The sequence below is a fragment of the Oncorhynchus gorbuscha genome, unplaced genomic scaffold, assembly GCF_021184085.1.
Source record: "Oncorhynchus gorbuscha isolate QuinsamMale2020 ecotype Even-year unplaced genomic scaffold, OgorEven_v1.0 Un_scaffold_1027, whole genome shotgun sequence".
NCBI lineage: Eukaryota > Metazoa > Chordata > Actinopteri > Salmoniformes > Salmonidae > Oncorhynchus > Oncorhynchus gorbuscha.
In genome coordinates this window covers 174-72,262 of record NW_025745937.1, presented here as the reverse complement: position 1 = coordinate 72,262, position 72,089 = coordinate 174, and the positions used below count along the sequence as shown (strand labels likewise).

Here is a 72,089-nt window from a genome sequence, read left to right as displayed (position 1 = left end):
TTCCTGACTGTACCTCATTATGTCATGTCCTACCATAGCTCAGTGTTGGGGAGTCCTTCCTGACTGTACCTCAGTGTAGGAGGGAGTCCTTCCTGACTGTACCTCAGTGTAGGAGGGAGTCCTTCCTGACTGTACCTCATTATGTCAGGTTGTACCATACCTCAGTGTAGGGGAATCCTGTAGGGGGAATCCTGAGAGCTGTGGTGTCTGACTAGAGCTGTGGTGACTGACTATTGCTTACATTAATGTCCAGCAAGTGATGTTTATCTATCCCAGCGTCTGTGTGGGTAATACCCTTTATTCACTGTTTTCTCTCTTGCCCTCTTCCTCTCCACCTCTCTTTCTGTCTCTCTCTCTCTTTCTCTCCACCTCTCTTTCTGTCTCTCTCTCTCTCTCTCTCTCTCTCTCTCTCTCTCTCTCTCTCTCTCTCTCTCTCTCTCTCTCTCTCTCTCTCTCTCTCTCTCTCTCTCTCTCGCTTCCTATCCACCTCTATTTCTCTCTCTTTCTCTCTCTCTCTCTCTTCCTCTCCACCTCTCTTTCTCTCTCTCTCTCTCTCTTTCCCACCTCTCCATTCCTCTCTTTACCTCCTTCCTCTATCCCTCTCCTTTCTCTGACACTATAATTACCCTCTCTCCTCCCGTCACTCCTCCTCCCTCTCTCCTTCCTCTCTCCTCCCGTCTCTCCTCCTCCCCTCTCCTTTCTCTGACTCTATAATTACCCTCTCTCCTCCCGTCTCTCCTCCCTCTCTCCTTCCCCTCTCCTCCCGTCTCTCCTCCTCCCTCTCTCCTTCCCCATGCCTCCCTTATCTCCTTCTCCTCTCCTCCCGTCTCTCCTCCCTCTCTCCTTCCCCATGCCTCCCTCTCTCCTTCCCCTCTCCTCCCGTCTCTCCTCATCCCTCTCTCCTTCCCCATGCCTCCCTCTCTCCTTCCCCTCTCCTCCCGTCTCTCCTCCTCCCTCTCTCCTTCCCCACTCCTCCTGTCTCTCCTCCCGTCTCTCCTCCTCCCTCTCTCCTTCCCCACTCCTCCCCTCCTCCCGTCTCTCCTCCCGTCTCTCCTCCTCCCTCTCTCCTTCCCCACTCCTGTCTCTCCTCCTCCCTCTCTCCGTCCCCATGCCTCCTGTCTCTCCTCCTCCCTCTCTCCTTCCCCACTCCTCCTGTCTCTCCTCCCGTCTCTCCTCCTCCCTCTCTCCTTCCCCACTCCTCCCGTCTCTCCTCCCGTCTCTCCTCCTCCCTCTCACCTTCCCCACTCCTCCTTTCTCTCCTTCTCCCTCTCTCCTCCCGTCTCTCCTCCTCCCTCTCTCCTTCCCCACTCCTCCCCTCTCTCCTCCTGTCTCTCCTCCTCCCTCTCTCCTTCCTTCAGATGTACATAGCTCTGATCTCGGTCTACGCCCTCTGCCTCAGTTTCCTACAGTTCTACAGCTGTGTCAATGACCAGTGGAATGGTAGGCTACTGTTTACTTCTACATTCACTGTGGTAGGCTACTGTTTACTGTTATCTTCTACATTCACTGTGGTAGGCTACTGTTTACTGTTATCTTCTACATTCACTGTGGTAGGCTACTGTTTACTGCTACATTCACTGTGGTAGGCTACTGTTTACTGCTACATTCACTGTGGTAGGCTACTGTTACATTCACTGTGGTAGGCTACTGTTTACTGTTACATTCACTGTGGTAGGCTACTGTTTACTGCTACATTCACTGTGGTAGGCTACTGTTTACTTCTACATTCACTGTGGTAGGCTACTGTTTACTGTTATCTTCTACATTCACTGTGGTAGGCTACTGTTTACTGTTATCTTCTACATTCACTGTGGTAGGCTACTGTTTACTTCTACATTCACTGTGGTAGGCTACTGTTTACTGTTATCTTCTACATTCACTGTGGTAGGCTACTGTTTACTGTTATCTTCTACATTCACTGTGGTAGGCTACTGTTTACTGTTACATTCACTGTGGTAGGCTACTGTTTACTTCTACATTCACTGTGGTAGGCTACTGTTTACTTCTACATTCACTGTGGTAGGCTACTGTTTACTGTTATCTTCTACATTCACTGTGGTAGGCTACTGTGTTTCTACATTCACTGTGGTAGGCTACTGTTTACTGCTACATTCACTGTGGTAGGCTACTGTTTACTGTTACATTCACTGTGGTAGGCTACTGTTTACTGCTACATTCACTGTGGTAGGCTACTGTTACATTCACTGTGGTAGGCTACTGTTACATTCACTGTGGTAGGCTACTGTTTACTGTTACATTCACTGTGGTAGGCTACTGTTTACTTCTACATTCACTGTGGTAGGCTACTGTTTACTTCTACATTCACTGTGGTAGGCTACTGTTACATTCACTGTGGTAGGCTACTGTTTACTGTTACATTCACTGTGGTAGGCTACTGTTACATTCACTGTGGTAGGCTACTGTTTACTTCTACATTCACTGTGGTAGGCTACTGTTTACTGCTACATTCACTGTGGTAGGCTACTGTTTACTTCTACATTCACTGTGGTAGGCTACTGTTTACTGCTACATTCACTGTGGTAGGCTACTGTTTACTGTTACATTCACTGTGGTAGGCTACTGTTTACTGCTACATTCACTGTGGTAGGCTACTGTTTACTTCTACATTCACTGTGGTAGGCTACTGTTTACTGCTACATTCACTGTGGTAGGCTACTGTTACATTCACTGTGGTAGGCTACTGTTACATTCACTGTGGTAGGCTACTGTTTACTGCTACATTCACTGTGGTAGGCTACTGTTTACTGTTACATTCACTGTGGTAGGCTACTGTTTACTGTTACATTCACTGTGGTAGGCTACTGTTTACTGCTACATTCACTGTGGTAGGCTACTGTTACATTCACTGTGGTAGGCTACTGTTTACTGCTACATTCACTGTGGTAGGCTACTGTTTACTGTTACATTCACTGTGGTAGGCTACTGTTTACTTTACATTCACTGTGGTAGGCTACTGTTTACTGTTACATTCACTGTGGTAGGCTACTGTTTACTGTTACATTCACTGTGGTAGGCTACTGTTTACTGTTACATTCACTGTGGTAGGCTACTGTTTACTGTTACATTCACTGTGGTAGGCTACTGTTTACTGTTACATTCACTGTGGTAGGCTACTGTTTACTTCTACATTCACTGTGGTAGGCTACTGTTACATTCACTGTGGTAGGCTACTGTTACATTCACTGTGGTAGGCTACTGTTACATTCACTGTGGTAGGCTACTGTTACATTCACTGTGGTAGGCTACTGTTTACTGTTACATTCACTGTGGTAGGCTACTGTTACATTCACTGTGGTAGGCTACTGTTTACTGTTACATTCACTGTGGTAGGCTACTGTTACATTCACTGTGGTAGGCTACTGTTTACTGCTACATTCACTGTGGTAGGCTACTGTTTACTGTTACATTCACTGTGGTAGGCTACTGTTACATTCACTGTGGTAGGCTACTGTTTACTGTTACATTCACTGTGGTAGGCTACTGTTACATTCACTGTGGTAGGCTACTGTTACATTCACTGTGGTAGGCTACTGTTTACTTCTACATTCACTGTGGTAGGCTACTGTTACATTCACTGTGGTAGGCTACTGTTTACTGTTACATTCACTGTGGTAGGCTACTGTTTACTGCTACATTCACTGTGGTAGGCTACTGTTTACTGCTACATTCACTGTGGTAGGCTACTGTTTACTGCTACATTCACTGTGGTAGGCTACTGTTTACTGTTACATTCACTGTGGTAGGCTACTGTTTACTGTTACATTCACTGTGGTAGGCTACTGTTACATTCACTGTGGTAGGCTACTGTTTACTGCTACATTCACTGTGGTAGGCTCACTGTGTAGGCTACTGTTTACTGTTACATTCACTGTGGTAGGCTACTGTTTACTGCTACATTCACTGTGGTAGGCTACTGTTACATTCACTGTGGTAGGCTACTGTTACATTCACTGTGGTAGGCTACTGTTTACTGTTACATTCACTGTGGTAGGCTACTGTTACATTCACTGTGGTAGGCTACTGTTACATTCACTGTGGTAGGCTACTGTTACATTCACTGTGGTAGGCTACTGTTTACTGCTACATTCACTGTGGTAGGCTACTGTTTACTTCTACATTCACTGTGGTAGGCTACTGTTTACTGTTACATTCACTGTGGTAGGCTACTGTTACATTCACTGTGGTAGGCTACTACTGTTACATTCACTGTGGTAGGCTACTGTTTACTGTTACATTCACTGTGGTAGGCTACTGTTTACTGTTACATTCACTGTGGTAGGCTACTGTTTACTGTTACATTCACTGTGGTAGGCTACTGTTACATTCACTGTGGTAGGCTACTGTTTACTTCTACATTCACTGTGGTAGGCTACTGTTACATTCACTGTGGTAGGCTACTGTTTACTGCTACATTCACTGTGGTAGGCTACTGTTACATTCACTGTGGTAGGCTACTGTTTACTGTTACATTCACTGTGGTAGGCTACTGTTTACTGTTACATTCACTGTGGTAGGCTACTGTTACATTCACTGTGGTAGGCTACTGTTTACTGTTACATTCACTGTGGTAGGCTACTGTTACATTCACTGTGGTAGGCTACTGTTTACTGTTACATTCACTGTGGTAGGCTACTGTTACATTCACTGTGGTAGGCTACTGTTACTTTCACTGTGGTAGGCTACTGTTTACTTCTACATTCACTGTGGTAGGCTACTGTTTACTGCTACATTCACTGTGGTAGGATACTGTTACTTTCACTGTGGTAGGCTACTGTTTACTGTTACATTCACTGTGGTAGGCTACTGTTTACTGTTACATTCACTGTGGTAGGCTACTGTTTACTGTTACATTCACTGTGGTAGGCTACTGTTTACTGTTACATTCACTGTGGTAGGCTACTGTTTACTGTTACATTCACTGTGGTAGGCTACTGTTTACTGTTACATTCACTGTGGTAGGCTACTGTTACATTCACTGTGGTAGGCTACTGTTTACTTCTACATTCACTGTGGTAGGCTACTGTTTACTTCTACATTCACTGTGGTAGGCTACTGTTTACTGTTACATTCACTGTGGTAGGCTACTGTTTACTTCTACATTCACTGTGGTAGGCTACTGTTTACTTACATTCACTGTGGTAGGCTACTGTTACATTCACTGTGGTAGGCTACTGCTACATTCACTGTGGTAGGCTACTGTTTACTGCTACATTCACTGTGGTAGGCTACTGTTTACTGCTACATTCACTGTGGTAGGCTACTGTTACATTCACTGTGGTAGGCTACTGTTTACTGTTACATTCACTGTGGTAGGCTACTGTTTTACATTCACTGTGGTAGGCTGTTTACTGTTACATTCACTGTGGTAGGCACTGTTTACTTCTACATTCACTGTGGTAGGCTACTGTTTACTGCTACATTCACTGTGGTAGGCTACTGTTTACTGCTACATTCACTGTGGTAGGCTACTGTTACATTCACTGTGGTAGGCTACTGTTTACTGCTACATTCACTGTGGTAGGCTACTGTTTACTGTTACATTCACTGTGGTAGGCTACTGTTTACTGCTACATTCACTGTGGTAGGCTACTGTTTACTGCTACATTCACTGTGGTAGGCTACTGTTTACTGCTACATTCACTGTGGTAGGCTACTGTTTACTTCTACATTCACTGTGGTAGGCTACTGTTTACTGTTACATTCACTGTGGTAGGCTACTGTTACATTCACTGTGGTAGGCTACTGTTTACTGCTACATTCACTGTGGTAGGCTACTGTTTACTGTTACATTCACTGTGGTAGGCTACTGTTTACTGCTACATTCACTGTGGTAGGCTACTGTGGTTACTGTTTACTACATTCACTGTGGTAGGCTACTGTACATTGTTACATTCACTGTGGTAGGCTACTGTTTACTGTTACATTCACTGTGGTAGGCTACTGTACATTACTAGGTTACATTCACTGTGGTAGGCTACTGTTTACTGTTACATTCACTGTGGTAGGCTACTGTTACATTCACTGTGGTAGGCTACTGTTTACTGTTACATTCACTGTGGTAGGCTACTGTTTACTGTTACATTCACTGTGGTAGGCTACTGTTTACTGCTACATTCACTGTGGTAGGCTACTGTTACATTCACTGTGGTAGGCTACTGTTACATTCACTGTGGTAGGCTACTGTTTACTGCTACATTCACATTCACTGTGGTAGGCTACTGTTAGGCTACTGTTACATTCACTGTGGTAGGCTACTGCTACATTCACTGTGGTAGGCTACTGTTTACTGTTACATTCACTGTGGTAGGCTACTGTTTACTGCTACATTCACTGTGGTAGGCTACTGTTTACTTCTACATTCACTGTGGTAGGCTACTGTTTACTGTTACATTCACTGTGGTAGGCTACTGTTACATTCACTGTGGTAGGCATTCACTGTGGTAGGCTACTGTTACATTCACTGTGGTAGGCTACTGTTTACTTACATTCACTGTGGTAGGCTACTGTTTACTGTTACATTCACTGTGGTAGGCTACTGTTACATTCACTGTGGTAGGCTACTGTTACATTCACTGTGGTAGGCTACTGTTTACTTCTACATTCACTGTGGTAGGTTACATTCACTGTGGTTACTGTTACATTCACTGTGGTAGGCTACTGTTACATTCACTGTGGTAGGCTACTGTTTACTGTTACATTCACTGTGGTAGGCTACTGTTTACTGTTACATTCACTGTGGTAGGCTACTGTTTACTGTTACATTCACTGTGGTAGGCTACTGTTTACTGTTACATTCACTGTGGTAGGCTACTGTTTTACTGTTACTTACATTCACTGTGGTAGGCTACTGTTACATTCACTGTGGTAGGCTACTGTTTACTGTTACATTCACTGTGGTAGGCTACTGTTACATTCACTGTGGTAGGCTACTGTTTACTTCTACATTCACTGTGGTAGGCTACTGTTTACTTCTACATTCACTGTGGTAGGCTACTGTTTACTGTTACATTCACTGTGGTAGGCTACTGTTTACTTCTACATTCACTGTGGTAGGCTACTGCTACATTCACTGTGGTAGGCTACTGCTACATTCACTGTGGTAGGCTACTGTTACATTCACTGTGGTAGGCTACTGTTTACTGTTACATTCACTGTGGTAGGCTACTGTTTACTGCTACATTCACTGTGGTAGGCTACTGTTACATTCACTGTGGTAGGCTACTGTTTACTGTTACATTCACTGTGGTAGGCTACTGTTACATTCACTGTGGTAGGCTACTGTTTACTGTTACATTCACTGTGGTAGGCTACTGTTTACTGCTACATTCACTGTGGTAGGCTACTGTTTACTGCTACATTCACTGTGGTAGGCTACTGTTACATTCACTGTGGTAGGCTACTGTTTACTGCTACATTCACTGTGGTAGGCTACTGTTTACTGTTACATTCACTGTGGTAGGCTACTGTTTACTGCTACATTCACTGTGGTAGGCTACTGTTTACTGTTACATTCACTGTGGTAGGCTACTGTTTACTGCTACATTCACTGTGGTAGGCTACTGTTTACTGTTACATTCACTGTGGTAGGCTACTGTTTACTGTTGTAGGCTACATTCACTGTGGTAGTTTACTGTTACATTACTGTGGTTACTGCTACATTCACTGTGGTAGGCTACTGTTTACTGTTACATTCACTGTGGTAGGCTACTGTTTACTGCTACATTCACTGTGGTAGGCTACTGTTTACTGCTACATTCACTGTGGTAGGCTACTGTACATTACTGTTACATTCACTGTGGTAGGCTACTGTTTACTGCTACATTCACTGTGGTAGGCTACTGTTTACTGTTACATTCACTGTGGTAGGCTACTGTTTACTGCTACATTCACTGTGGTAGGCTACTGTTACATTCACTGTGGTAGGCTACTGTTTCACTGTGGTAGGCTACTGTTTATTCACTGTGGTAGGCTATTCACTGTGGTTACTGTTACATTCACTGTAGGCTAGTTTACTGCTACATTCACTGTGGTAGGCTACTGTTACATTCACTGTGGTAGGCTACTGTTACATTCACTGTGGTAGGCTACTGTTTACTGCTACATTCACTGTGGTAGGCTACTGTTTACTGTTACATTCACTGTGGTAGGCTACTGTTACATTCACTGTGGTAGGCTACTGTTTACTGCTACATTCACTGTGGTAGGCTACTGTTTACTGTTACATTCACTGTGGTAGGCTACTGTTTACTGCTACATTCACTGTGGTAGGCTACTGTTTACTGCTACATTCACTGTGGTAGGCTACTGTTTCTACATTCACTGTGGTAGGCTACTGTTTCACTAGGCTACTGTTTACTGTTACATTCACTGTGGTAGGCTACTGTTTACTGTTACATTCACTGTGGTAGGCTACTGTTTACTGCTACATTCACTGTGGTAGGCTACTGTGTTTCTACGTTTAGTGTAATGGCAGATAGAGATAAAGCAAAGCAGTTCGACACAAACAACGACACAGAGTTACACATGGAGTAAAACAAACATCGACACAGAGTTACACATGGAGTAAAACAAACAACAGAGTTACACATGGAGTAAAACAAACATACAGTCAATAATACAGTAGGTAAATCTATATACAGCATGTGAAATGAGGTAGGATAATAGAGAGGTAAGGCAATAAATAGGCCATGGTGGCGAAGTAGTGGTGGGTAGTATATGGGGCTTTGGTATTGGGTAGTGGTGGGTAGTATATGGGGCTTTGGTGGCGATGTAGTGGTGGGTAGTATATGGGGCTTTGGTGGCGATGTAGTGGTGGGTAGTATATGGGGCTTTGGTGGCGATGTAGTGGTGGGTAGTATATGGGGCTTTGGTGGCGAAGTAGTGGTGGGTAGTATATGGGGCTTTGGTATTGGGTAGTGGTGGGTAGTATATGGGGCTTTGGTAGTGTGTAGTGGTGGGTAGTATATGGGGCTTTGGTGGCGATGTAGTGGTGGGTAGTATATGGGGCTTTGGTGGCGAAGTAGTGGTGGGTAGTATATGGGGCTTTGGTGGCGATGTAGTATATGGGGCTTTGGTGGTGGGTAGTATATGGGGCTTTGGTGGCGATGTAGTGGTGGGTAGTATATGGGGCTTTGGTGGTGATGTAGTGGTGGGTAGTATATGGGGCTTTGGTGGCGAAGTAGTGGTGGGTAGTATATGGGGCTTTGGTGGCGAAGTAGTGGTGGGTAGTATATGGGGCTTTGGTGGCGAAGTAGTGGTGGGTAGTATATGGGGCTTTGGTATTGGGTAGTGGTGGGTAGTATATGGGGCTTTGGTAGTGTGTAGTGGTGGGTAGTATATGGGGCTTTGGTGGCGATGTAGTGGTGGGTAGTATATGGGGCTTTGGTGGCGAAGTAGTGGTGGGTAGTATATGGGGCTTTGGTGGCGATGTAGTGGTGGGTAGTATATGGGGCTTTGGTGGTGATGTAGTGGTGGGTAGTATATGGGGCTTTGGTGGCGAAGTAGTGGTGGGTAGTATATGGGGCTTTGGTGGTGATGTAGTGGTGGGTAGTATATGGGGCTTTGGTGGTGATGTAGTGGTGGGTAGTATATGGGGCTTTGGTGGTGATGTAGTGGTGGGTAGTATATGGGGCTTTGGTGACAAAACGGATGGCACTGTGATAGACTCCATCCAATTGATTGAGTAGGGTATTGGAGGCTATTTTGTGAATGACATCGCCGAAGTCGAGGATCGGTAGTATGGTTAGTTTTACGAGGGTATCTTTGGCAACATGAGTGAAGGATGCATTGTTGAGAAATAGAAAGCTGATTCTAGATTTAATTTCGGATTGGAGATGCTTATTGTGAGTCTGGAAGGAGAGTTTTCAGTCTAACCAGACACCTAGGTATTTGTAGTTGTCCACATATTCTAAGTCAGAACCGTCCAGAGTTGTGATGCTGGACGGGCGGGCGGGTGCGGACAGCGATCGGTTGAAGAGCATGCATTTAGTTTTACTTGCATTTAAGAGCAGTTGGAGGCCACGGAAGGAGAGTTGTATGGCATTGAAGCTCGTCTGGAGGTTAGTTAACACAGTGTCCAAAGAAGGGCCAGAAGTATACAGAATGGTGTCGTCTGCGTAGAGGTGGATCAGAGAATCACCAGCAGCAAGAGCGACATCATTGATGTATACATAGAAGAGAGTCGGCCCGAGAATTAAACCCTGTGGCACCCCCATAGAGACTGCCAGAGGTCTGTAGCTCAGTTGGTAGAGCATGGTGCTTGTAACGCCAGGGTAGTGGGTTCGATCCCCGGGACCACCCATATGTAGAATGTATGCACACATGACTGTAAGTCGCTTTGGATAAAAGCGTCTGCTAAATGGCATATATTATTATTATAGGTCTGGACAACAGGCCCTCCGATTTGACACACTGAACTCTATCAGAGAAGTAGTTGGTGAACCAGGTGAGGCAGTCATTTGAGAAGCCAAGGCTGTTGAGTCTGCCGATAAGAATGCTGTGATTGACAGAGTCGAAAACCTTGGCCGGGTCGATGAATCATGTGCAATAAAAGGGTCCAGGCCAATTGGGAAACAATACCTATTTTACCAAGTGGCTGATGGACCTCTTCAGCTTGCTGGGGGATGGGCCTAGCACCGGCTAGCTCCAGGCTAATTGGTGCTTTCTTCGTGACAGAGACGTTAGCCAGGGGGCCCTTGGATAGCCGCTAGCTAGCTGTGATGATCCAGATGAGAAGGTTCAGAGGTTGCGGTAGGTATCAGTATATGTGGGGAAAAAGAGTCCAGTATGCTTTGGGTTGAATTGCGCTGTGCAGACTGGCAGGAGTTGTCCGGGCTAAAGGTTAGCTTATGACCGCAAGCAGTGGCTAGCTGACTACTAGCTAGTTAGCTGGCTAGCTTCTGTTGGGGTTTCTGGTTCTAAAGTAAAGAAAATAGCAGATCTATACCACATTGGGTGAGGCGCGTTGCAGGAGAGTATGTTGAAGTTGAGGTTTAAAAAATATTTTAAAAATAAATGCGAAGAAAATGCGAAGATATATATACACGGGACGCGACAAGACGAAGACAAAGATGCCTGACTGCTACGCCATCTTGGATATGATGATGAAATAATGAGGATGATGATTATAATAATGAAGAGGATTGATGATAATGATGTTTATAATAATGATGATGATGATGTTTATAATAATGATGGTGATGATGATGATGTTTATAATAATGATGATGATGATGATGATGTTTATAATAATGATGATGATGATGACGGTGATGATGATGGTGATGATGATGATGATGATGATGATGATGATGATGAAATAATGAGGATGATGATGAAATGATGATGGTGATGATGATGATGATGATGATGTTTATAATGATGATGATGATGATGATAATGATGATGATGATGATGATGATGATGGTGATTATGATGATGATGATGATGGTGATGATGATGAAATAATGAGGATGATGATGAAATGATAATGATGATGATGATGATGATGATGATTTATAATGATGATGATGATGATGATGATGTTTATAATGATGGTGATTATGATGATGATGATGATGGTGATGATGTTTATAATAATGATGAAGATAATGATTATGATGATGATGGTGATGATGATGGTGATGATGATGAAGAGGATTGATGATAATGATGATGATGATGATGATGATGATGATGATGATGATGATGATGATTATGATGATGGTGATGGTGATGATGATGATGTTTATAATAATGAAGAGGATTGATGATGATGATGATGATTATGATGATGGTGATGATGATGATGATGTTTATAATAATCATGATGGTGATGATGATGATGATGATGATACATTTGATTTGAAATGCTTTTAAATGTTAATACAACCTTTATGATCAGAGGACAAAATAATGACACTTCTCTCCTCTGACAAAATAATGACACTTCTCTCCTCTGACAAAATAATGACACTTCTCTCCTCTGTCAAAATAATGACACTTCTCTCCTCTGACAAAATAATGACACTTCTCTCCTCTGTCAAAATAATGACACTTCTCTCCTCTGTCAAAATAATGACACCTCTCTCCTCTGTCAAAATAATGACACTTCTCTCCTCTGACAAAATAATGACACTTCTCTCCTCTGTCAAAATAATGACACTTCTCTCCTCTGTCAAAATAATGACACTTCTCTCCTCTGTCAAAATAATGACACTTCTCTCCTCTGTCAAAATAATGACACTTCTCTCCTCTGTCAAAATAATGACACTTCTCTCCTCTGTCAAAATAATGACACTTCTCTCCTCTGTCAAAATAATGACACTTCTCTCCTCTGTCAAAATAATGACACTTCTCTCCTCTGTCAAAATAATGACACTTCTCTCCTCTGTCAAAATAATGACACCTCTCTCTCCTCTCCTCTCCAACAAATCCATCTTCCAGAATGACGACTTCTCTCCGCCAGTGGCGGTGATGCAAAATGATGATCTTCCTCTGTCAAAATAATGAGGCCTTCCTCTTCCTCACCTTCACCGTGGTGATGTTGAAAGATGACACTCCATCTGCAAAATGAGACGGTGAGGCACCAAGCTCTGTGGTCAAAATGTCACCACTTAAAGGAAGTGTCAAGTTTGACACCAGCCTGCAGTGGTCAAAAAAGCTCTGTGGTCTCACCACTTAAAGGAAGTGTCAAGGTTAACACATTATTACTGACAAAATGCCCAGCCTGCAGTGGTGGAAAAAGCTCTGTGTCAAACCATAACTTGTCACCACCTTAACGTTAACACCAGCCTGCAGTGGACAAAAAAAGTTCTCAAATCTCATACTTGAGTAAAAGTAAAGATACTTTAATAGATAATGAATCAAGTAAAAGTAAGTCACCCAGTAAAATCTACTTGACAAAAAATGACAAGTCACCCTGACAAAATACTACTTGAGTAAAAGTCACCCAGTAAAATACTAATGAGTAAAAGTCACCTCAGTCAAAATACTACTTGAGTAAAAGTCACCCAGTAAAATAATGAGTAGAAGTCACCCAGTAAAATACTACTTGAGTAAAAGTCACCCAGTAAAATACTACTTGAGTAGAAGTCACCCAGTAAAATACTACTTGAGTAAAAGTCACCCAGTAAAATACTACTTGAGTAAATGTGAAAGTCACCCAGTAAAATACTACTTGAGTAAAAGTCACCCAGTAAAATACTACTTCAGTAAAAGTGAAAGTCACCCAGTAAAATACTACTTGAGTAAAAGTCACCCAGTAAAATACTACTTGAGTAAAAGTCACCCAGTAAAATACTACTTGAGTAAAAGTCACCCATTAAAATACTACTAGAGTAAAAGTCACCCAGTAAAATACTACTTGAGTAAAAGTCACCCAGTAAAATACTACTAGAGTAAAAGTCACCCAGTAAAATACTACTTGAGTAAAAGTCACCCAGTAAAATACTACTAGAGTAAAAGTCACCCAGTAAAATACTACTTGAGTAAAAGTCACCCAGTAAAATACTACTTGAGTAAAAGTCACCCAGTAAAATACTACTTGAGTATGTCACCCAGTAAAATACTACTTGAGTAAAAGTCACCCAGTAAAATACTACTTGAGTAAAAGTCACCCAGTAAAATACTACTTGAGTAAAAGTCACCCAGTAAAATACTACTTGAGTAAAAGTCACCCAGTAAAATACTACTTGAGTAAAAGTCACCCAGTAAAATACTACTTGAGTAAAAGTCACCCAGTAAAATACTACTTGAGTAAAAGTCACCCAGTAAAATACTACTTGAGTAAAAGTCACCCAGTAAAATACTACTTGAGTAAAAGTCACCCAGTAAAATACTACTTGAGTAAAAGTCACCCAGTAAAATACTACTTGAGTAAAAGTCACCCAGTAAAATACTACTTGAGTAAAAGTATTTGGTTTTAAATGTACGTACGTATCGAAAGTTAATGGACAAGTACAGTTGAAGTCGGAAGTTTACATACATTTAGGTTGGACTCATTAAAACTTGTTTTTCAACCACTCCACAAATTTCTTGTTAACAAACTATAGTTTTGGCAAGTCGGTTAGGACATCTACTTTGTGATTTTTCCACCAATTATTTACAGATGATTTCATTTATAATTTACTGTATCACAATTCCAGTGGGTCAGGAGTTTACATACACGAAGTTGACTGTGCCTTTAAACAGCTTGGAAAATTCCAGAAAATTATGTCATGGCTTTAGAAGCTTCTGCTAGGCTAATTGACATCATTTGAGTCAATTGGAGGTGTACCTGTGGATGTATTTCAAGGCCTAGCTTCAAACTCAATGCCTCTTTGCTTGACAACTTACTTTGGTGCATAAATAAGTGCAAATTAATCCCAGAACAGCAGCAAAGGACCTTGTGAAGATGCTGGAGGAAACAGGTGCAAAAGTATCTATATCCACAGTAAAAGTAGTCCTATATCGGCATAACCTGAAAGGCCGCCCAGCAAGGAAGAAGCCACTGCTCCAAAACCGCCATAAAAAAGCCAGACTACGGTTTGCAACTGCACATGGGGACAAAGATTGTACTTCTTGGAGAAATGTCCTCTGATCTGATGAAACAAAAATAGAACTGTTTGGCCATAATGACCATTGTTATGTTTGGAGGAAAAAGGGGGCAAGCTTGCGAGCCGAAGAACACCATCCCAACCGTGAAGCACAGGGGTGGCAGCATCATGTTGTGGGGGTGCTTTGCTGCAGGAGGGACTGGTGCACTTCACAAAATAGATGGCATCATGAGGAAAGAAAATTATGTGGATATATTGAAGCAACATCTCAAGACAAGACAAGTTAAAGCTTGGTCGCAAAATGGGTCTTCCAAATGGACAATGACCCCAAGCATACTTCCAAAGTTGTGGAAAAATAGCTTAAGGACAACAAAGTCTAGGTATTGGAGTGGCCATCACAAAGCCCTGACCTCAATCCTATAGAAACATCCTGTCTAAAATGTGGGGGCAGAACTGAAAAAGCATGTGCGAACAAGGAGGCCTACAAACCTGACTCAGTTACCCATCTCTGTCAGGAGGAATGGGCCAAAATTCATCCAACTTATTGTGTGAAGCTTGTGGAAGGCTACCTGAAACGTTTGACCCAAGTTAAACCATTTAAAAGCAATGCTATCAAATACTAATTGAGTGTATCTGAACATCTGACCCATTGGGAATGTGATGAAATAAATAAAAGCTGAAATAAATCATTCTCTCTACTATTATTCTGACATTTCACATTCTTAAAATAAAGTGGTGATTCTAACTAACCTAAGACAGGGAGGGGTGGGGCTTCTCTGGTTTTTACTAAGATCAAATGTCAGGAATTGTGAAGAACTGAGTCCTCTTACAGCTCCCCCCTACTTTGTGCAATTTCCGCCTGAAGACATACCCAAATCTAACTGCCTGTAGCTCAGGCACAGAACCAAGGATATGCATATTCTTGGTACCATTTGAAAGAAAACACTCTGAAGTTTTTGTTCATGTGAATTGAATGTAGGAGAATATAACACAATAGATCTGGTTTAGATAAAACAATGAAATCAACCATATGTTTTTTATTTTTTTTATTTTTGTATCATCTTTAAAATTAACAAGATAAAACAAACATTCAGATCGGATGATGGGGACAATTTCAGTGAAAAGATATAAGAGGGCAACAGTACTTGTGCAGTTTCAGAATGATAACTTTCAAAATGAGTGTGCTACATGACATTTATCATGAAGTCACCCAGGTTTCCCACACAAGTAGCCCAAATGTACCCAAGTGGCCAAATTGATGAAGGTATACATTTTGAAACAAATAACTATATACAAAATACCAAAATTTCACTCTTACACCCCCCCCCCCAAGAAAATGAGAAAAAAATGAGAAAAATATAGGAATAAATATATATACATTTACAAAATAACATGGGTAATTATTTACACACTTTCAATATTTGGAAGACCCTCAGTCCTCTATCAAATCATAGCCCCAACCTAAAACCCCAAACAGCAAGCAATGCAGGTGTAGAAGTACGGTGGCTAGGAAAAACTCCCTAGAAAGGCCAAAACCTAGGAAGAAACCTAGAGAGAAACCAGGCTATGTGGGGTGGCCAGTCCTCTTCTGGCTGTGCCGGGTGGAGATTATAACAGAACATGGCCAAGATGTTCAAATGTTCATAAATGACCAGCATGGTCCAATAATAATAAGGCAGAACAGTTGAAACTGGAGCAGCAGCACGGCCAGGTGGACTGGGGACAGCAAGGAGTCATCATGTCAGGTAGTCCTGGGGCATGGTCCGAGGGCTCAGGTCCTCCAAGAGAGAGAGAGAAAGAAAGAGAGAATTAAAGAGAGCATACTTAAATTCACACAGGACACCGGATAGGACAGGAGAAGTACTCCAGATATAACAAACTGACCCTAGCCCCTCGACACATAAACTACTGCAGCATAAATACTGGAGGCTTAGACAGGAGTGGTCAGGAGACACTGTGGCCCCATCCGATGACACCCCCGGACAGGGCCAAACAGGAAGGATATAACCCCACCCACTTTGCCAAAGCACAGCCCCCACACCACTAGAGGGATATCTTCAACCACCAACTTACCATCCTGAGACAAGGCCGAGTATAGCCCACAAAGATCTCCGCCACGGGCACAACCCAAGGGGGGATGCCAACCCAGACAGGAAGATCACATCAGTGACTCAACCCACTCAAGTGACGCACCCTCCTAGGGACGGCATGGAAGAGCCCTAGTAAGCCAGTGACTCAGCCCCTGAGTCATCTCCTAGTCTGACTGGACTACAGATCATTCTGGTCCCTGAGTCATCTCCTAGTCTGACTGGACTACAGATCATTCTGGTCCCTGAGTCATCTCCTAGTCTGACTGGACTACAGATCATTCTGGTCCCTGAGTCATCTCCTAGTCTGACTGGACTACAGATCATTCTGGTCCCTGAGTCATCTCCTAGTCTGACTGGACTACAGATCATTCTGGTTCCTGAGTCCTCTACTAGTCTGACTGGACTACAGATCATTCTGGTCCCTGAGTCCTCTACTAGTCTGACTGGACTACAGATCATTCTGGTCCATGAGTCATCTCCTAGTCTGACTGGACTACAGATCATTCTGGTCCCTGAGTCATCTCCTAGTCTGACTGGACTACAGATCTTTCTGGTCCCCGAGTCATCTCCTAGTCTGACTGGACTACAGATCATTCTGGTCCCTGAGTCATCTCCTAGTCTGACTGGACTACAGATCATTCTGGTCCCTGAGTCATCTCCTAGTCTGACTGGACTACAGATCATTCTGGTCCCTGAGTCCTCTCCTAGTCTGACTGGACTACAGATCATTCTGGTCCCTGAGTCATCTCCTAGTCTGACTGGACTACAGATCATTCTGGTCCCTGAGTCATCTCCTAGTCTGACTGGACTACAGATCATTCTGGTCCCTGAGTCCTCTCCTAGTCTGACTGGACTACAGATCATTCTGGTCCCTGAGTCCTCTCCTAGTCTGACTGGACTACAGATCATTCTGGTCCCTGAGTCCTCTCCTAGTCTGACTGGACTACAGATCATTCTGGTCCCTGAGTCATCTCCTAGTCTGACTGGACTACAGATCATTCTGGTCCCTGAGTCATCTCCTAGTCTGACTGGACTACAGATCATTCTGGTCCCTGAGTCCTCTCCTAGTCTGACTGGACTACAGATCATTCTGGTCCCTGAGTCATCTCCTAGTCTGACTGGACTACAGATCATTCTGGTCCCTGAGTCATCTCCTAGTCTGACTGGACTACAGATCATTCTGGTCCCTGAGTCATCTCCTAGTCTGACTGGACTACAGATCATTCTGGTCCCTGAGTCATCTCCTAGTCTGACTGGACTACAGATCGTTCTGGTCCCTGAGTCATCTCCTAGTCTGACTGGACTACAGATCGTTCTGGTCCCTGAGTCATCTCCTAGTCTGACTGGACTACAGATCGTTCTGGTCCCTGAGTCATCTCCTAGTCTGACTGGACTACAGATCGTTCTGGTCCCCGAGTCATCTCCTAGTCTGACTGGACTACAGATCATTCTGGTCCCTGAGTCATCTCCTAGTCTGACTGGACTACAGATCTTTCTGGTCCCTGAGTCATCTCCTAGTCTGACTGGACTACAGATCTTTCTGGTCCCTGAGTCATCTCCTAGTCTGACTGGACTACAGATCGTTCTGGTCCCTGAGTCATCTCCTAGTCTGACTGGACTACAGATCATTCTGGTCCCTGAGTCATCTCCTAGTCTGACTGGACTACAGATCATTCTGGTCCCTGAGTCATCTTCTAGTCTGACTGGACTACAGATCATTCTGGTCCCTGAGTCATCTTCTAGTCTGACTGGACTACAGATCATTCTGGTCCCTGAGTCATCAACTAGTCTGACTGGACTACAGATTAATCTGGTCCCTGAGTCATCTTCTAGTCTGACTGGACTACAGATCATTCTGGTCCCTGAGTCATCTCCTAGTCTGACTGGACTACAGATCGTTCTGGTCCCTGAGTCATCTCCTAGTCTGACTGGACTACAGATCGTTCTGGTCCCTGAGTCATCTCCTAGTCTGACTGGACTACAGATCGTTCTGGTCCCTGAGTCATCTCCTAGTCTGACTGGACTACAGATCATTCTGGTTCCTGAGTCCTCTCCTAGTCTGACTGGACTACAGATCGTTCTGGTCCCTGAGTCATCTCCTAGTCTGACTGGACTACAGATCGTTCTGGTCCCTGAGTCATCTCCTAGTCTGACTGGACTACAGATCATTCTGGTTCCTGAGTCATCTCCTAGTCTGACTGGACTACAGATCATTCTGGTTCCTGAGTCCTCTACTAGTCTGACTGGACTACAGATCGTTCTGGTCCCTGAGTCATCTCCTAGTCTGACTGGACTACAGATCGTTCTGGTCCCTGAGTCCTCTACTAGTCTGACTGGACTACAGATCATTCTGGTCCCTGAGTCATCTCCTAGTCTGACTGGACTACAGATCATTCTGGTCCCTGAGTCATCTCCTAGTCTGACTGGACTACAGATCATTCTGGTCCCTGAGTCATCTCCTAGTCTGACTGGACTACAGATCGTTCTGGTCCCTGAGTCCTCTCCTAGTCTGACTGGACTACAGATCGTTCTGGTCCCTGAGTCATCTCCTAGTCTGACTGGACTACAGATCGTTCTGGTCCCTGAGTCCTCTCCTAGTCTGACTGGACTACAGATCATTCTGGTCCCTGAGTCCTCTCCTAGTCTGACTGGACTACAGATCGTTCTGGTCCCTGAGTCATCTCCTAGTCTGACTGGACTACAGATCATTCTGGTCCCTGAGTCATCTCCTAGTCTGACTGGACTACAGATCGTTCTGGTCCCTGAGTCCTCTCCTAGTCTGACTGGACTACAGATCGTTCTGGTCCCTGAGTCCTCTCCTAGTCTGACTGGACTACAGATCGTTCTGGTCCCTGAGTCCTCTACTAGTCTGACTGGACTACAGATCGTTCTGGTCCCTGAGTCATCTCCTAGTCTGACTGGACTACAGATCGTTCTGGTCCCTGAGTCCTCTACTAGTCTGACTGGACTACAGATCGTTCTGGTCCCTGAGTCATCTACTAGTCTGACTGGACTACAGATCGTTCTGGTCCCTGAGTCATCTCCTAGTCTGACTGGACTACAGATCGTTCTGGTTCCTGAGTCCTCTACTAGTCTGACTGGACTACAGATCATTCTGGTCCCTGAGTCATCTACTAGTCTGACTGGACTACAGATCGTTCTGGTCCATGAGTCATCTCCTAGTCTGACTGGACTACAGATCATTCTGGTCCCTGAGTCCTCTACTAGTCTGACTGGACTACAGATCATTCTGGTCCCTGAGTCCTCTACTAGTCTGACTGGACTACAGATCGTTCTGGTCCCTGAGTCCTCTACTAGTCTGACTGGACTACAGATCATTCTGGTCCCTGAGTCATCTACTAGTCTGACTGGACTACAGATCGTTCTGGTCCCTGAGTCCTCTACTAGTCTGACTGGACTACAGATCGTTCTGGTCCCTGAGTCCTCTACTAGTCTGACTGGACTACAGATCGTTCTGGTCCCTGAGTCCTCTACTAGTCTGACTGGACTACAGATCGTTCTGGTCCCTGAGTCCTCTACTAGTCTGACTGGACTACAGATCGTTCTGGTCCCTGAGTCCTCTACTAGTCTGACTGGACTACAGATCGTTCTGGTCCCTGAGTCATCTCCTAGTCTGACTGGACTACAGATCGTTCTGGTCCCTGAGTCATCTCCTAGTCTGACTGGACTACAGATCGTTCTGGTCCCTGAGTCATCTCCTAGTCTGACTGGACTACAGATCGTTCTGGTCCCTGAGTCATCTCCTAGTCTGACTGGACTACAGATCGTTCTGGTCCCTGAGTCATCTCCTAGTCTGACTGGACTACAGATCGTTCTGGTCCCTGAGTCCTCTACTAGTCTGACTGGACTACAGATCGTTCTGGTCCAACTCCTTCAGTTTTCCCCTGATATCCATGAACAAATAGAACAAAATGTCTGTCCTGAATCGACCTAGTTGAGGCAGCAGTAGCACGGTTTCGTTAAAATAGTGTGTTGACTAAAGTGTCTGTCTGTTGTCTGTCTGTCGGTGTCTGTTTCATCTCCCAGGAGATCGAGCGTCTGAAGAATGAGAAGCCGACGTGGGAGCGGCGTGTGCGCTGGGAGGGGATGAAGGCCGTGTTCGGAGGCCCGCCCTCCTTCCTCTGGTTCAACCCATTCACCGGCCTGCGTCTGCGGCGCCTACTGATGACGCGTACACGCCGTAGTGGTGTGGAGTTCTCTGTCTGAGGGCTGAGCACCCAAACAGCTCTTCACCGTCTGATATCCCCGGACCTCTCTGGACCGTCTGATAACCCCGGACCTCTCTGGACCGTCTGGTACCCCGGACCTCTCTGGACCGTCTGATACTCCCGGACCTCTCTGGACCGTCTGATACCCCCGGACCTCTCTGGACCGTCTGATACCCCCGGACCACTCTGGACCGTCTGATACCCCCGGACCTCTCTGGACCGTCTGATACCCCCGGACCTCTCTGGACCGTCTGGTACCCCCGGACCTCTCTGGACCGTCTGATAACCCCGGACCTCTCTGGACCGTCTGATACCCCGGACCTCTCTGGACTGTCTGATAACCCCGGACCTCTCTGGACCGTCTGATAACCCCGGACCTCTCTGGACCGTTGAACACATCCCGGGGGTTCTGGTGGTACCTCTGGACTGATAGGATGGGGGGGTGATCTGTGACCTACGTAATGTAGAACAGCTGTACCCCCCATACACACTACAGGGGCTCCCCTGAAGTCCCTGACTCTCTGCCCTTAGAAAAAGTGCTTCCAGCATGGCTGTCTCCACCCCACTGACAGGGAGACCTGTATCTGGGTCTGTCCTCCACACAGAGAGACTAGGGCTTTATCTGGGTCTGTCCTCCACACAGAGAGACTAGGGCTTTATCTGGGTCTGTCCTCCACACAGAGAGACTAGGGCTTCATCTGGGTCTGTCCTCCACACAGAGAGACTAGGGATTTATCTGGGTCTGTCCTCCCCACATAGAGACCTTTGCCCCTGATGCAGCAGACTGAACAACAGGTTGACCTGTGACCTGGACCATGTTCAGGACCATGTGCAGGACCATGTTCAGGACCATGTTCAGGACCATGTTCACGACCATGTCCAGGACCATGTTCAGGAGACTCAAATGGGACAACACCTGACCTCTGCCCTTGATGCAGCAGACCATGTTCAGGACCATGTTCAGGACCATGTTCAGACCCATGTTCAGGACCATGTTCAGGACCATGTTCAGGACCATGTTCAGGACCATGTTCAGGAGACTCAAATGGGACAAAACCTGACCTCTGCCCCTGATGCAGCAGACCATGTTCAGGACCAGCAGGACCATGTTCAGGACCATTCAGGACCATGTTCAGGACCATGTTCAGGACCATGTGCAGGACCATTCAGGACCATGTTCAGGACCATGTTCAGGACCATGTTTAGGAGACTCAAATGGGACAAACACATTTAAACGGGGGAGGTTCTACCAGAATGGAGCAAATCCGAAACGCTGAAAAATGTATTTTTGTTGATTCTTTGTATTTTGTCTCATTGGTTGTTTTTCCTCCTTGGTTAGGAGCTGCTACAGTGTTTCCCAGACCCCAAGTCCCCCCCTTTACCAGTGTTTCCCAGACCCCAAGTCCCCCCCTTTACCAGTGTTTCCCAAATCCCCCCTTTACCAGTGTTTCTCAAGTCCCCCCTTTACCAGTGTTTCCCAAGTCCCCCCTTTACCAGTGTTTCCCAGACCCCAAGTCCCCCCTTTACCAGTGTTTCCCAAGTCCCCCCTTTACCAGTGTTTCCCAGACCCCAAGTCCCCCCTTTACCAGTGTTTCCCAAGTCCCCCCTTTACCAGTGTTTCCCAAGTCCCCCCTTTACCAGTGTTTCCCAAGTCCCCCCTTTACCAGTGTTTCCCAGACCCCTGAGTCCTGTCCCCCCTTTACCAATGTTTCCCTGAGTCCTGTGCCCCCTTACCAATGTTTCCCAGACCCCAAGTCCTGTCCCCCCTTTATCAATATTTCCCATGTCCTGTCCCCCCTTTATCAAATGTCCTGTCCCCCCAAGTCCTGTCCCCCTTTACCAATGTTTCCCAGACCCCAAGTCTCCCCCTTTACTAATGTTTCCCAGACCCCTAGTCCCCCCTTTACCAGTGATTCCCAGACCCCAAGCCCTTTACCAGTGATTCCCAGACCCCAAGTCCCCCTTTACCAGTGTTTCCAAAGTTCCCCCCTTTACCAGTGATTCCCAGACCAGTGTTTCCCAAGTCCCCCCTTTACCAGTGTTTCCCAAGTCCCCCTTTACCAGTGTTTCCCAGACCCCAAGTCCCCCTCTTTACCAGTGATTCCCAGACCCCAAGTCCCCCCCTTTACAAATGCTTCCCATACTTGGAACTTTGGGTTTGTCCCAACTGGCACCCTATTCCCTATATAGTGCACTACTTTAGACCAGAGCCATAGGAAGTGCATTATTTAGGGAATAGGCAGCCACACTGCCTTTAATACAAACTTCATTGGTGAAGCAATGGGTCTGTCAACCAACAGGAAGCTTGTAGTGACAGTCTTTGATGAAGGCTAATTCAGTCCACCATTTTGTTCCCCCTCAGCCCTCCTGACCTCCCTGATGATGAAGGCTAATTCAGTCCACCATTTTGTTCCCCCTCAGCCCTCCTGACCTCCCTGATGATGTCCACCATTTTGTTCCCCCTCAGCCCTCCTGACCTCCCTGATGATGAAGGCTAATTCAGTCCACCATTTTGTTCCCCCTCAGCCCTCCTGACCTCCCTGATGATGAAGGCTAATTCAGTCCACCATTTTGTTCCCCCTCAGCCCTCCTGACCTCCCTGATGATGAAGGCTAATTCAGTCCACCATTTTGTTCCCCCTCAGCCCTCCTGACCTCATCTCTCTGCTGATTTAGTTGTCTTCACAACAGAGCCATTGTGACACAGGGTATTGATGATCATCAACCACCCGTTTGTTTTATGAGATATGCGTTACCCTAATCAATACAATCATCAATCATGCAAATATCCGCCATTGATTAATGCTGTATGTTTTAAACTGTATCTATTTGGTTTATGATTGTAGATATAATTTGTTTTAAAATAAAGAGCTTTAGTCTGTGAACAACATGTCCCATATGTAAAAGCCTGATGTGGAAAAAGGATCTCATTATTTTACTCCCTGTGTCAGGCTGTGGGGTAACTGGTCCTGCTGACTTTTGGTGTGTGTTTCTGTCAGGCTGTGGGTAACTGTGGGTAACTGGTGCATGGAATCAGGCGCAGGAGAGCAGAGAGGAGTGTACAAGGTCATTTATTCCACGAACAGCACCAGTATAAAACAAATACTAACTGTGTGTGAAATTACCGGTCACTTGTAAAATAACGGGTATATTAACGAACCCGGCAAACAATACCAGCCAACCAGTACGAACACTGGGGCCTCACTGCGGTGGCGGTCTGCGCTCACTTTCTGACGCCTCATGGCCCGCTGAAGGTTCACATGAGCTGCGTCCCATGTCTCCTCCGAGCGCCTAAACCAGTTGTCCACCGCAGGAACCTCGATCTGGCTCTGATGCCACGGCGCCAGAACCGGCTGGTACCCCAGTACGCATTGGAAAGGGGAGAGGTTAGTAGAGGAGTGGCGGAGCGAGTTCTGGGCCATCTCTGCCCAGGGTTTGAGCGCCGCCCACTCCCCCGGGCGGGCCTGGCAATACGCCCGCAGAAACCTAACCACATCCTGGTTAACTCTCTCCACCTGCCCATTTCTCTCGGGGTGAAAACCTGAGGTAAGACTAAAGAGATCCCCAGATGTTCCATGAACGCTCTCCAGACCCTTGACGTGAACTGGGGACCCCGATCAAACACTATATCCTCAGGCACCTCATAGTGCCGGAAGACGTGAGTAAACAGGGCCTCTGCAGTCAGTAGGGCCGTAGGGAGACCGGGTAAAAGGAGAACATGACAGGACTTGGAAAAACAATCCACAACGACCAGGATCATGGTGTTACCCTGTGAAGGAGGAAGATCGGTGAGGAAATCCACCGACAGGTGTGACCACGGCCGTTGTGGAACGGGTAAGGGTTGTAACTTCCCTTGGCAAGTGTCTAGGGGCCTTGCACTGTGCGCACACCGAGCAGGAGGAGACATAAACCCTCACGTCCTTAGCTACAGTGGACCACCAGTACTTCCCACTAAGACAGCGCACTGTCTGACCGATGCCCGGATGACCAGAGGAGGGTGACGTGTGAGCCCAATAGGGAGTATGGGGGTGGGATCCATGGGCCTCTGTGTCATACAGCCGGGACAATGCCACCAGGCAGGAGGCGGGGAGTATGGGAGTGGGATCCATGGGCCGCTCCTCTGTGTCATACAGCCGGGACAATGCCACCAGGCAGGAGGCGGGGAGTATGGGGGTGGGATCCATGGGCCTCTGTGTCATACAGCCGGGACAATGCCACCAGGCAGGAGGCGGGGAGTATGGGGGTGGGATCCATGGGCCTCTGTGTCATACAGCCGGGACAATGAGTCTTAACGTTCTGGGAACCTGGTCGGTAGGAAAGGGTAAACACAAAACGGGTGAAAAACATGGCCCACGACAGCCAACAGCTCCTGGTCCCCCACGTCATAGTTTTGCTCCGCCGGGCTGAGCTTCTTCGAGAAGAAGGCACAGGGGCAGAGCTTTGGTGGCGTACCCGAGCGCTGAGAGAGCACCTTTCCTATCCCAGCCTCGGACTCGTCCACCTCCACTATGAACGCCAAAGAGGGATCCGGATGAGCCAGCACGGGAGCCGAGGTAAACAGAGCCTTCAGGTGACCAAAAGCCTTGTCCGCCTCAGCCGACCACTGCAGACGCACCGGTCCCCCCTTCAGCAGTGAGATAATGGGAGCCGCTACCTGACCAAAACCCCGGATAAACCTCCGGTAGTAGGTGGCTACCTGACCAAACCCCTGATAAATCTCCGGATAAACCAAAGCCCCTAAACCTCCGGTAGTAGTTGGCTACCTGACCAAACCCCTGATAAACCTCCGGTAGTAGGTGGCTACCTGACCAAAGCCCCTGATAAACCTCCGGTAGTAGTTTTCTACCTGACCAAAACCCCTGATAAACCTCCGGTAGTAGGTGGCTATCTGACCAAAGCCCCTGATAAACCTCCGGTAGTAGGTGGCTATCTGACCAAAGCCCCTGATAAACCTCCGGTAGTAGGTGGCTACCTGACCAAACCCCTGATAAACCTCCGGTAGTAGTTTTCTACCTGACCAAACCCCTGATAAACCTCCGGTAGTAGTTTTCTACCTGACCAAACCCCTGATAAACCTCCGGTAGTAGTTGGCTACCTGACCAAACCCCTGATAAACCTCCGGTAGTAGTTGGCTACCTGACCAAACCCCTGATAAACCTCCGGTAGTAGTTGGCTACCCCAGAAACCTCTGCGCTTCCTTTACCGTGGTGGGAGTCGGCCAATTACACATGGCTGAAATGCGGTCACTCTCCATCTCCACCCCTGAAGTGGAAATGCGGAACCCTAGGAAGGAGACTCCCTGAAATAAACAGGCATTTCTCAGCCTTGACGTACAGGTCATGCTCCAACAGTCTACCAAGCACCTTGCGCACCAGAGACACATGCTCGGAGCGTGTAGCCGAGTATATCAGAATGTTGTCTATATACACCACTACACCCTGCCCATGTAGGTCCCGGAAAATCTGGTCTACAAAGGCTTGGAAAACTGATGGAGCATTCATCAACCTGTACGGCATGACGAGGTACTCATAATGCCCTGAGGTGGTACTAAATGCCGTCTTCCACTCGTCCCCCTCCCGGATACGCACCGGGTTGTAAGCGCTCCTGAGATCCAATTTTGTTGATCGCACTGGCGATGGGAGGTAGCGGGTAACTGTCCCTCACAGTGATTTGGTTGATACCTTGATAGTCACGGGTGCAGACCGCCATCCTTTTTTTTCACAAAAAATAAACTTGAGGAGGCAGGTGAAGTGGAAGGCCGAATGTGCCCCTGCCCCAGAGATTCGGAGACATGTGTTTCCATAGCCGCCGTCTCCTCCTGTGACAGAGGATACACGTGACTCCTGGGAAGTGCTGCATCTAACAGGAGATTTATCGCACAGTCCCCCAGTCGATGGGGTGGTAATTGAGTAATTGAGCATATTCAGAGGGGATGCGCATGGTGGAGATCTGGTCTGGACTTCCCACTGTAGTAGCACCGACGGAAACCCCTACACACCTCTCCAAGCACTTTCTTGACCACCCTGGGAGAGCCCTCTGTTGCCACGAAATAGTGGGGTCATGACAGGCCAACCAGGGTAGGCCCAGCTCCACGGGAAACGCAGGAGAATCAATAAGGAAGATACTAATTCTCTCCTTGTGACCCTCCTGTGTAACCATGCCTAGTGGAGCGGTGGCCTCGCTAATTAGCCCTGACCCTAATGGTCGACTATCTAGACTAGGGCGTGCACAGGGAAAGGCATATCCACAGGAACAATGGGGATCCCTAAACTATGGGGTAAATTATCTGTTAATAAAATTCCTAGCTGCGCCTGAATCTATGGCATCTAAAACTGACCCTCAGAGCCTAACTTCTGTTGACTCATCAGTAGGAACGATTTGTTTCTCTTTTGGTCCATTCAACTAACAGAACGATATGAACCTTGTTTCAGCAGGATGTTGTATAGTGGACCTTATGTCATGTCTTATTGGAATGGATTTATTGATAATATCTGTTGGAAAAAAGTTTGGATGTTGCCACACACATACCTACTTGTTAACAAAATTAAGGAAGTTTCCTTTAAAATGATTCATAAATATTATCCTGCCAACCACTATATGAAGAAGTTTAAGGAAAACATCAACTCAAATTGCTCCTTTTGTAATGACCACCCAAAAACAGCGTTGCATCTTTTTTTGGCATTGTATGCATGTAAGAAAACTGGCAAGACATCAGTAGGTTTATAATTGAGCATATTTATGCAGATTTTACACTATTTTGGAGAGATATACTGCTTGGATTCTGGTGTTACAGGGGCCTTGTAAAGTGATAAGAATTCCTTATAACTGAGTAAAAGACCCTCTGCATTTACCAGTTGGCTCACCAATAGGATATTATTTCGGAACCAATATTCTAAAAACAAAGAGGTATTTTTCTACTATATACCCCGATTATTCCATATACAATATCTGTGTGGAGAAAAACTGTGTTTATAAATTAAGGGCCATGATAAGAAAACAACACTAATTCTAAATGAATGGTAATCGGGTTGCCGCGATGACGTCATTGACGTGGTGCGTAATGTTAGCGTAGATGGGCGTAAGGTGAACGTAAGGCGGCCAGGCGGAAGTTTGACTGAACACTAAAACCAGCGCGGCAGATGAAACATCCATCAGTTTATTTACGTCGTTGATGTGGCGGCAACACGACACATCGACATGGAGTCGAGTGCGGACCGCGGACTCGATGTGGAATGTGTTGTTAATCGGTGGATAGTGGATTATTATATATCTGTGGCGTTTGAGGCGTTCAGGAATGAACAGGACAGTGATTTCTGTGAGATCAGAGACGTCCTTCAATGTTAGTAACGTTTTTCTCACAGATGCAGTTAGCTAACTAACGTTAGCATCTACGCGAACCCAATACAGGTTTCTAATACCGTCTTCTGCCTAAAATAGTTCATGAATAATTAACTCCCGTGCTGACAGTTTGTTTAGCTAGCTATGCTTATAAACGTTTAGTTTTATACCACGTGATAACCAGCTGGTTAGTTAATGTTAACTAACTGTGTGGTAACAGGTTCGTTTTTGGTCCTAACTTTAGCACCACACAGCTGATTTTTAAATAACCTTAAATCAACTCATTATTTATTATCTGAATCAGCTGTGTGGCTGTAAGGACATAAACTGAACCTGCGGGGGTGCGTTCATTTCGTTTCAACGTTTGCTACGGTGCTGAGCGTTTTGTACTGAACGAGACGTTTGGTCCGTTCGGTGACTTGTCGTTGTTAAAGACAAGCGGTGCGTTTTTGAAGCTATAACCCCTCGCCGTTTTTCAATTGGTCGTTCAGTACAGCACAGTTTTAGTTCATTTAACGTTCTGTTGCGTTTTTATGTACTAAAAGCTTTCCAGGACCGAGTTTGGGGAAATGCTGAGTTAACTACACTCATTTATTTGATATTTATTTTACCAGGCAGGTCAGTTAACAACAAATTCTTATTTACAATTACTGCCTACCGGGGAACAGTGGGTTAACTGCCTTGTTCAGGGGAACAGTGGGTTAACTGCCTTGTTCAGGGGAACAGTGGGTTAACTGTCTTGTTCAGGGGAACAGTGGGTTAACTGCCTTGTTCAGGGGAACAGTGGGTTAACTGTCTTGTTCAGGGGAACAGTGGGTTAACTGCCTTGTTCAGGGGAACAGTGGGTTAACTGTCTTGTTCAGGGAAACAGTGGGTTAACTGTCTTGTTCAGGGAAACAGTGGGTTAACTGTCTTGTTCAGGGGAACAGTGGGTTAACTGCCTTGTTCAGGGGAACAGTGGGTTAACTGCCTTGTTCAGGGGTACAGTGGGTTAACTGTCTTGTTCAGGGGCAGAAGGACAGATTTTGGGATTTGATCTTACAACCTTTTGGTTACAAGTTCAACGCTCTAACTACTAGGCTGCGCTGCCGCTCAGTCAGGGCTTTCATACTTCTAGCACTTAGCGGTGCAGAGATATTGTGAAGGAAGTGAGTTTGTGTTTACACGGGACTGTACCGCCCCCCCACCTACCGTCATACAGGTTGTGACCAATACACGCTGATGAGCCATCTAGCGTGTTCCGAACATGCAGAACTATACAGAGCCCTCGGCATTGTTACAACATTTGAGAGGCGACGCGGTACGGGGCTTGATTTGGCCCCTGCGTGCCCCAGAGGTACCGCTGTTGCGTCACACCCTCCATATACGAAGGACCGACCACATTTAAATGGGCTTTTACGCTTACGCACAGGTGTTCGGAACACGCTAGATGGCTCGTCAAGTCTAAATCTGATTGTATTGGTCACAACCTGTATGACAACTGGCCGTGATTGGGAGTGCCATAGGGCGGCGAATGATTGGCCCCAGCGTCGTCTGGGTTTGGCCGGGGATAGGCCGTCATTGTAAATAAGAACTTGTTCTTAACTGACTAGTTAAATAAAGTTTAAATAAACATACAGAATACAACTGGTGTAGAGTTTAATGTGATATTCTTACTTAGGAGCCCATTCCCAACAATTGGTGTAGACTTTAATGTGATATTCTTACTTAGGACCCGTTCCCAACAACTGGTGTAGAGTTTAATGTGATATTCTTACTTAGGAGCCCGTTCCCAACAACTGGTGTAGACTTTAATGTGATATTCTTACTAATGGCTTGGGGGTAGAAGCTGTTCAGCAGTTTGATGGCTTGGGGGGGGTAGAAGCTGTTCAGCAGTCTGATGGCTTGGGGGGGTAGAAGCTGTTCAGCAGTCTGATGGCTTGGGGGGGGTAGAAGCTGTTCAGCAGTCTGATGGCTTGGGGGGGTAGAAACTGTTCAGCAGTCTGATGGCTTGGGGGTAGAAGCTGTTCAGCAGTCTGATGGCTTGGGGGTAGAAGCTGTTCAGCAGTCTGATGGCTTGGGGGTAGAAGCTGTTCAGCAGTCTGATGGCTTGGGGGTAGAAGCTGTTCAGCAGTCTGATGGCTTGGGGGTAGAAACTGTTCAGCAGTCTGATGGCTTGGGGGTAGAAACTGTTCAGCAGTCTGGATGTCATAAGGTGAATGCACCAATTTGTAAGTCGCTCTGGATACGAGCGTCTGCTAAATGACTTAAATGTAAATGTAAATGATGTCTTGAGGGTAGAAGCTGTTCAGCAGTCTGATGTCTTGGGGGTAGAAGCTGTTCAGCAGTCTGATGGCTTGGGGGTAGAAGCTGTTCAGCAGTCTGATGGCTTGGAGATAGAAGCTGTTCAGCAGTCTGATGGCTTGGGGATAGAAGCTGTTCAGTCTGATGGCTTGGGAGTAGAAGCTGTTCAGCAGTCTGATGGCTTGGGGGTAGAAGCTGTTCAGCAGTCTGATGGCTTGGGGGGGTAGAAGCTGTTCAGCAGTCTGATGGCTTGGGGGTAGAAGCTGTTCAGCAGTCTGATGGCTTGGGGGTAGAAGCTGTTTAGCAGTCTGATGGCTTTGGGGTAGAAGCTGGAACATGGAGGTATGACCGTGTGGGAACACTAACTCTATAAAGGTGTGTAGTAATTTAACCTTTTGTTTTTTGAAAATGATTTCTCGCTGATCTGAGAGTACCGTTCCGTATGTTTCCAGAACTGCACGGCGGCGATGAGTGTTACTGGTTAGAGCAAGGGGGCTCGGTCTCAGCAGTCTAGGGGGCTCGGTATCTTAACAAAACGCCCCCGGTCAGAGGAGCCTATCGTCAACAGGCGCTAAAGCAGTTAGCCCCATTTAATAGACGCTAGCTAACACATTATCCAACAACATCCTCTTTCAGATCATCTGGTTCGGCCGTTGGAAGCCTACGACGCCACACCCAAGAAGATTCGAGCTATACAGTTCCTCACCAGGATATATGACGGTGACAAACTCGGTGAGAGTTTTGAGTTCAACATGAAGTGACTTCCTAGCTAGCTACATAACAACACTATCTATGTAACAGCTGTTCCTAGCTAGCTACATAACAACACTATCTATGTAACAGCTGTTCCTAGCTAGCTACATAACAACACTATCTATGTAACAGCTGTTCCTAGCTAGCTACATAACAACACTATCTATGTAACGGCTGTTCCTAGCTAGCTACATAACAACACTATCTATGTAACAGCTGTTCCTAGCTAGCTACATAACAACACTATCTATGTAACCGCTGTTCCTAGCTAGCTACATAACAACACTATCTATGTAACAGCTGTTCCTAGCTAGCTACATAACAACACTATCTATGTAACAGCTGTTCCTAGCTAGCTACATAACAACACTATCTATGTAACAGCTGTTCCTAGCTAGCTACATAACAACACTATCTATGTAACAGCTGTTCCTAGCTAGCTACATAACAACACTATCTATGTAACAGCTGTTCCTAGCTAGCTACATAACAACACTATCTATGTAACAGCTGTTCCTAGCTAGCTACATAACAACACTATCTATGTAACGGCTGTTCCTAGCTAGCTACATAACAACACTATCTATGTAACAGCTGTTCCTAGCTAGCTACATAACAACACTATCTATGTAACGGCTGTTCCTAGCTAGCTACATAACAACACTATCTATGTAACGGCTGTTCCTAGCTAGCTACATAACAACACTATCTATGTAACAGCTGTTCCTAGCTAGCTACATAACAACACTATCTATGTAACCGCTGTTCCTAGCTAGCTACATAACAACACTATCTATGTAACAGCTGTTCCTAGCTAGCTACATAACAACACTATCTATGTAACAGCTGTTCCTAGCTAGCTACATAACAACACTATCTATGTAACAGCTGTTCCTAGCTAGCTACATAACAACACTATCTATGTAACGGCTGTTCCTAGCTAGCTACATAACAACACTATCTATGTAACAGCTGTTCCTAGCTAGCTACATAACAACACTATCTATGTAACAGCTGTTCCTAGCTAGCTACATAACAACACTATCTATGTAACGGCTGTTCCTAGCTAGCTACATAACAACACTATCTATGTAACAGCTGTTCCTAGCTAGCTACATAACAACACTATCTATGTAACGGCTGTTCCTAGCTAGCTACATAACAACACTATCTATGTAACAGCTGTTCCTAGCTAGCTACATAACAACACTATCTATGTAACAGCTGTTCCTAGCTAGCTACATAACAACACTATCTATGTAACCGCTGTTCCTAGCTAGCTACATAACAACACTATCTATGTAACAGCTGTTCCTAGCTAGCTACATAACAACACTATCTATGTAACCGCTGTTCCTAGCTAGCTACATAACAACACTATCTATGTAACAGCTGTTCCTAGCTAGCTACATAACAACACTATCTATGTAACAGCTGTTCCTAGCTAGCTACATAACAACACTATCTATGTAACAGCTGTTCCTAGCTAGCTACATAACAACACTATCTATGTAACAGCTGTTCCTAGCTAGCTACATAACAACACTATCTATGTAACAGCTGTTCCTAGCTAGCTACATAACAACACTATCTATGTAACGGCTGTTCCTAGCTAGCTACATAACAACACTATCTATGTAACGGCTGTTCCTAGCTAGCTACATAACAACACTATCTATGTAACAGCTGTTCCTAGCTAGCTACATAACAACACTATCTATGTAACAGCTGTTCCTAGCTAGCTACATAACAACACTATCTATGTAACAGCTGTTCCTAGCTAGCTACATAACAACACTATCTATGTAACAGCTGTTCCTAGCTAGCTACATAACAACACTATCTATGTAACAGTACGAACTAATACTCATTCCCTGTTGGAAATCAGAGACATCTGAAATGACCCCAAGTCCCAGAATCTGCTGTTCCTCAAAGCTAGCTAGCCGTGTCTTTTGGAAATCAAGTCTGAGATCACGGACACAGTTGTTCTCTTGCCGTCCACAGACTTCTCGTTTGACCCTCAGGAGGACCTCACGCCACTGGAGTCGGCTCTGAGCGTATTGGACAGCATCCGCGACGAGTTGCCGGTTCCCCAGAAAGACTTGGAGAGAGTACAGAAGTCTGTCAGGGAGATGGTGAGATCTGGCCACACTGTGTTGTAGTCATTGATTGGTCCCCCTGTTGAAACCTGATACACTGTGTGTAGTCATTGATTGGTCCCCCTGTTGAAACCCGATACACTGTTGTAGTCATTGATTGGTTCCCCTGTTGAAACCCGATACACTGTGTGTAGTCATTGATTGGTCCCCTGTTGAAACCCGATACACTGTGTGTAGTCATTGATTGGTTCCCCTGTTGAAACCCGATACACTGTGTGTAGTCATTGATTGGTCCCCCGTTGAAACCCGATACACTGTGTGTAGTCATTGATTGGTCCCCCTGTTGAAACCCGATACACTGTGTTATAGTCATTGATTGGTTCCCCTGTTGAAACCCGATACACTGTGTTGTAGTCATTGATTGGTTCCCCTGTTGAAACCCGATACACTGTGTTGTAGTCATTGATTGGTTCCCCTGTTGAAACCCGATACACTGTGTGTCGTCATTGATTGGTTCCCCTATTGAAACCCGATACACTGTGTGTAGTCATTGATTGGTCCCCCGTTGAAACCCGATACACTGTCCTGATTTTCATGTCAGCCCTGTCCAACATTATAAGATGACACCGTGGACTGGTGTCAACACTATTGTGCACTGTAGTGAATTGCAATCGTGGTCCTGTGTAGCTCAGTTGGTAGAGCATGGTGCTTGTAACGCCAGGGTAGTGGGTTCGATCCCCGGGACCACCCATACGTAGAATGTATGCACACATGACTGTAAGTCGCTTTGGATAAAAGCGTCTGCTAAATGGCATATATTATATTATTATTATTTGTCCGTTCATTTCTTCTCGTTCTGGTGTAGTTGTCCGTTCATTTCTTCTCGTTCTGGTGTAGTTGTCCGTTCATTTCTTCTCGTTCTGGTGTAGTTGTCCGTTCATTTCTTCTCATTTTGGTGTAATTGTCCGTTCATGTCTTCCCCTTCTCGTTCTGGTGTAGTTGTCCGTTCATGTCTTCCCCTTCTCGTTCTGGTGTAGTTGTCCGTTCATGTCTTCTCATTTTGGTGTAGTTGTCCGTTCATTTCTTCTCGTTCTGGTGTAGTTGTCCGTTCATTTCTTCTCGTTCTGGTGTAGTTGTCCGTTCATATCTTCTCGTTCTGGTGTAGTTGTCCGTTCATGTCTTCCCCTTCTCGTTCTGGTGTAATTGTCCGTTCACGTCTTCTCGTTCTGGTGTAATTGTCCGTTCATTTCTTCTCGTTCTGGTGTAGTTGTCCGTTCATTTCTTCTCGTTCTGGTGTAGTTGTCCGTTCATGTCTTCTCGTTCTGGTGTAGTTGTCCGTTCATGTCTTCTCATTTTGGTGTAGTTGTCCGTTCATTTCTTCTCGTTCTGGTGTAGTTGTCCGTTCATTTCTTCTCGTTCTGGTGTAGTTGTCCGTTCATGTCTTCTCGTTCTGGTGTAGTTGTCCGTTCATGTCTTCTCATTCTGGTGTAGTTGTCCGTTCATGTCTTCTCATTTTGGTGTAATTGTCCGTTCATGTCTTCCCCTTCTCGTTCTGGTGTAGTTGTCCGTTCATGTCTTCTCATTTTGGTGTAGTTGTCCGTTCATTTCTTCTCATTTTGGTGTAGTTGTCCGTTCATGTCTTCCCCTTCTCGTTCTGGTGTAAACGTCTTCTCGTTCTGGTGTAATTGTCCGTTCCACGTCTTCTCGTTCTGGTGTAATTGTCCGTTCATTTCTTCTCGTTCTGGTGTAGTTGTCCGTTCATGTCCCCTGTTCATTCAGGGGTCCTTCTGTAGCTCAGGGGTCCTTCTGTAGCTCAGTTGGTAGAGCATGGCGCTTGTAACGCCAGGGTAGTGGGTTCGATCCGGGACCACCCATCGTAGAATGTATGCACACATGACTGTAAGTCGCTTTGGATAAAAGCGTCTGCTAAATGGCATATATTATTATTTATTATATTATATGTCTTCTCGTTCTGGTGTAGTTGTCCGTTCATGTCTTCTCGTTCTGGTGTAGTTGTCCGTTCATGTCTTCTCATTCTGGTGTAGTTGTCCGTTCATGTCTTCTCATTTTGGTGTAATTGTCCGTTCATGTCTTCCCCTTCTCGTTCTGGTGTAGTTGTCCGTTCATGTCTTCTCATTTTGGTGTAGTTGTCCGTTCATGTCTTCCCCTTCTCGTTCTGGTGTAGTTGTCCGTTCATGTCTTCTCGTTCTGGTGTAGTTGTCCGTTCATGTCTTCTCATTTTGGTGTAATTGTCCGTTCATGTCTTCCCCTTCTCGTTCTGGTGTAGTTGTCCGTTCATGTCTTCTCATTTTGGTGTAGTTGTCCGTTCATGTCTTCTCATTTTGGTGTAGTTGTCCGTTCATGTCTTCCCCTTCTCGTTCTGGTGTAATTGTCCGTTCATGTCTTCTCGTTCTGGTGTAATTGTCCGTTCATGTCTTCTCGTTCTGGTGTAGTTGTCCGTTCATGTCTTCTCGTTCTGGTGTAGTTGTCCGTTCATGTCTTCTCGTTCTGGTGTAGTTGTCCCTCATGTCTTTCGTTCTGGTGTAGTTGTCCGTTCATGTCTTCTCGTTCTGGTGTAATTGTCCGTTCATGTCTTCTCATTTTGGTGTAATCCCTGTTCATGTCTTCCCCCTCGTTCTGGTGTAGTTGTCCGTTCATGTCTTCTCATTCTGGTGTAATTGTCCGTTCACTTCTTCGTCTTTCGTCCTGTAGTTGTCCGTTCACGTCTTCTCATTCTGGTGTAATTGTCCGTTGTCTTCTCATTCTGGTGTAATTGTCCGTTGTCTTCTCATTCTGGTGTAATTGTATACGTCTTCTCGTTCTGGTGTAGTTGTCCGTTCACGTCTTCTCATTCTGGTGTAATTGTCCTGTTCACGTCTTCTCGTTCTGGTGTATTCCGTCTTCTCATTCTGGTGTAATTGTCCGTTCACGTCTTCGAACGTTCTGGTGTAGTTGTCCGTTCATGTCTTCTCGTTCTGGTGTAGTTGTCGTTCATGTCTTCTCGTTCTGGTGAGTTGTCCGTTCATGTCTTCCGTTCTGGTGTAGTTGTGTTCATGTCTTCTCGTTCTGGTGTAATTGTCCGTTCACTTCTTCGTCTTCTCGTTCTGGTACGTCTTCTCGTTCTGGTGTAGTTGTCCGTTCACGTCTTCTCATTCTGGTGTAGTTGTCCGTTCATGTCTTCGTTCTGGTGTAGTTGTCCGTTGTCTTTCGTTCTGGTGTAGTTGTCCGTTCACGTCCGTTCTGGTGTAGTTGTCCGTTCACGTCTTCTCGTTCTGGTGTAGTTGTCCGTTCACGTCTTCTCGTTCTGAAGTTGTCCGTTCATGTCTTTCGTTCTGGTGTAGTTGTCCGTTCATGTCTTCTCGTTCTGGTGTAATTGTCCGTTCACTTCTTCGTCTTTCGTTCTGGTGTAGTTGTCCGTTCACGTCTTCTCGTTCTGGTGTAGTTGTCCGTTCCGTCTTCTCATTCTGGTGTAGTTGTCCGTTCATGTCGTTCTGGTGTAGTTGTCCGTTACGTCTTCTCGTTCTGGTGTAGTTGTCCGTTCCGTCTTCTCGTTCTGGTGTAGTTGTCGTTCACGTCTTCTCGTTCTGGTGTAGTTGTCCGTTACGTCTTCTCGTTCTGGTGTAGTTGTCCGTTCACGTCTTCGTTCTGGTGTAGTTGTCCGTTCATGTCTTCCCCTTTCGTTCTGGTGAACCCTGTTGTGCTGACATCATTATAACGGTGAACCCTGTTGTCCTGACATCATTATAACGGTGAACCCTGTTGTCCTGACATCATTATAACGGTGAACCCTGTTGTCCTGACATCATTATAACGGTGAACCCTGTTGTCCTGTCATCATTATAACGGTGAACCCTGTTGTCCTGTCATCATTATAACGGTGAACCCTGTTGTCCTGACATCATTATAACGGTGAACCCTGTTGTCCTGTCATCATTATAACGGTGAACCCTGTTGTCCTGACATCATTATAACGGTGAACCCTGTTGTCCTGACATCATTATAACGGTGAACCCTGTTGTCCTGACATCATTATAACGGTGAACCCTGATGTCCTGACATCATTATAACGGTGAACCCTGATGTTCTGACATCATTATAACGGTGAACCCTGTTGTCCTGACATCATTATAACGGTGAACCCTGTTGTCCTGACATCATTATAACGGTGAACCCTGTTGTCCTGACATCATTATAACGGTGAACCCTGTTGTCCTGACATCATTATAACGGTGAACCCTGTTGTCCTGAAATCATTATAACGGTGAACCCTGTTGTCCTGACATCATTATAACGGTGAACCCTGTTGTCCTGACATCATTATAACGGTGAACCCTGTTGTCCTGACATCATTATAACGGTGAACCCTGTTGTCCTGTCATCATTATAACGGTGAACCCTGTTGTCCTGTCATCATTATAATGGTGAACCCTGTTGTCCTGACATCATTATAACGGTGAACCCTGTTGTCCTGTCATCATTATAACGGTGAACCCTGTTGTCCTGTCATCATTATAACGGTGAACCTGACATCATTATAACGGTGTTGACGTCCTGACATCATTATAACGGTGAACCCTGTTGTGCGTCCTGACATCATTATAACGGTGAACCCTGTTGTCCTGACGTCATTATAACGGTGAACCCTGTTGTCCTGACATCATTATAACGGTGAACCCTGTTGTCCTGACGTCATTATAACGGTGAACCCTGTTGTCCTGACGTCATTATAACGGTGAACCCTGTTGTCCTGACGTCATTATAACGGTGAACCCTGTTGTCCTGACGTCATTATAACGGTGAACCCTGTTGTCCTGACGTCATTATAACGGTGAACCCTGTTGTCCTGACGTCATTATAACGGTGAACCCTGTTGTCCTGACATCATTATAACGGTGAACCCTGTTGTCCTGACATCATTATAACGGTGAACCCTGTTGTCCTGACATCATTATAACGGTGAACCCTGTTGTCCTGACATCATTATAACGGTGAACCCTGTTGTCCTGACATCATTATAACGGTGAACCCTGTTGTCCTGACATCATTATAACGGTGAACCCTGTTGTCCTGACATCATTATAACGGTGAACCCTGTTGTCCTGACATCATTATAACGGTGAACCCTGTTGTCCTGACATCATTATAACGGTGAACCCTGTTGTCCTGACATCATTATAACGGTGAACCCTGTTGTGCGTCCTGACGTCATTATAACGGTGAACCCTGTTGTCCTGTCATCATTATAACGGTGAACCCTGTTGTCCTGACATCATTATAACGGTGAACCCTGTTGTCCTGACATCATTATAACGGTGAACCCTGTTGTCCTGACATCATTATAACGGTGAACCCTGTTGTCCTGTCATCATTATAACGGTGAACCCTGTTGTCCTGACATCATTATAACGGTGAACCCTGTTGTCCTGACATCATTATAACGGTGAACCCTGTTGTCCTGTCATCATTATAACGGTGAACCCTGTTGTCCTGACATCATTATAACGGTGAACCCTGTTGTCCTGACATCATTATAACGGTGAACCCTGTTGTCCTGTCATCATTATAACGGTGAACCCTGTTGTCCTGACATCATTATAACGGTGAACCCTGTTGTCCTGACATCATTATAACGGTGAACCCTGTTGTCCTGACATCATTATAACGGTGAACCCTGTTGTCCTGACATCATTATAACGGTGAACCCTGTTGTCCTGTCATCATTATAACGGTGAACCCTGTTGTGATGACATCATTAAAAGCAAGGTTGAACCCTGTTGTCCTGACATCATTATAACGGTGAACCCCTGATCATTAGACGGTGAACCCTGTTGTCCTGACATCATTATAACGGTGAACCCTGTTGTCCTGACATCATTATAACGGTGAACCCTGTTGTCCTGACATCATTATAACGGTGAACCCTGTTGTCCTGACATCATTATACGGTGAACCCTGTTGTCCTGTCATCATTATAACGGTGAACCCTGTTGTCCTGGCGTCATTATGGGTGAACCCTTTGACCTGTCGTCTTATAACGGTGAACCCTGTTGACAGGCGTCATTTAACGGTGAACCTGTTGTCTGTCGTCATTAACCTGGTGAACCCTGTTGACTGGCGTCATTATAACGGTGAACCCTGTCTGGCGTCTGTATAACCTGGTGAACCCTGTTGGACGTCATTATAACGGTGAACCCTGTTGTCTGACGTCTGTGAACCCTGTTGTCCTGACGACATTTACGGTGAACCCTGTTGTCTGTCGTGTATAACCTGAGTGAACCCTGTTGTCCTGACGTCATTATACGGTGAACCCTGTTGTCTGTCGTCATTATACCTGTGAACCCTGTTGGACTGACGTCATTTAGACGGTGAACCCTGTTGTCTGTCTGTTAACCTGTTGTCCTGTCGTCATTTACGGTGAACCCTGTTTTCTCTGTTAGCTGGTGATCGTGTGCATTTAGAACCAGGCCTTTGACAAAGCCAAGGAGGTTTTGATGAAACGGGACAGAGCATTTAGACCTGTCTGTCCCAGTTAACCTGGAACAATACGAACAGTACAGAGAGACATTTAGACCTGTCTGTCTGTTAACCTGAGGAACGGGACAGAGACATTTAGACCTGTCTGTCTGTTAACCTGAGGAATGGGACAGACATTTAGACCTGTCTGTCTGTTAACCTGAGGAACGGGACAGGACATTTAGACCTGTCTGTCTGTTAACCTGAGGAATGGGACAGACATTTAGACCTGTCTGTCTGTTAACCTGAGGAACGGGACATTTAGACCTGTCTGTCTGTTAACCTGAGGAACGGGACATTTAGACCTGTCTGTCTGTTAACCTGAGGAACGGGACAGAGACATTTAGACCTGTCTGTCTGTTAACCTGAGGAACGGGACAGGACATTTAGACCTGTCTGTCTGTTAACCTGAGGAACGGGACATTTAGACCTGTCTGTCTGTTAACCTGAGGACGGGACAGGGACATTTAGACCTGTCTGTCTGTTAACCTGAGGAATGGGACAGAGACATTTAGACCTGTCTGTCTGTTAACCTGATGAATGGGACAGACATTTAGACCTGTCTGTCTGTTAACCTGAGGAATGGGACAGACAGAGACCTGTCTGTCTGTTAACCTGAGGAATGGGACAGACATTTAGACCTGTCTGTCTGTTAACCTGAGGAACGGGACAGAGACATTTAGACCTGTCTGTCTGTTAACCTGAGGACAGAGACAGAGACCTGTCTGTCTGTTAACCTGAGGAACGGGACAGAGACATTTAGACCTGTCTGTCTGTTAACCTGAGGAATGGGACAGACATTTAGACCTGTCTGTCTGTTAACCTGAGGAACGGGACAGAGAGACCTGTCTGTCTGTTAACCTGAGGAACAGGACAGAGAGACCTGTCTGTCTGTTAACCTGAGGACAGAGACATTTAGACCTGTCTGTCTGTTAACCTGAGGAACGGGACAGAGACGTTTAGACCTGTCTGTCTGTTAACCTGAGGAACGGGACATTTAGACCTGTCTGTCTGTTAACCTGAGGAACGGGACATTTAGACCTGTCTGTCTGTTAACCTGAGGAACGGGACAGAGAGACCTGTCTGTCTGTTAACCTGAGGAACGGGACAGAGAGACCTGTCTGTCTGTTAACCTGAGGAACGGGACAGAGAGACCTGTCTGTCTGTTAACCTGAGGAACGGGACAGAGAGACCTGTCTGTCTGTTAACCTGAGGAACGGGACATTTAGACCTGTCTGTCTGTTAACCTGAGGAACAGGACAGAGACATTTAGACCTGTCTGTCTGTTAACCTGAGGAACGGGACAGAGAGACCTTTCTGTCTGTTAACCTGAGGAACAGGTGTCCAGGGGCTGATGGGGGGTAATAATGTCTCTAGGGGCTGATGGGGGGGTAACATCTCCAGAGGCTGATGGGGGGGGGGTGATGTGTCTTCCAGAAAGCGATCTTCCTGGGGCTGGTCAACAAGAGGAGCAGTGATCATTCAGTCCTGCAGCAGGTCTCCTACCAGCAGTTTAAACTGGAGATGCTGCAGTTCTGTCAGAGCCTGTTTCCCTTCTCTCATCCTTTCCTGTCCAGGGTACGTATGGTATTACCTCAGCATCAGTCTGGCTGTGTCCCCTCTCCATAGTGTATTACCTCAGCATCAGTCTGGCTGTGTCCCCTCTCCATATATAGTGTATTACCTCAGCATCAGTCTGGCTGTGTCCCCTCTCCATAGTGTATTACCTCAGCATCAGTCTGGCTGTGTCCCCTCTCCATATATAGTGTATTACCTCAGCATCAGTCTGGCTGTGTCCCCTCTCCATAGTGTATTACCTCAGCATCAGTCTGGCTGTGTCCCCTCTCCATAGTGTATTACCTCAGCATCAGTCTGGCTGTGTCCCCTCTCCATAGTGTATTACCTCAGCATCAGTCTGGCTGTGTCCCCTCTCCATAGTGTATTACCTCAGCATCAGTCTGGCTGTGTCCCCTCTCCATATATAGTGTATTACCTCAGCATCAGTCTGGCTGTGTCCCCTCTCCATAGTGTATTACCTCAGCATCAGTCTGGCTGTGTCCCCTCTCCATAGTGTATTACCTCAGCATCAGTCTGGCTGTGTCCCCTCAGCATCAGTCTGGCTGTGTCCCCTCTCCATAGTGTATTACCTCAGCATCAGTCTGGCTGTGTCCCCTCTCCATAGTGTATTACCTCAGCATCAGTCTGGCTGTGTCCACTCTCCATAGTGTATTACCTCAGCATCAGTCTGGCTGTGTCCCCTCTCCATAGTGTATTACCTCAGCATCAGTCTGGCTGTGTCCCCTCTCCATAGTGTATTACCTCAGCATCAGTCTGGCTGTGTCCCCTCAGCATCAGTCTGGCTGTGTCCCCTCTCCATAGTGTATTACCTCAGCATCAGTCTGGCTGTGTCCCCTCTCCATAGTGTATTACCTCAGCATCAGTCTGGCTGTGTCCCTCTCCATAGTGTATTACCTCAGCATCAGTCTGGCTGTGTCCCCTCTCCATAGTGTATTACCTCAGCATCAGTCTGGCTGTGTCCCCTCTCCATAGTGTATTACCTCAGCATCAGTCTGGCTCAGCATCAGTCCTGTGTCCTCTCCATAGTGTATTACCTAAGCATCAGTCTGGCTGTGTCCCCTCTCCATATAGTAGTGTCCCCTCTCCATAGTGTATTACCTCAGCATCAGTCTGGCTGTGTCCCCTCTCCATATATAGTGTAGTGTATTACCTCAGCATCAGTCTGGCTGTGTCCCCTCTCCATAGTGTATTACCTCAGCATCAGTCTGGCTGTGTCCCCTCTCCATAGTGTATTACCTCAGCATCAGTCTGGCTGTGTCCCCTCTCCATATATAGTGTATTACCTGGACTGAGATCTGTCTCCTAACCCACTGTTCCTAACTGAACTGAGATCTGTCCCTCTCCATAACCCACTGTTCCTAACTGAACTCAGATCTGTCTCCCTAACCCACTGTTCCTAACTGAACTGAGATCTGTCTCCCTAACCCACTGTTCCTAACTGAACTGAGATCTGTCTCCCTAACCCACTGTTCCTAACCTGAACTGAGATCTGTCTCCCTAACCCACTGTTCCTAACCTGGTCTGAGATCTGTCTCCCTAACCCACTGTTCCTAACCTGAACTGAGATCTGTCTCCCTAACCCACTGTTCCTAACTGAACTGAGATCTGTCTCCCTAACCCACTGTTCCTAACCTGGTCTGAGATCTGTCTCCCTAACCTGAACTGAGATCTGTCTCCCTAACCCACTGTTCCTAACTGAACTGAGATCTGTCTGTGTGAATATCAGGCTGCCAGACAGCTGGTGGTGAAGAGACGGGAGGCAGGACAGGATGCAGAGGAAGGAGACTGTCCCTCAGACCCTCAGCCAGAGGACCAGCTTCTACCAGCAACAGAGGAGAAGACATCCAGACACAAACCCAGGTAGCTTATTGATCCGATGTCAATCAATCACTTTAGAAAGCACTTTTAGTTCAGTTATTGTGACAACATGATTTCCAGTTACCGTGTGGATAGAGAGGGGCCCACGGTGTGTGGATAGAGGGGGCCCCACGGTGTGTGGATAGAGAGGGGCCCCCACGGTGTGTGGATAGAGAGGGGGCCCCACGGTGTGTGGATAGAGAGGGGGCCCCACGGTGTGTGGATAGAGAGGGGGCCCCACGGTGTGTGGATAGAGAGGGGGCCCCACGGTGTGTGGATAGAGAGGGGGCCCCACGGTGTGTGGATAGAGAGGGGGCCCCACGGTGTGTGGATAGAGAGGGGGCCCCACGGTGTGTGGATAGAGAGGGGGCCCCACGGTGTGTGGATAGAGAGGGGGCCCCACGGTGTGTGGATAGACAGGGGGCCCCACGGTGTGTGGATAGACAGGGGGCCCCACGTGTGTGGATAGACAGGGGCCCCACGGTGTGTGGATAGACAGGGGGCCCCACGGTGTGTGGATAGACAGGGTAGTGTCACTACCCAAAACTCCCAATACTTTGAGCTCACTGAGGTCGACAACTTGATTAGAGAACTTTAACATTAAAGTACAACCTTCATTCCTCTCTTCAAGTCGTCACCAATCTGTTCAGATGTTTACCATCGTATGGCTGCTCTCCCTCTCTCTCCCTCCAGTCCTCCCAGTCTAAACTGCCTCTCCCTCTGTCCCTCCAGTCCTCCCAGTCTAAACTGCCTCTCCCTCTCTCTCCAGTCCTCCCAGTCTAAACTGCCTCCCCCTCTCTCTCCCTCCAGTCCTCCCAGTCTAAACTGCCTCCCCCTCTCTCTCCCTCCAGTCCTCCCAGTCTAAACTGCCTCTCCCTCTCTCCCTCCAGTCCTCCCAGTCTAAACTGCCTCCCCCTCTCTCTCCCTCCAGTCCTCCCAGTCTAAACTGCCTCTCCCTCTCTCCCTCCAGTCCTCCCAGTCTAAACTGCCTCCCCCCTCTCTCTCCCTCCAGTCCTCCCAGTCTAAACTGCCTCCCCCTCTCTCTCCCTCCAGTCCTCCCAGTCTAAACTGCCTCTCCCTCTCTCCCTCCAGTCCTCCCAGTCTAAACTGCCTCCCCCTCTCTCTCCCTCCAGTCCTCCCAGTCTAAACTGCCTCTCCCTCTCTCCCTCCAGTCCTCCCAGTCTAAACTGCCTCCCCCTCTCTCTCCCTCCAGTCCTCCCAGTCTAAACTGCCTCCCCTCTCTCTCTCCCTCCAGTCCTCCCAGTCTAAACTGCCTCCCCCTCTCTCTCTCCCTCCAGTCCTCCCAGTCTAAACTGCCTCCCCCTCTCTCTCTCCCTCCAGTCCTCCCAGTCTAAACTGCCTCCCCCTCTCTCTCCCTCCAGTCCTCCCAGTCTAAACTGACTCCCCCCTCTCTCTCTCTCCCTCCAGTCCTCCCAGTCTAAACTGACTCCCCCTCTCTCTCTCTCCCTCCAGTCCTCCCAGTCTAAACTGACTCCCCCTCTCTCTCTCTCCCTCCAGTCCTCCCAGTCTAAACTGACTCCCCCTCTCTCTCTCTCCCTCCAGTCCTCCCAGTCTAAACTGACTCCCCCTCTCTCTCTCCCTCCAGTCCTCCCAGTCTAAACTGACTCCCCCTCTCTCCCTCCAGTCCTCCCAGTCTAAACTGACTCCCCCCTCTCCCTCCAGTCCTCCCAGTCTAAACTGACTCCCCCTCTCTCCCTCCAGTCCTCCCAGTCTAAACTGACTCCCCCTCTCTCCCTCCAGTCCTCCCAGTCTAAACTGCCTCCCCCTCTCTCCCTCCAGTCCTCCCATTCTAAACTAACTCCCCCTCTCTCCCTCCAGTCCTCCCAGTCTAAACTAACTCCCCCTCTCTCCCTCCAGTCCTCCCAGTCTAAACTGACTCCCCCTCTCTCCCTCCAGTCCTCCCCCCGGTGGCGTCCTGCTGACCCGCAGCCAGCTGATGGCCGTTTATACAGCCCTGGCCGAGGAGCTGAGGGAGCCCATGACCTTTGCCGAGCTGGAGGAGGAGGTCGAAAGGGAGGTGATGGAGGAGAACGCAGGAAAAGGAGGTGCTGAGGAACCTCTCCTGCACCTCTCTGAAAGCCCCAGGTTGTCAATCAAATCACTACCCTTCTGCTTCCTGTCCTATGGGAGCCTGGGAACCAGTCATATCACTACCCTGCTGCTTCCTGTCCTATGGTAGCCTGGGAACCAATCATATCACTACCCTGCTGCTTCCTGTCCTATGGTAGCCTGGGTACCAGTCATATCACTACCCTGCTGCTTCCTGTCCTATGGTAGCCTGGGAACCAATCATATCACTACCCTGCTGCTACCTGTCCTATGGTAGCCTGGGAACCAATCATATCACTACCCTGCTGCTTCCTGTCCTATGGTAGCCTGGGTACCAGTCATATCACTACCCTGCTGCTTCCTGTCCTATGGTAGCCTGGGTACCAGTCATATCACTACCCTGCTGCTTCCTGTCCTATGGTAGCCTGGGAACCAATCATATCACTACCCTATGGTAGCCTGGGTACCAGTCATATCACTACTCTGCTGCTTCCTGTCCTATGGTAGCCTGGGAACCAATCATATCACTACCCTGCTGCTTCCTGTCCTATGGTAGCCTGGGTACCAGTCATATCACTACCCTGCTGCTTCCTGTCCTATGGTAGCCTGGGAACCAATCATATAGCTTCCTGTCCTATGGTAACCAAGTCTGTTTGTCGTTCCACTCCTTGTCATCCCAAACAGAGTGTATTTCTCCAGGCTGGTCCTGTGGACTGTTCTGCTCCCCAGTTTGTCTAGTGTTAATGTTGTTGATGTTGTGTCCACTGTGTGTCTGTCTCTTTTCATTGTTAAAGTGTATTGGGAGTGACCCCTGGTAAAACTGAATCTGACATGACCCCAGGCAGGGCTCAGACGCTGTGTTGGAGCAGGACGTCCCCAGGTCCCAGAGAGAGTCCGACAGTCCAATGGAGGCTTCCCCTGCTGACCTGGCACCCCCTGCTGGCCTGGCACCCCTTGCTGGCCTGGCACCCCCTGCTGACCTGGCACCCCCTGCTGACCTGGCACCAGGCCCCCAGTGGAAGAGCCGAGGCTGGCCTCATACCATAGCCAGGCTGGTTATGGAGCCAGACAGCCAGGTGAGAGAAGAGAGCAGCAGGGTTGAGGGTTTAATGTCTGTTTTCCTGTGCCTTGTTAATGAATCACTTGGTGGAGGAATAGGGGTTTAATGCAGTCACTGCGTTCATGGATTGAATTTGAATAAACTTCTTTAATTGACTCTTATAACCCTGGTGTTAGGACTCTACCTCATATAACCCTGGTGTGTAGGACTCATTACCTCATATTATAACCCTGGTGTGTAGGACTCATTACCTCATATTATAACCCTGGTGTGTAGGACTCATTACCTCATATTATAACCCTGGTGTGTAGGACTCATTACCTCATATTATAACCCTGGTGTGTAGGACTCATTACCTCATATTCTAACCCTGGTGTGTAGGACTCATTACCTCATATTCTAACCCTGGTGTGTAGGACTCATTACCTCATATTATAACCCTGGTGTGTAGGACTCATTACCTCATATTATAACCCTGGTGTGTAGGACTCATTACCTCATATTATAACCCTGGTGTGTAGGACTCATTACCTCATATTATAACCCTGGTGTGTAGGACTCATTACCTCATATTATAACCCTGGTGTGTAGGACTCATTACCTCATATTATAACCCTGTATAGGACTCATTACCTCATATTATAACCCTGGTGTGTAGGACTCATTACCTCATATTATAACCCTGGTGTGTAGGACTCATTACCTCATATTATAACCCTGGTGTGTAGGACTCATTACCTCATATTATAACCCTGGTGTGTAGGACTCATTACCTCATATTATAACCCTGGTGTGTAGGACTCATTACCTCATATTATAACCCTGGTGTGTAGGACTCATTACCTCATATTATAATCCAAATCAAATGGCCCTTGTACATCAGCTGATATCTCAAAGTGCTGTACAGAAACCCAGCCTAAAACCCCAAACAGCAAACAATGCAGGTGTAAAAGCAGGACTCATTACCTCATATTATAACCCTGTATAGGACTCATTACCTCATATTATAACCCTGGTGTGTAGGACTCATTACCTCATATTATAACCCTGGTGTGTAGGACTCATTACCTCATATTATAACCCTGGTGTGTAGGACTCATTACCTCATATTATAACCCTGGTGTGTAGGACTCATTACCTCATATTATAACCCTGGTGTGTAGGACTCATTACCTCATATTATAACCCTGGTGTGTAGGACTCATTACCTCATATTATAACCCTGGTGTGTAGGACTCATTACCTCATATTCTAACCCTGGTGTGTAGGACTCATTACCTCATATTCTAACCCTGGTGTGTAGGACTCATTACCTCATATTATAACCCTGGTGTAGGACTCATTACCTCATATTATAAGGACTCATTACCTCATATTATAACCCTGGTGTGTAGGACTCATTACCTCATATTATAACCCTGGTGTGTAGGACTCATTACCTCATATTATAACCCTGGTGTATAGGACTCATTACCTCATATTATAACCCTGGTGTATAGGACTCATTACCTCATATTATAACCCTGGTGTGTAGGACTCATTACCTCATATTATAACCCTGGTGTGTAGGACTCATTACCTCATATTATAACCCTGGTGTGTAGGACTCATTACCTCATATTATAACCCTGGTGTGTAGGACTCATTACCTCATATTATAACCCTGTGTAGGACTCATTACCTCATATTATAACCCTGGTGTGTAGGACTCATTACCTCATATTATAACCCTGGTGTATAGGACTCATTACCTCATATTATAACTCTGTATAGGACTCATTACCTCATATTCTAACCCTGGTGTGTAGGACTCATTACCTCATATTATAACTCTGTATAGGACTCATTACCTCATATTATAACCCTGGTGTGTAGGACTCATTACCTCATATTATAACCCTGGTGTGTAGGACTCATTACCTCATATTATAACCCTGGTGTGTAGGACTCATTACCTCATATTATAACCCTGGTGTGTAGGACTCATTACCTCATATTATAACCCTGGTGTGTAGGACTCATTACCTCATATTATAACCCTGGTGTGTAGGACTCATTACCTCATATTATAACCCTGGTGTGTAGGACTCATTACCTCATATTATAACCCTGGTGTGTAGGACTCATTACCTCATATTATAACCCTGGTGTGTAGGACTCATTACCTCATATTATAACCCTGGTGTGTAGGACTCATTACCTCATATTATAACCCTGGTGTGTAGGACTCATTACCTCATATTATAACCCTGGTGTGCAGGATTCTACGGCCTCTCGAGAATCAGTATCCAACGGGGAGGAGTCAGTCAGCCGGGCGGACCCACTAAGCCCCGCCTCCACCTACAGCCCACCAACACGGAAGTATCGAAAACGACGAGCCGGCAAGACAACCGAAGGGTAAGTCAGGAAGGAGGACGTCCCTGCATGTAGTACTGGGTTAAAGGAAGCACCTTTTAACCTTCTCTTTAACACATTACTAACGAGGACACGAGTTGACAAAGGAAGTGGACTGAAAGGGAGAGGAGGGGACTTCCTGACCTTGTCCAATAAGAAACGCTTTGAAAATCGTTTTGCTATGGTGTGCCCTAATGAATACAACCTCTGTCTGACTCCAGGACCTCGTCTGACCCTGAGGAGGATGTGTGTATTCTAGATGACACCCCTGAGCAGAGAGGCTCCGCCCCCACCCCCAGAGAGGCTCCGCCCCCACCCCCAGAGAGGCTCCGCCCCCACCCCCCCCCAGAGAGGCTCCGCCCCCACCCCCAGACAAGCCCCACCCCCAGAGAAGCTCTACCCCCATCCCCCAGAGAGGCTCCACCCCCAGATAAGCACCACCCAGAACTCCACCCCCAGATAAGGCCCACCCACACCCCAGAGAAGCCCCACCCCTCAGACAAGCCACACCCACCAGAGAAGCCCCACCCCTCAGAAGGCCTCCACCAGTAAAAAGGGACCTGATCTGAAGTGGTATGTAGAACTATATAGTAGAGTATCATTCTGTCTTCTCCCTTCTGATGCGATTGTAGGAGACATACAGTTGAAGTCAGAAGTTTACATACACCTTAGCCTAATACATTTAAACTCAGTTCTTCACAATTCCTGACATTTAATCTTAGTAAAAATTCCCTGTCTTAGGTCAGTTAGGATCACCACTTTATTTTAAGGATGTGAAATGTCAGAATAATAGTAGAGAGAATGATTTATTTCAGCTTTTATTTCTTTCATCATATTTCCAGTGGGTCAGAAGTTTACATACACTCAATTAGTATTTGGTAGCATTGCCTTTAAATTGTTTAACTTGAGTCAAACTTTTTGGGTAGCTTTCCACAAACTTCCCACAATAAGTTGGGTGAATTCTGGCCCATTCCTCCTGACAGAGCTGATGTAACTGAGTCAGGTTTGTAGGCCTCCTTGTTCGCACATGCTTTTTCAGTTCTGCCCACACATTTTCTATAGGATTGAGGTCAGGGCTTTGTGATGGCCACTCCAATACCTTGACTTTGTTGTCCTTAAGCCATTTTGCCACAACTTTGGAAGTATGCTTGGGGTCATTGTCCATTTGGAAGACCCATTTGCGACCAAGCTTTAACTTCCTGACTGATGTCCTGAGATGTTGCTTCAATATATCCACATAATTTCCCAATCTCATGATGCCATCTATTTTGTGACGTGCACCAGTCCCTCCTGCAGCAAAGCACCCCCACAACATGATGCTGCCACCCCTGTGCTTCACAGTTGGGATGTTGTTCTTCGGCTTGCAAGCCTCCCCCTTTTTCCTCCAAACATGATGATGGTCATTATGGCCAAACAGTTCTATGTTTGTTTCATCAGACCAGAGGACATTTCTCCAAAAAGTACCATCTTTGTCCCCATGTGCAGTTACAAACCGTAGTCTGGCTTTTCTATGGCGGTTTTGGAGCAGTGGCTTCTTCCTTGCTGAGCGGCCTTTCAGGTTATGTCGATATAGGACTCGTTTTACTGTGGATATAGATACTTTTGCACCCGTTTCCTCCAGCATCTTCACAAGGTCCTTTGCTGCTGTTCTGGGATTGATTTGCACTTTTCCCACCAAGTACATTCATCTCTAGGAGACAGAACACGTCTCCTTCCTGAGCAGTATGACGGCTGCGTGGTCCCATGGTGTTTATACTTGCGTACTGTTGTTTATACAGATGAACATGGTACATTCAGGCGTTTGGAAATTACTCCCAAGGGTGAACCAGAGATCTACAATTTATTTTCTGAGGTCTTTCTTGGCTGATTTTCCCATGATGTCAAGCAAAGAGGCATTGAGTTTGAAGGTAGGCCTTGAAATACATCCACAGGTACACCTCCAATTGACTCAAATGATGTCAATTAGCCTATCAGAAGCTTCTAAAGCCATGACATCATTGACATAATGACATCATTTTCTGGAATTTGCCAAGCTGTTTAAAAGGCACAGTCAACTCAGTGTATGCTAACTTCTGACCCACTGGAATTGTGATACAGTGAAATAATCTGTAAACAATCGTTGTAAAAATGACTTGTCACATCAAGTAGATGTCCTAACCGACTTGCCAAAACTATAGTTTGTGGAGTTGTTGAAAAACGAGTTTTAATGACTCCAACCTGAGTGTAACTTCCGACTGAATGGTTATGTATTTCAGCCATAGAGGATGATGTTGAAGATCACAGCTGATCGACTTTCTCTCTTTTATAATGGTGATGTCATCTGCAGGAAGCAGCTATACAGTGTTGCTAAGGAATCCAAGGATAGGTGGAGTGATGAAGAGGATTTATTTGACTCCCCTCACAAAGAAAGTAATTATGACGATCAGCAATTATGATTCAAAACGATATAATGTTTATTACTCGTGATTTACTATGGAGTTCTGACATCTGTCTTTGTTTAGGTTCTGAGGACAACGCCAGTACTACCGGAGGAGGCAGGAAGAGGGTGAGTTTAGGTTCTGGAGACAGGAAGAGGGTGAGTTTAGGTTCTGGAGACAGTACTACTGGAGGAGGCAGGAAGAGGGTGAGTTTAGGTTCTGGAGACAGAACTACTGGAGGGAGGCAGGAAGAGGGTGAGTTTAGGTTCTGGAGACAGAACTACTGGAGGAGGAGGCAGGAAGAGGGTGAGTTTAGGTTCTGGAGACAGTACTACTGGAGGAGGGTGAGTTTAGGTTCTGGAGCAGGAAAGGGTGAGGGTTCTGGAGACAGGAAGAGGGTGAGTTTAGGTTCTGGAGACAGTACTACTGGAGGAGGAGGCAGGAAGAGGGTGAGTTTAGGTTCTGGAGACAGAACTACTGGAGGAGGAGGCAGGAAGAGGGTGAGTTTAGGTTCTGGAGGCAGGAAGAGGGTGAGTTTAGGTTCTGGAGACAGGAAGAGGGGAAGAGGGTGTGAGTTTAGGTTCTGGAGACAGTACTACCGGAGGAGACAGGAGGGTGAGAGATACAACAGAACAGGAAGAGGGTGAGTTTAGGTTCTGGAGACAGTACTACTGGAGGAGGAGGCAGGAAGAGGGTGAGTTTAGGTTCTGGATACAACAGAACTACTGGAGGAGGCAGGAAGAGGGTGAGTTTAGGTTCTGGAGACAGGAAGAGGGTGAGTTTAGGTTCTGGAGACAGTACTACCGGAGGAGACAGGAAGAGGGTGAGTTTAGGTTCTGGATACAACAGAACTACCGGAGGGAGGCAGGAAGAGGGTGAGTTTAGGTTCTGGAGACAATACTACCGGAGGAGACAGGAAGAGGGTGAGTTTAGGTTCTGGAGACAGTACTACCGGAGGAGGCAGGAAGAGGGTGAGAGGTTCTGGAGACAGGAAGAGGGTGAGTTTAGGTTCTGGAGACAGGAAGAGGGGAGTTTAGGTTCAGACAGGAAGAGGGTGAGTTTAGGTTCTGGAGACTGGAGACAGGAAGAGGGTGAGTTTAGGTTCTGGAGGACAGGAAGAGGGTGAGTTTAGGTTCTGGAGACAGGAAGAGGAGGCAGGAAGAGGGTGAGTTTAGGTTCTGGAGACAGGAAGAGGGTGAGTTTAGGTTCTGGAGACAGGAAGAGGGTGAGTTTAGGTTCTGGAGACAGGAAGAGGGTGAGTTTAGGTTCTGGAGACAGGAAGAGGGTGAGTTTAGGTTCTGGAGACAGGAAGAGGGTGAGTTTAGGTTCTGGAGACAGAACTACTGGAGGAGACAGGAAGAGGGTGAGTTTAGGTTCTGGATACAACAGAACTACCGGAGGAGACAGGAAGAGGGTGAGTTTAGGTTCTGGAGACAGGAAGAGGGTGAGTTTAGGTTCTGGAGACAGAACTACCGGAGGCAGGAAGAGGGTGAGTTTGGGTTCTGGATACACCAGAACTACTGGAGGAGGCAGGAAGAGGGTGAGTTTAGGTTCTGGAGACAGAACTGCCGGAGGAGGCAGGAAGAGGGTGAGTTTAGGTTCTGGATACAACAGAACTACTGGAGGAGGCAGGAAGAGGGTGAGTTTAGGTTCTGGAGACAGGAAGAGGGTGAGTTTAGGTTCTGGAGACAGTACACCGGAGGAGACAGGAAGAGGGGTGAGTTTAGGTTCTGGATACAACAGAACTACCGGAGGAGGCAGGAAGAGGGTGAGTTTAGGTTCTGGAGACAGGAAGAGGGTGAGTTTAGGTTCTGGAGACAGTACTACCGGAGGAGACAGGAAGAGGGTGAGTTTAGGTTCTGGATACAACAGAACTACCGGAGGAGACAGGAAGAGGGCGAGTTTAGGTTCTGGAGACAGAACTACCGGAAGGAGACAGGAAGAGGGTGAGTTTAGGTTCTGGAGACAGTACTACCGGAGGAGGAGGCAGGAAGAGGGTGAGTTTAGGTTCTGGAGACAGAGACAGGAAGAGGGTGAGTTTAGGTTCTTAGGTTCTGGAGACAGGGAGGGTGAGTTTACAGGAAGAGGGTGAGTTTAGGTTCTGGAGACAGGAAGAGGGTGAGTTTAGGTTCTGGAGACAGGAAGAGGGCGAGTTTAGGTTCTGAGACGAAGAGGGTGAGTTTAGGTTCTGGAGACAGGAAGAGGGTGAGTTTAGGTTCTGGAGACAGGAAGAGGGTGAGTTTAGGTTCTGGAGACAGGAAGAGGGTGAGTTTTTGGTTCTGGATACAACAGAACAGATGCAGGAAGAGGGTGAGTTTAGGTTCTGGAGACAGAGGAGAGGCAGGAAGAGGGTGAGTTTAGGTTCTGGATACAACAGAACTACCGGAGGAGACAGGAAGAGGGTGAGTTTAGGTTCTGGAGACAGGAAGAGGGTGAGTTTAGGTTCTGGAGACAGAACTACCGGAGGCAGGAAGAGGGTGAGTTTGGGTTCTGGATACACCAGAACTACTGGAGGAGGCAGGAAGAGGGTGAGTTTAGGTTTGGAGACAGAACTGGAGGACAGGAAGAGGGTGAGTTTAGGTTCTGGATACCAGGACTGGAGGAGGCAGGAAGAGGGTGAGTTTAGGTTCTGGAGACAGGAAGAGGGTGAGTTTAGGTTCTGGAGACAGTACTACCGGAGGAGACAGGAAGAGGGTGAGTTTAGGTTCTGGATACAACAGAACTACCGGAGGAGGCAGGAAGAGGGTGAGTTTAGGTTCTGGAGACAGGAAGAGGGTGAGTTTAGGTTCTGGAGACAGTACTACTGGAGGAGGCAGGAAGAGGGTGAGTTTAGGTTCTGGATACAATACTACCGGAGGAGGAGGCAGGAAGAGGGTGAGTTTAGGTTCTGGAGACAGTACTACCGGAGGAGGCAGGAAGAGGGTGAGTTTAGGTTCTGGAGACAGTACTACCGGAGGAGGCAGGAAGAGGGTGAGTTTAGGTTCTGGAGACAGGAAGAGGGTGAGTTTAGGTTCTGGAGACAGGAAGAGGGTGAGTTTAGGTTCTGGAGACATGAAGAGGGTGAGTTTAGGTTCTGGAGACATGAAGAGGGTGAGTTTAGGTTCTGGAGACAGGAAGAGGGTGAGTTTAGGTTCTGGAGACAGGAAGAGGGTGAGTTTAGGTTCTGGAGACAGGAAGAGGGTGAGTTTAGGTTCTGGAGACAGGAAGAGGGTGAGTTTAGGTTCTGGAGACAGGAAGAGGGTGAGTTTAGGTTCTGGAGACAGGAAGAGGGTGAGTTTAGGTTCTGGAGACAGGAAGAGGGTGAGTTTAGGTTCTGGAGACCGGAGGATGCAGGAAGAGGGTGAGTTTAGGTTCTGGAGACAGAACTGCCGGAGGAGGCAGGAAGAGGGTGAGTTTAGGTTCTGGAGACAGGAAGAGGGTGAGTTTAGGTTCTGGAGACAGGAAGAGGGTGAGTTTTGGTTCTGGATACAACAGAACTACCGGAGGATGCAGGAAGAGGGTGAGTTTAGGTTCTGGAGACAGGAAGAGGGTGAGTTTAGGTTCTGGAGACAGGAAGAGGGTGAGTTTTGGTTCTGGATACAACAGAACTACCGGAGGATGCAGGAAGAGGGTGAGTTTAGGTTCTGGAGACAGAACTGCCGGAGGAGGCAGGAAGAGGGTGAGTTTAGGTTCTGGATACAACAGAACTACCGGAGGAGACAGGAAGAGGGTGAGTTTAGGTTCTGGAGACAGGAAGAGGGTGAGTTTAGGTTCTGGAGACAGAACTACCGGAGGCAGGAAGAGGGTGAGTTTGGGTTCTGGATCCCAGAACTACAGATATTATGTTTACCCTAAGTGTTGTCCCCTACAGTGTGTTAACCCTAAGTGTTGTCCCCTACAGTGTGTTTACCCTAAGTGTTGTCCCCTACAGTGTGTTTACCCTAAGTGTTGTCCCCTACAGTGTGTTTACCCTAAGTGTTGTCCCCTACAGTGTGTTTACCTAAGTGTTGTCCCCTACAGTGTGTTTACCCTAAGTGTTGTCCCCTACAGTGTGTTTACCCTAAGTGTTGTCCCCTACAGTGTGTTTACCCTAAGTGTTGTCCCCTACAGTGTGTTTACCCTAAGTGTTGTCCCCTACAGTGTGTTTACCCTAAGTGTTGTCCCCTACAGTGTGTTTACCCTAAGTGTTGTCCCCTACAGTGTGTTTACCCTAAGTGTTGTCCCCCAGTGTTTACCCTAAGTGTTGTCCCCTACAGTGTGTTTACCCTAAGTGTTGTCCCCTACAGTGTGTTTACCCTAAGTGTTGTCCCCTACAGTGTGTTAACCCTAAGTGTTGTCCCCTACAGTGTGTTTACCCTAAGTGTTGTCCCCTACAGTGTGTTTACCCTAAGTGTTGTCCCCTACAGTGTGTTTACCCTAAGTGTTGTCCCCTACAGTGTGTTTACCCTAAGTGTTGTCCCCTACAGTGTGTTTACCCTAAGTGTTGTCCCCTACAGTGTGTGTAACCCTAAGTGTTGTCCCCTACAGTGTGTTAACCCTAAGTGTTGTCCCCTACAGTGTGTTAACCCTAAGTGTTGTCCCCTACAGTGTGTTAACCCTAAGTGTCGTCCCCTACAGTGTGTTTACTATACCGTTGCGTGTTGTTGTGTCCCTCCTGTAGATGTGGACAGCAGAGGAGACGGAGTGGGTGAAGGAGGGAGTGAGGCGCTACGGAGAGGGAACTGGTCCAGAGTAAAGTCCTCTTTCCCCTTCTTGGGCCGAACCTCCGTGAACATCAAGGACCGGTGGAGAACCATGAAGAAACTCAAGTTGGTCTGAGGGGACCAAAGCGTCTAACTTGTCCAATAAGAAATTATATTTTTAAGTTTACATTTACTACGGGGTGCAGTAACCAATTCGAACGCTGGAGGGCCTCGGAGCTACGCAAGACAATGATGACGTTCTCCAGATGTGAGACGTTTCCTTTCCACGCTTGCCCGTCGCACATCTGTCAACAGGAAGCTGAAGACTGTCGGAGGACCTTTGGACTAAGATACATGTTGATTCTGCCATTTTGTTTTAGACATGTTTATAGAAGTATTTTATCACTTGTCTTTCTTGGTAAAATAAAGACTTCTCTTCTACTGACTGGCCTAACGGTTACCACAGGACTGGTTTCTACTGACTGGCCTAACGTTTACCACAGGACTGACTGGCCTAACGTTTACCACAGGACTGGTTTCTACTGACTGGCCTAACGTTTACCACAGGACTGGCTTCTACTGACTGGCCTAATGGTTACCACAGGACTGGTTTCTACTGACTGGCCTACTGGCCTAACGTTTACCACAGGACTGGTTTTTCTACTGACTGGCCTACTGACTAATGGTTACCACAGGACTGGTTTCTACTGACTGGCCTAACGTTTACCACAGGACTGACTGGCCTAATGGTTACCACAGGACTGGTTTCTACTGACTGGCCTAACGTTTACCACAGGACTGGCTTCTACTGACTGGCCTAATGGTTACCACAGGACTGGTTTCTACTGACTGGCCTAACGTTTACCACAGGACTGGCTTCTACTGACTGGCCTAATGGTTACCACAGGACTGGTTTCTACTGACTGGCCTAATGGTTACCACAGGACTGGTTTCTACTGACTGGCCTAATGGTTACCACAGGACTGGTTTCTACTGACTGGCCTAACGTTTACCACAGGACTGACTGGCCTAACGTTTACCACAGGACTGGTTTCTACTGACTGGCCTAACGTTTACCACAGGACTGGTTTCTACTGACTGGCCTAACGTTTACCACAGGACTGGTTTCTACTGACTGGCCTAATGTTTACCACAGGACTGGTTTCTACTGACTGGCCTAACGTTTACCACAGGACTGGTTTCTACTGACTGGCCTAACGTTTACCACAGGACTGACTGACCTAACGTTTACCACAGGACTGGTTTCTACTGACTGGCCTAACGTTTACCACAGGACTGGCCTAATGTTTACCACAGGACTGGCCTAACGGTTACCACAGGACTGGTTTCTACTGACTGGCCTAATGTTTACCACAGGACTGGTTTCTACTGACTGGCCTAACGTTTACCACAGGACTGACTGGCCTAATGGTTACCACAGGACTGGTTTCTACTGACTGGCCTAATGTTTACCACAGGACTGGTTTCTACTGACTGGCCTAATGTTTACCACAGGACTGGTTTCTACTGACTGGCCTACTGGTTACCACAGGACTGGTTTCTACTGACTGGCCTAATGTTTACCACAGGACTGGTTTCTACTGACTGGCTCAACGTTTACCACAGGACTGGTTTCTACTGACTGGTCTAATGTTTACCACAGGACTGGTTTCTACTGACTGGCCTAACGTTTACCACAGGACTGGTTTCTACTGACTGGCCTAACGTTTACCACAGGACTGGTTTCTACTGACTGGCCTAACGTTTACCACAGGACTGGTTTCTACTGACTGGCCTAATGTTTACCACAGGACTGTCTTCTACTGACTGGCCTAATGGTTACCACAGGACTGGTTTCTACTGACTGGCCTAACGTTTACCACAGGACTGTCTTCTACTGACTGGCCTAACGTTTACCACAGGACTGTCTTCGACTGACTGGCCTAACGTTTACCACAGGACTGGTTTCTACTGACTGGCCGTTTACCACAGGACTGTCTTCTACTGACTGGCCTAACGGTTACCACAGGAAATACATGCTATATTTAAGGGTTAGTAACAGATACAACATTTATTCAAGAGAAAACAAAAACATCTGAGTATACCAAAACAGTTTTAATGTTATGCTGATGGATTTAACTGCATAATCATATTTATGAATACTACATAAAACCAAACATTCAATTTACAAAACATTTAGATTGGCTGAGTGATTTACATTCATAGTGACAGGGATGTTGGGTAGATGAATGTAAATCACTCAGCCATAGTGAGGGATGTTGGGTAGATGACTGTAAATCACTCAGCCATAGTGAGGGATGTTGGGTAGATGAATGTAAATCATCAGCCATAGTGAGGGATGTTGGGTAGATGAATGTAAATCACTCAGCCATAGTGAGGGATGTTGGGTAGATGAATGTAAATCACTCAGCCATAGTGACAGGGATGTTGGGTAGCTGACAGCTTGATGAAACTCTCCAGACAGTCACTGGCCCCTTGGTAAATTAGAGGGAAATACACAATCATATCCTGAAGACCAGGGTCTCCCCAAACCTCTCAGGGACCATCAGACGTGTCACAGAGCTGTACCTCCCAACCCTCTAGGGTGGTCCCGAGGAGAGGAAGTACTACTGTATATAATTGATAGTCCAGTTTGTAGGGTGGTCCCCGAGGAGAGGAAGTACCACTGTATATAATTGATAGTCCAGTTTGTAGGGTGGTCCCCGAGGAGAGGAAGTACCACTGTATATAATTGATAGTCCAGTTTGTGACTCCTTATGTGAGCGTGTCCTCAGACCTGATGAACTCTCCGATGTCTGCCTGGTGGAACACAACGATGGACATGGGGTCCACTCTCCTGCACTCCTGGGTGGACTTGGCTGCCACTCCAAAGCCCTGCAGGAAGACCAGAGGGGCGTGTTCAAACCTGCACGTCACACTTCTCTTACGGTTACTACGGTTACTGGTGCTTTAGATAGTAGCTTGTCTGAAAGGTTGTCAAGCGATCACTATACAACAGAGATGCTGTGTAGAACTGACAGCACGGGTCGGTTTACCACAGATTAAGTCTAGTCCTGGACCAAAAAGCATTTAATGGAGATTCCCCATTAGTCTGACTAGTTAACCTCTGGGAAAGCTGCCCCCTGTGTTGACTGAATTTGATTGGATAATGGACTGATTTGATTGGATAATGACTGAAGGGAGGGCTATGTGTTGAGTATGTGGACTGGAGGAGGGCTATGTGTTGACTGATTTGATTGGGGAGGGCCAACTCACCAGACGGACTGGAGGGAGGGCGTCTGCCATGGAATACACCACCACACCCTGGTATTGGTTGGTGTTCTCTGTGATCCTCCCCAGACCAGACTTCAACACATGGTTCCCATAGAGGAAGGACTGCTCCTGCCCAGGCTTAACCCACACCTTGAACTGATCACACAGAGGGTTCAGTTACTCAGACCATAGCTCTGTTATTACAGGACTACCAATGTCTTAACTGAGATCCTGGGTTGAGAGAGATATTGATGTTCATTTTAAAGATATTGATGTTCATTTTAAAGCAAATATGATTATCGAACTAAACCTCTAGTCTCACCTGGCTGTCGTCAGAGTCATTTTGGGGCGGCAGGTAGCCTACTGGTTAGAGCATTGGGCCAGTAACCGAAAGGTTGCTGGATCGATTCCCCAGACTTACAAGGTAAAAAAAAAATCTGTCGTTCTGTCCCTGAACAAGGAAATTAAGCCAATGTTCCCCTGTAGGCCATCATTGTAAATAAGAATGTTCTTATCAGACTTGCCTAGTGACTTTTTTTTTTTTTTTTTTACAATATCTACACTTCTAACATGACTGTGGTTATCATTATACACAGTGAGGTGTCAGAGGAGCCTCCACTTCCTGCTTCCTGTTTACCTTCTAACATGACTGTGGTTATCATTATACACAGTGAGGGGTCAGAGGGGCCTCCACTTCCTGCTTCCTGTTTACCTTCTAACATGACTGTGGTTATCATTATACACAGTGAGGGGTCAGAGGGCCTCCACTTCCTGCTTCCTGTTTACCTTCTAACATGACTGTGGTTATCATTATACACAGTTGTCAGAGGGCCTCCACTTCCTGCTTCCTGTTTACCTTCTAACATGACTGTGGTTATCATTATACACAGTGAGGTGTCAAAGCCTCCACTTCCTGCTTCCTGTTTACCTTCTAACATGACTGTGGTTATCATTATAACTCAGAGGGCCTCCACTTCCTGCTTCCTGTTTACCTTCTAACCTGGTTATCATTATACACAGTGAGGGTTCACTTCCTGCTTCCTGTTTACCTTCTAACATGACTGTGGTTATCATTATACACAGTGAGGTGTCAGAGGGCCTCCACTTCCTGCTTCCTGTTTACCTTCTAACATGACTGTGGTTATCATTATACACAGTGACATGTTCAGAGGGCCTCCACTTCCTGCTTCCTGTTTACCTTCTAACATGACTGTGGTTATCATTATACACAGTGAGGTGTCAGAGGGCCTCCACTTCCTGCTTCCTGTTTACCTTCTAACATGACTGTGGTTATCATTATACACAGTGAGGTGTCAGAGGAGCCTCCACTTCCTGCTTCCTGTTTACCTTCTAACATGACTGTGGTTATCATTATACACAGTGAGGTGTCAGAGGACTTCCTGTTTACCTTCTAACATGACTGTGGTTATCATTATACAAGCCTCCACTTCCTGCTTCCTGTTTACCTTCTAACATGACTGTGGTTATCATTATACACAGTGAGGTGTCAGAGGAGCCTCCACTTCCTGCTTCCTGTTTACCTTCTAACATGACTGTGGTTATCATTATACATGTAAGGAGCCTCCACTTCCTGCTTCCTGTTTACCTTCTAACATGACTGTGGTTATCATTATACACAGTGAGAGTGTCAGAGGGCCTCCACTTCCTGCTTCCTGTTTACCTTCTAACATGACTGTGGTTATCATTATACACAGTGACATGGTGTCAGAGGAGCCTCCACTTCCTGCTTCCTGTTTACCTTCTAACATGACTGTGGTTATCATTATACACAGTGAGGTGTCAGAGGGCCTCCACTTCCTGCTTCCTGTTTACCTTCTAACATGACTGTGGTTATCATTTTTCAGAGGGCCTCCACTTCCTGCTTCCTGTTTACCTTCTAACATGACTGTGGTTATCATTATACACAGTGAGGTGTCAGAGGAGCCTCCACTTCCTGCTTCCTGTTTACCTTCTAACATGACTGTGGTTATCATTATACACAGTGAGGTGTCAGAGGGCCTCCACTTCCTGCTTCCTGTTTACCTTCTAACATGACTGTGGTTATCATTATACACAGTGACATGTGAGGAGTCAGAGGGCCTCCACTTCCTGCTTCTTGTTTACCTTCTAACATGACTGTGGTTATCATTATACACAGTGACATGTGAGGGGTCAGAGGGCCTCCACTTCCTGCTTCTTGTTTACCTTCTAACATGACTGTGGTTATCATTATACACAGTGACATGTGGGGGTCAGAGGGCCTCCACTTCCTGCTTCTTGTTTACCTTGGCATATGGTGCCAGAAAGTCCAATGCTGTGATGTGCAGGCGGAACTTAATGGTCTTGGTGAACTTCCCAAAGCAGGTGCCCACCGACACCAACTTATCACGGGAGATGTTGGTAGCCAACTTCAGAATTGTCTCACTGATAAAAAAAAAAAGTGGAAATAAGACAATATCTTAACTAGCCAAAGAGATGATCGTGAAGTAACCTGCTTTACAATATCCATGAGGTAATATTTAACAATAACAGCAGCTCTGTAGCGTCGTTTACCTGATGTAATATACACGGTCATTGTGAAGTCTGAAGCAATATGTCCCATCGGGTCGATCCACCAGGTGTTTGATGTTCTCACCAATGCTGCGGACAGACAAGAGGAAGGTGTCACACATTGTCAATGTGGCAGTGTAGCCTAGTGGTTAGACTAGTAACCGGAAGGTTGCAAGTTCAAATCCCCGAGATGACAAGGTACAAATCTGTCGTTCTGCCCCTGAACAGGCAGTTAACCCACTGTTCCCAGGCCGTCATTGAAAATAAGAATTTGTTCTTAACTGACTTGCCTGGTTAAATAAAGGTACAAAAAATAAAATTAAAATAAATAAATCTACACAGACGACGTATTCGCCAGCTTGCTGAGAAGCATAACTAGGTGCAGGTTAAAAGACTGTCATCATGAGCATATATCACCAAAGAGACTGGATATAGACTTGTGTTTATCAACCCTGTGCACTAACTAGCAGGCAAAACTACACGAGTTTGGTTGATCAAGCATGGAGCGAGTCTGAACAGCCCATAACAGTTTCAAAATAACGTCAACCTCGTCTTTCAAGATCACATGTCAATACTCACTATTTGGAGAGTTTCTCAAACATCGTTTTTGTCTCGTCGTCTGTTAAAGGCCTCATTTTGCTCAAGGATTCGCTAATTTCCTTACAATATTGTGCCCACTGAATGTCGCTCGATAAACGCTACAGCGTGGGGACAGTGAGCGGAAATGAATGCGCAGGAAAACGGAAGTGGATGTAATAGTGACGTCAAAATCATGCGCCTGTTGATGTTGTGCTCTTGCGTTGACGAGCGACTAGAATTTGAACTAAATTGCGAATTTTAAATTGCCATTTAAAAGACATCAGACATTGTATTTTCAGCATTGTATGTATTTTAACGAGCTGTTTCGGTGTAAAGGCCGGAAATAGGAGACTAAACATTCAGATGAAGTGTTGAAGTGACAGCTTTCCAATATGATGACAGCTGTGGACGTGGAAGACGAGAGTATTCTGGCTTCAATATTTAAAGACAGCTTTCCAGACAACTGGAGAGACAACCCCGACTTCGCGGCCTACTTGTCCGAGCTCAGTTCGTATGGCGTGGAGAAATTAAACCGTGAACCGGAGCGGCTGGCGGAGGAGAGGGCGCAGATACTGCAGCAGACCCGGGAGCTCGCCTTCTCCAACTACAAGACGTTCATCCGCACCGCCGACTGCACCGAGGAGATTTACCGAGACTTTGGCCGTGTGGAAAGCAGTGTTTCCAAACTCCTCGACAAGTTGCCCAGCTTCGGGGAAAAATGCAGGTTAGTGGGAAAAGTTAGACAATTACTCGCTGTCGTTTTTACATGATTTAAAATATTTATATATATTTTTATTTATTTATTAGGCAAGTCAGTTAAGAATAAATTCTTATTTTCAATGACGGCCTGGGAACAGTGGGTTAACTGTCTGTTCAGGGGCAGAACGACAGATTTGTACCTTGTCAGCTCGGGGGTTTGAACTCGCAACCTTCAGGTTACTAGTCCAACGCTCTAATGGGGGATTCTGTCAGGGGGGAGATTTTCGGCACAACACCGGCAAAACCGTGCCAACATGTCCTCCAAACACCGGTTTCGTGGGCATTAGCACTTCTATACAACATTATTCAAATCATATTTTCAGAAAACTGTATTTTGAATGAATTTATTTACACTCTTTCATCCTTCCACAATATAAAGTCCCGACACATCTAGGGTTGTTACCCAGCCAGGTCGTTCATTCTATCGGACAATTCGCGGCCAGAAGAACAACAGATTAGCTGCATTGGTTTCATCTGTTATCCATAATAATGATCTAATGAGGCGTGATTTCACCTGACATAGAAAATACGTTCTCTGGTCAGGACACTGTTGTTCAGAGGAGCTAGTCAACAACACATCGAACACAATCACCTCAAACTGAAGCTGGAAAGACTGAAAACGAGATGTACCAAATTTTGTTTGATCTATTTTCTATTGATAGTTCTTTGTATAACGTTATATCCATAAACATGATTCATTATTTCAACTGGCTGAGAGAAGCTGCCTGTCTCATCCCATAAGGCGACAGCTGGAGAACCAATTTGAATATTGAGACATTGTTGCAAATGTCGGAGGAGACGGACAACAAGGTTTATACAAATCTCCTCTGTTGAAAACTAAATGTCTAAAACAAAGGTGAGATAACGTCTCAATGTTTAAAAAAAAAATGTATATCAAGGCTCACGTCTATCTAGAACAAACAGACTGGTACCGGGCTCACGTCTATCTAGAACAAACAGAGTACCGGGCTCACGTCTATCTAGAACAAACAGACTGGTACCGGGCTCACGTCTATCTAGAACAAACAGACTGGTACCGGGGCTCACGTCTATCTAGAACAAACAGACTGGTACCGGGGCTCACGTCTATCTAGAACAAACAGACTGGTACCGGGCTCACGTCTATCTAGAACAAACAGACTGGTACCGGGGCTCACGTCTATCTAGAACAAACAGACTGGTACCGGGCTCACGTCTATCTAGAACAAACAGACTGGTACCGGGGGCTCACGTCTATCTAGAACAAACAGACTGGTACCGGGGCTCACGTCTATCTAGAACAAACAGACTGGTACCGGGGCTCACGTCTATCTAGAACAAACAGACTGGTACCGGGGCTCACGTCTATCTAGAACAAACAGACTGGTACCGGGGCTCACGTCTATCTAGAACAAACAGACTGGTACCGGGCTCACGTCTATCTAGAACAAACAGACTGGTACCGGGGCTCACGTCTATCTAGAACAAACAGACTGGTACCGGGGCTCACGTCTATCTAGAACAAACAGACTGGTACCGGGGCTCACGTCTATCTAGAACAAACAGACTGGTACCGGGGCTCACGTCTATCTAGAACAAACAGACTGGTACCGGGGCTCACGTCTATCTAGAACAAACAGACTGGTACCGGGGCTCACGTCTATCTAGAACAAACAGACTGGTACCGGGCTCACGTCTAGAACAAACAGACTGGTACCGGGGCTCACGTCTATCTATAACAAACAGACTGGTACCGGGGCTCACGTCTATCTAGAACAAACAGACTGGTACCGGGGCTCACGTCTAGAACAAACAGACTGGTACCGGGGCTCACGTCTATCTAGAACAAACAGACTGGTACCGGGGCTCACGTCTATCTAGAACAAACAGACTGGTACCGGGGCTCACGTCTATCTAGAACAAACAGACTGGTACCGGGGCTCACGTCTATCTAGAACAAACAGACTGGTACCGTCTATCTAGGGCTCACGTCTATCTAGAACAAACAGACTGGTACCGGGGCTCACGTCTATCTAGAACAAACAGACTGGTACCGGGGCTCACGTCTATCTAGAACAAACACACTAGATCTCATTGAATGTTAATGTTACTGTTCCGTGAGCTGTTATAATACTGTTATGAACTGCCTGTGACTGGAACGGGCAAAAATCGCTGAAGTTGGAGACTTTTATCTCCTCACCAACTTCAAACATCAGCTATCTGAGCAGGATCGCTGCAGCTGTACATAGTCTATAGGAAAATAGCCCACCCATTTTTACCTACCTCATTCCCATACTGTTTTTATACTGTTTTTTTATTTATTTTTCTGCTCTTTTGCACACTAATATCTCTACCTGTACATGACCTGATCATTTATCACTCCAGTGTTAATCTGCAAAATTGTATTATTCGCCTACCTCCTCATGCCTTTTGCACACATTGTATATAGACTGCCCATTTTTTTCTACTGTGTTATTGACTTGTTAATTGTTTATTCCATGTGTAACTCTGTGTTGTCTGTCCACACTGCTATGCTTTATCTTGGCCAGGTCGCAGTTGTAAATGAGAACTTGTTCTCAACTAGCCTACCTGGTTAAATAAAGGTGAAATAAAAATAAAAAAAATGATGAAGAACCTGTTGGGCTCATGTCTATCCTCTCCTTTAGGGGTTTTGTGAAGGAGGCGGAGGACATCGGGGCGAGCCGGCGGATGAACAGCCTGACTCTGAACCGTCACACAGAGATCCTGGAGATCTTAGAGATCCCTCAGCTGATGGACACCTGTGTCCGGAATGGTTACTACGAGGAGGCTCTGGAGCTGGCAGCGTACGTCAAGAGACTGGAGAAGAAGCACTCGTCTCTACCTGTCATCCAGGTATTAATGCTACCAACTACCACTTCCTGTTTACACAGCCAGGAGTTACAGATCGTACCACTTCCTGTTTACACAGCTAGGAGTTACAGATCGTACCACTTCCTGTTTACACAGCTAGGAGTTAAAGATCGTACCACTTCCTGTTTACACAGCTAGGAGTTACAGATCGTACCACTTCCTGTTTACACAGCTAGGAGTTACAGATCGTACCACTTCCTGTTTACACAGCCAGGAGTTACAGATCGTACCACTTCCTGTTTACACAGCCAGGAGTTACAGATCGTACCACTTCCTCATTATATTAATTTTGTCAACACACAGACAGACAAACTGTGGTAGATCTAGAAATACCTCGTCTTATTACACAGCAGAGTACGACTCCTGACCCTAGCAGTTTACACTCCCTGAGGTAGCAGAGTCGACTCCTGACCCGTAGCAGAGTGCGACTCCTGACCCGTAGCAGAGTGCGACTCCAGCAAGAGTGCGACTCCTGACCCGTAGCAGAGTGCGACTCCTGACCCGTAGCAGAGTGCGACTCCTGACCCAGCAGAGTGCGACTCCTGACCCGTAGCAGAGTCGACTTCCTGACCCGTAGCAGAGTGCGACTCCCTGACCCGTAGCAGAGTGCGACTCCCTGACCCGTTTAGCAGAGTGCGAGCCAGGAGTTACAGAGTCGACTCCCTGACCCGTAGCAGAGTGCGACTCCTGACCCGTAGCAGAGTGCGACTCCCCTGACCCGTAGCAGAGTGCAGACTCCTGACCCGTAGCAGAGTGCGTACCACTTCCCTGACCCGTAGCAGAGTACGATCCCTGACCCGTAGCAGAGTGCGACTCCTGACAGGAGCAGAGTGCGACTCCTGACCCGTAGCAGAGTACCACTTCCTGTGTCGACTCCCTGACCCGTAGCAGGAGTTACGACTCCCTGACCCGTTTAGCAGAGCGACTCCTGACCCGTAGCAGAGTGCGACTCCTGACCAGCTAGGAGCAGAGTGCGACTCCTGACCCGTAGCAGAGTACAGACTACCCTGACCCGTAGCAGAGTGTCAACACACCTGACCCGTAGCAGAGTGCGACTCCTGACCCGTAGCAGAGTGCGACTCCCTGACCCGTAGCAGAGTGCGACTCCCTGACCCGTAGCAGAGTGCGACTCCCTGACCCGTAGCAGAGTGCGACTCCTGACCCGTAGCAGAGTGCGACTCCTGACCCGTAGCAGAGTGCGACTCCTGACCCGTAGCAGAGTGCGACTCCCTGACCCGCAGAGTGCGACTCCTGACCCGTAGCAGAGTGCGACTCCTGACCCGTAGCAGAGTGCGACTCCCTGACCCGTAGCAGAGTGCGACTCCCTGACCCGTAGCAGAGTGCGACTCCCTGACCCGTAGCAGAGTGCGACTCCCTGACCCGTAGCAGAGTGCGACTCCCTGACCCGTAGCAGAGTGCGACTCCTGACCCGTAGCAGAGTGCGACTCCTGACCCGTAGCAGAGTGCGACTCCCTGACCCGTAGCAGAGTGCGACTCCCTGACCCGTAGCAGAGTGCGACTCCCTGACCCGTAGCAGAGTGCGACTCCCTGACCCGTAGCAGAGTGCGACTCCTGACCCGTAGCAGAGTGCGACTCCCTGACCCGTAGCAGAGTGCGACTCCCTGACCCGTAGCAGAGTGCGACTCCCTGACCCGTAGCAGAGTGCGACTCCTGACCCGTAGCAGAGTGCGACTCCCTGACCCGTAGCAGAGTGCGACTCCCTGACCCGTAACAGAGTGTAACGTGGCCTGTGTCTCTTCTCCAGGGCATCGTCCACGAGGTGCGTCAGTCGGCTCAACTCATGCTGAACCAGCTGTTGCAACAGCCGTAGCAACTCCCAGCTTCCCGTGTGCCTGCGTGTGATTGGCTACCTGCGCAGGATGGACGTGTTCACGGAGGCGGAGCTACGGGTCAAGTTCCTGCAGGCGCGGGGCACCTGGCTCCATTCCATCCTGTCCACTGTCCCTGATGAGGACCCTTACTGCCACATCACCAAGACCATCGAGGCCTGTCGCGTGTGTAACCTGGCCTCCGTTATCTAGCAGTGGAATGAAGGACCCGGGAAACCTTTTTAATTCTCTGACATTTTGTCTTCCTCTGTTCCAGGTTCATCTGTTTGACATCATCACCCAGTACAGAGCCATCTTCTCTGACGAGGACCCCCTGCTGTCTCCTGGTGACACAATGCTTTAGTTCATTTAAGGCTGAATTATTTGATACGATTTACATAAATATGAAGATTAAACCCAACGAGAATTATCTAAAGATGTGTTTTAATATGTCCATATGTGTTCTGGAAAAGCCAGTCAGTACTGTGGGTTTGGTATAGACAGGTCAATAGTCTAACTGTGGGTTTGGTATAGACAGGTCAATAGTCAGTACTGTGGGTTTGGTATAGACAGGTCAATAGTCAGTACTGTGGGTTTGGTACAGACAGGTCAATAGTCAGTACTGTGGGTTTGGTATAGACAGGTCAATAGTCAGTACTGTGGGTTTGGTACAGACAGGTCAATAGTCAGTACTGTGGGTTTGGTATAGACAGGTCAATAGTCAGTACTGTGGGTTTGGTACAGACAGGTCAATAGTCAGTACTGTGGGTTTGGTAGAGACAGGTCAATAGTCAGTACTGTGGGTTTGGTACAGACAGGTCAATAGTCAGTACTGTGGGTTTGGTACAGACAGGTCAATAGTCAGTACTGTGGGTTTGGTACAGACCGGTCAATAGCCAGTACTGTGGGTTTGGTACAGACAGGTCAATAGTCTGTGGTGAACGAGGGGCCAGCCTTGTGATGTATGGTGTCTGTGGTGAACGAGGGGGCAGCCTTGTGATGTATGGTCAATAGTCTGTGGTGAATGAGGGGCCAGCCTTGTGATGTATGGTGTCTGTGGTGAACGAAGGGGCAGCCTTGTGATGTATGGTGTCTGTGGTGAATGAGGGGGCAGCCTTGTGATGTATGGTGGTGAATGAGGGGGCAGCCTTGTGATGTATGGTGTCTGTGAATGAGGGGGCAGCCTTGTGATGTATGGTGTCTGTGGTGAATGAGGGGCAGCCTTGTGATGTATGGTGTCTGTGGTGAATGAGGGGGCAGCCTTGTGATGTATGGTGTCTGTGGTGAACGAGGGGAAGCCTTGTGATGTATGGTGTCTGTGGTGAACGAAGGGGCAGCCTTGTGATGTATGGTGTCTGTGGTGAACGAGGGGGAAGCCTTGTGATGTATGGTGTCTGTGGTGAACGAGGGGGCAGCCTTGTGATGTACGGTGTCTGTGGTGAATGAGGGGGCAGCCTTGTGATGTATGGTGTCTGTGGTGAACGAGGGGGCAGCCTTGTGATGTATGGTGTCTGTGGTGAACGAGGGGGCAGCCTTGTGATGTACGGTGTCTGTGGTGAATGAGGGGGCAGCCTTGTGATGTACAGTGTCTGTGTTGAAAGGTGGTCACGGCCAGGCGGTGAACGAGGCGGCCATCTTCCACGGCTGGGTGGTGCAGCAGGTGTCTGAGTTCCTGGTGACCCTGGACCGAGACCTCCAGAGGGGGGTGGGCGGACGCCTGGACTCCCTGCTGGGACAGTGCATGTATTTCGGCCTGTCCTTCAGCCGCGTTGGGGCAGACTTCCGTGGCCAGCTGGCCCCGATGTTCCAACGCGTGGCGGCCGATACCTTCCGTAAAGCTGTAGAGGAAGCCATAGACAGGTTCCAGGAGGACATGAACCTGTACACTCTGATCTTCCCCTCTATGCTGGGTGGGGGCTCCATGACAGGTACCCTCCAGCCCCCAGTACCCAGCCAGGTACCCTCCAGCCCCCATGACTCTGCTGGACTTCGCGCCCTCTGGCCTGCTTCCTGAACAACATCCTGACGGCCTTCAACGACCTCCGGCTCTGTTGTCCCCCTCGGTCTGGCCCAGCAGGTGACCAAGTACCTGGAGGACGCCCTGGTGAAGGTAACCAACGCCTGTCTGTCTCTGCCACGTCTGCTGCTACAGTTACCATAATGACATGTCTAGTCTGTCCCATGCTTTCTAGACGGTAGATGGGATGCTCTCTCTAGACGGTAGATGGGATGCTCTCTCTAGACGCGGTAGATGGGGATGCTCTCTAGACGCGGTAGACGGGATGCTTTCTAGACGCGGTAGACGGGATGCTCTCAGACGCGGTAGACGGGATGCTCTGGTAGACGGATCTTCTAGACGCGGTAGATGGATGCTTTTCTAGACGCGGTGCTCTCTCTAGACGCGGTAGATGGGATGCTCTCTAGACGCGGTAGATGGGATGCTCTAGACGCCGATGCTCTCTAGACGCGGTAGATGGGATGCTCTAGATGCGAAAGCCACTGCGTCTCTGACCATGGTAGAAGTTACCCTGATAGATCAGGTCACACTCCCTCACTCAAGACTCTTGTTGAAATGTTGTATCTCATGATTTCCTCTCTCTCCTCCCAGGTCACCAAGTTGATCGTGGCGTTCCCACCGGGCTGAAGAGACGGCCTTCAGCGACCGAGAGAAGGAGCTGTTTGTCCAATTCTGCTGTTCCTTTGCTGAGGACCTGGTGCCTTTTCTCAACCGTTGTCTACAGGTCCTGTTCCCCCAGCACAGCTCTCTGTCATACTGGGTAAATACTCTGTCCCCCCAGCACACAGTTCTCTGTCATACTGGGTAAATAGTCTGTCCCCCCAGCACAGCTCTCTGTCATACTGGGTAAATGCTAAAAGACTAGAAGATGACTGAGCACATCCACAGTAACGACCTCTGTAATAATGTGAAACGTGTTTTTTGTCCTCCAGGTGTCCCTCCAACTCAAGTCCACCAAAGTACAGCGGTCTGGGTTGCATCGATGTGAGTCCAGTCCTGGAGCCTCTGGCGTTTGTTCTTCCCAAGAGGGAGATGGTGACTCCGGTGGAGAGAAGACCTCAGTGTTGAGCTGGACGAGCCACACAGCTGATCCTCAACCAATACTTCCTGTTGATCTACTTCCTGGGACTTCCGGATCCTGAACCAATAGCAGGCCCGGAACCTATTGAGGAGGATCCCATGGTCTCATCCACCGTATCTACTGAGTTTGTGTCCGAGACAGGTCTGACCTCTGACCCCTGAACTGGAAGCCATTTTGAACGACCGAACCCTGTACTGACGACCCAGAGACCAAGGGCTGACGTACAGGAAGACCCTGAGTTGGAGGCCATACTAACCCCCAAAGCCTGTACTGACTGACCCAGAACATAACCCAGTCCTAGAGCCTGTACTGACCGCCCCCAGAACATAACCCAGACAGTGAGCCATCAGAGCCTGAGGTAAAAACCCCAGAGGTAGCAGAGAGTTAACCCTCAGGAGTGTTGGCAAGGTAAACTACCAATAGCCTTGAATTAATGGTTTGATTCTCAGCTACTGTGCATTTTTACTAGTTCATTTACCATTTTCAGGAATGCTTTAGCTTGTATATACTGCCATCTAATCTGGGTTTGACAATGTGGTAACTGACTATGTAATAGATTTAAAATAGTTAATTTCTACTGTAAGATGGATCTTCATTATTAAAATATATCCACAACAGAGGCGTTCTTGAACTGTGTTTTTAATTAGACCAATCAAATGTCAGAGCAGGTTACAGACAAGCCTTGAAATACCGCCAGGCTTTTACAAACTTGGTAGTTTAGTTACTGTATGACATTATTTGAACCTGGGAATTCATTAAGTTTACCTTTAATTTTAAATTTTTTTATACAAAACATCAGTATTAAATCCAGCTATCTTCACAGTTCAGTTTCTGGGATTTCTCTTAGTGGAACTTGGCGTGTAGAAAATGAAAAATGGCTTTCCGATTCTTCAACATTTCTTCTTGCGGGCAGCGTTGGGCTGGCCCGCCTCCTCCTCCGCCCGCGCCGTCTGTGATGTGCAGGTTGGCAGAGCGGCTGTAGATGTCGTGATCAGGAGAGCAGAGCGCCCCCGGCCAGGTAGTCTGGGTTTAAGACGTCCGTCTCTGGCGAGCCTCACGGACACGCGCTGCTGGGGGAAACGCTGGTCCTCCACCAGGTGGGGGTTGCTGCCGTGTTGCCTCTGTGGCAGGGGCAGTGAGTACTACGGGAACAGAGAGCGACATTAGATTAGCATTCCACCTCAATCATTTACAATAAGCAATGGTGAACGCTAGTCTGTAGCAGTAACAGAGT

At 47.0% G+C, this 72,089-nt stretch overlaps 2 protein-coding genes, 1 long non-coding RNA gene and 1 pseudogene across 3 annotated transcripts; 3 read left to right on the top strand and 1 right to left on the bottom strand.

Moving 5' to 3' along the window:
• Positions 1-28,044: 28,044 nt before the first annotated feature.
• LOC124021033 (telomeric repeat-binding factor 2-like) lies at positions 28,045-56,341 on the top strand. The gene is given in 13 exon segments (XM_046336344.1): positions 28,045-28,065; positions 28,068-28,212; positions 31,131-31,226; positions 33,252-33,382; positions 43,164-43,297; positions 45,212-45,400; positions 46,206-46,440; positions 48,685-48,821; positions 49,040-49,194; positions 49,283-49,391; positions 51,145-51,227; positions 51,320-51,363; positions 55,875-56,341. Coding segments are annotated over 13 exon segments (1,554 nt in total). The 3' UTR covers positions 55,950-56,341.
• On the top strand, positions 54,558-54,996 carry LOC124021036. Its single transcript, XR_006836183.1, has 3 exons — positions 54,558-54,633; positions 54,664-54,903; positions 54,955-54,996. It is a non-coding gene; the product is annotated as an uncharacterized LOC124021036 (long non-coding RNA).
• Positions 56,342-58,511: 2,170 nt separating the features above from the next.
• LOC124021035 (60S ribosome subunit biogenesis protein NIP7 homolog) lies at positions 58,512-62,471 on the bottom strand. Its single transcript, XM_046336346.1, has 4 exons — positions 62,299-62,471; positions 61,723-61,809; positions 61,455-61,593; positions 58,512-58,791 (listed from the first exon to the last, which is right to left on the bottom strand). The coding sequence occupies exons 1-4, from the start codon at positions 62,352-62,354 to the stop codon at positions 58,672-58,674; spliced, it is 402 nt and encodes a 133-aa protein (XP_046192302.1). The 5' UTR covers positions 62,355-62,471; the 3' UTR covers positions 58,512-58,671.
• LOC124021032 lies at positions 62,466-71,185 on the top strand (annotated as a pseudogene).
• Positions 71,186-72,089: the final 904 nt, after the last annotated feature.

What these genes read in the sequence shown, in the direction of transcription:
- LOC124021035 (XM_046336346.1), bottom strand. Translation starts at nt 62,354, where the DNA reads ATGAGGCCTTTAACAGACGACGAGACAAAAACGATGTTTGAGAAACTC. An exon ending in TTTGAGAAACTCTCCAAATA is followed by an intron (nt 61,810 to 62,298) that starts GTGAGTATTGAC and finishes GTCTGTCCGCAG; the next exon opens with CATTGGTGAGAACATCAAAC. An exon ending in GACCGTGTATATTACATCAG is followed by an intron (nt 61,594 to 61,722) that starts GTAAACGACGCT and finishes TTTTTTTATCAG; the next exon opens with TGAGACAATTCTGAAGTTGG.